This window comes from Dama dama, chromosome 7 (genome assembly GCF_033118175.1).
Source record: "Dama dama isolate Ldn47 chromosome 7, ASM3311817v1, whole genome shotgun sequence".
Taxonomy (NCBI): Eukaryota; Metazoa; Chordata; class Mammalia; order Artiodactyla; family Cervidae; genus Dama; species Dama dama.
In genome coordinates this window covers 31390135-31462223 of record NC_083687.1, presented here as the reverse complement: position 1 = coordinate 31462223, position 72089 = coordinate 31390135, and the positions used below count along the sequence as shown (strand labels likewise).

The 72089-nt window shown below is 36.9% G+C and overlaps 5 protein-coding genes and 1 pseudogene across 5 annotated transcripts in view; 2 read left to right on the top strand and 4 right to left on the bottom strand.

Moving 5' to 3' along the window:
* LOC133059289 (olfactory receptor 2B11-like) overlaps nucleotides 1–165 on the bottom strand; it is a 945-nt gene extending 780 nt beyond the window's left edge. Inside the window, exon 1 of the mRNA XM_061146278.1 lies at nucleotides 1–165. This exon is cut by the window's left edge and continues 780 nt beyond it. Within this exon, the coding sequence (XP_061002261.1) occupies nucleotides 1–165 (165 nt within the window).
* An 8834-nt stretch (nucleotides 166–8999) lies between these two features.
* Nucleotides 9000–11754, bottom strand: LOC133059124 (putative olfactory receptor 2B3). The gene is made up of 2 exons (XM_061146160.1): nucleotides 11631–11754; nucleotides 9000–9964 (listed from the first exon to the last, which is right to left on the bottom strand). The coding sequence occupies exon 2, from the start codon at nucleotides 9960–9962 to the stop codon at nucleotides 9000–9002; it is 963 nt and encodes a 320-aa protein (XP_061002143.1). The 5' UTR covers nucleotides 9963–9964; nucleotides 11631–11754.
* A 26133-nt stretch (nucleotides 11755–37887) lies between these two features.
* LOC133059288 (olfactory receptor 2H2-like) lies at nucleotides 37888–43634 on the top strand. The gene is made up of 2 exons (XM_061146277.1): nucleotides 37888–38807; nucleotides 43568–43634. Exons 1-2 carry the CDS (start codon nucleotides 37888–37890, stop codon nucleotides 43632–43634), a joined length of 987 nt encoding a protein of 328 aa, XP_061002260.1.
* Nucleotides 43635–45778: 2144 nt separating this feature from the next.
* Nucleotides 45779–46721, bottom strand: LOC133059287 (olfactory receptor 2W1-like; annotated as a pseudogene).
* A 5626-nt stretch (nucleotides 46722–52347) lies between these two features.
* Nucleotides 52348–53289, bottom strand: LOC133059123 (putative olfactory receptor 2B3). The gene has a single exon (XM_061146159.1). The coding sequence runs from the start codon at nucleotides 53287–53289 to the stop codon at nucleotides 52348–52350; it is 942 nt and encodes a 313-aa protein (XP_061002142.1).
* Nucleotides 53290–71840: 18551 nt separating this feature from the next.
* The window catches only part of LOC133059286 (olfactory receptor 2H2-like), a 945-nt gene continuing 696 nt past the window's right edge, over nucleotides 71841–72089 (top strand). Inside the window, exon 1 of the mRNA XM_061146276.1 lies at nucleotides 71841–72089. This exon is cut by the window's right edge and continues 696 nt beyond it. Within this exon, the coding sequence (XP_061002259.1) occupies nucleotides 71841–72089 (249 nt within the window).

Sequence of the window (72089 nt, the reverse complement as noted above, 5' to 3'; positions counted from 1 at the left end):
AAGTTGAGGATCTACCCTGGACACCACAATAATCGAGATGTTTCCCACTAGTGTGCAGATGTAAGCAGCAAGCACTATTGTGAAGAGTGGCATTTCCAACCAGGGATGGTCAGAGAAGCCCAAGAGAATGAAAAACTTTGGGGTACTTGCATTGCCTGCATTCATGATTGTTGCTCTTGTTTGTGAATTTAAGTCAAAGGGAAGATTTGCATTTCAGTATTAAATATTCTTGATGGTCAATTTATTCAGTTAAATAACATGGGTTATGAAGGGATTTTTCTCTGTGATGAAACTCCAGTGATGTGATTTGATATTTGCAAGATGAAAAATTATGAGACAAAATGCCCCAAATAATGTTTTTGTAGTACACCTAAAGGGAAGACTAACAAATCTTGATATTTTACCTAGGAAATGAAATATAGCAAATTGTCATAGTTTAATTATTAGAGAAAGGGGTACTCACAATTGCTCTTATACTAGCGAAAATAACAAAATAGAAGACTGTTTCCCAAGAACCATACATGCTGACTTACTGCCTGTGTTCATTTCCTTCCTCCTTACTCAGTTGAGCTTCATCATTCTCTGGTTGAAGTTTTGAGTTGATTTCTGGGTAATTTCAGAATTCACTGGGCTCCAGCTGGATTCATCTGCTTTACACAGAAATAAGACATAGTGCTTTTCCTTAATCCTATGCCTCAAATCATAAAATGACTTTTGCCAAAGTAAAATTTTGTCATAAAAGGAAACGTACACCTAAAAGAAAATGATTCCTTGCAACATGTTCAGAGCTTAAAAAAACAAGACAGGCAATAATTGATTGTACAGACTGGCTATATAAGATTATTAAAGGTATCAGTTCTTAAAAATACAGTATGATATATATTAGTGCTTTTCATACTGAGTTGTAATCTATCACACATTTAACAGTTATATACCATTTTATTGATTTTATAATATTTGTTTCCATTACAAATGTGAGTATATGTATACATGTGTGACTGGGCTTATTATATAAAATATAAAACTTGCTTTAGGCAATGGTAAAATGTTTGAAAAAGCACTGGTGTAGTAGGATATGAAATCAGAAAACTGGATCCTTTTCACTGTAATGATTAACAAATGTATCATTTATACACTACTTAAATATTTGGAACCTCACTTATCTACCTTGCTGTGCTATTAGGATTAACCAATCCAATATGTGTGGCTACACTTCTGCAAGTAATACTTAATGTTTGGTTAGTTATTTTCATGAAATATAGTTTCCAGGTTGATTAGGAGTCCCTATCTTCTAATTAATTTTTCTTAGGTTGTATCCAAATATTAACACTGTACTTATCTCCACCAAAAGAAGTCTCATAAGATTTGCATTTTCTTCCCTTTCATTTCCACAAATTATTCATACCCCTTGGCTTTAACATGATGTTAATGATTTTAAGATTTTATGTCAGCACACATATATTTAAATTAATGAAAATTACCGCTAATGCAAACAGTATCTCTAGATTCATTTTTCCAAAATAGGAGCATTTAAATACTATTAATACTAAAGGTGCCAATTTACTTACATATTTTTTTAGTATTCAGCTTTGCACAAAAACTTGTACAAAATGATATAAATCAATCAAGCTAAACAGATCACAATTACTTACATATAATACTTTAAATCAATGTTGATATTCAACAGGAGTACTTCCCTTTATTGACATTGATATTTACTTTCCATCAGGATTAATTGGAGATAAGGACTGTATATTCTCTCTGTGTTCAGTACATTTACTTCTTATTGTAGGTCTTTACTTCTTATTGTAGGTCCTTAACATTATATATATATTTGACTTAAAGCATCTTAAATATGTTTAGATATGAAAACCCATTTTACTCTAAAATAATTGCTCAGGGAAGGTTCTTCCTCTTTATATAAAGCTGTGGGACATCTTCTCCATACAGGTAATAAACCTCAGTGGAAATCTCTTGGCAAGAAACATGATAGAAATTCCCTAACGGGTATACTACTTTCTTCTTGCCATAGTAAAATGAAATGATAAATTTTGGCATTTTTCTTGTTGAATGAATTTAGGAAAATGAATTTAGGACTAAGAATCCTAGAAAATGCAATCTACCTAAAAAATTTCATGAAAAATCTCCTTGGATAACAGAGAAGATTTAAGACAATTATTCTGGGGGTCAAGATACAATTTTCTTTTATTTTTTTTCCTCAGGATGTTATTTCTTGAGATTCCTGCAAATAATTTTATTTCTACACACAGAAAGAAGAGGTAGTCACCTTCTAATATTATATTTAAGGAACAAAAGGGTTCTTGTCTTCAAATATTTCTCCCATAGTAGCATGGTATAATATAGACTTTTAACCTGACCTAATGCTGGCTATGTTAAAGTTCTTTATTTGGTTTAAACAAAAAAATGTGTCATGAAGAAATTAATGTTTCAGTGTTTCATTCATTTATTTAAGCAATAAATATTTGTTGAATGCCTGCTATGTATCAGTCATTTTTCCTGTTGCTTCAAATATAACACTGAAAAAATTATAGACAAAAATTTGCTGTAATGAAACTTATTTGTAATAGAGAAGTAATAGATTGATGCTTATTTGCAGTATGTCAGTAAACTTGGCTCCAGAATTATTGAAATACTAGTGAAATAACTCACAAAAGGCAAACCAATATGTGGCAAAACAAGATTTTCATTGGTGGTTTTAAACAATTATCTACTTTTCACGTGTACAACATTATAATTTGACATCTGTATACACTAGAAAGTAATCACCATCAGAAGTCTACTTGCCGTTCATCATTTTACAGTTGACCCCCTTCACCCATTTTACTCATGTCCCAGTACACTTCCCTTCTGGTAACCACTAATTTATTCTTTGTACCTATAAGTTTATTTTTGTTTTGTTTGTTTTATTTTTTAGATTCCACATATGAGTGAAATCTTACAATAGAAATCTCTGTGCTTCCTATATCTGAATACCTGTTTCCTTCTTCAGGTTCAGGGAGGTTTCAGACCTAATTTTATTGAATACATTTTTGACTCCTTTCTCTCTCTCCTTTTTCTGAGACCCCTATATTATGAATGGTAATGTGCAGGATGTTGTCCCAGAGGTCTTATAAACTATTCTCATTTCAAACAAAATGGTTTTCTGTTTAAAAATTTTTTTTTCTGTCTAATTGGGTGATTTGCATTCATTTTTCCAGGTGGCATATGCATTCTTCTATATTATTTAATCTGCTATTAATTTCTCCTACTGAAGTTTTCATTTCACATACTATATTCTTTAGCTCTGACTGGTCCTTTATTATATTTTCCAGTTCATTGGTAAAATTCTCACTGTGTTGATCTATTTTTTACCCAGTTCAGTTAACATTCTTATTACTATTGCCTTGAACTTTTTATCAGGTAAATTATTTACCTGTTTCATTAGAGTTTTTTCAGGGGCTGTTGTTTCTTGGTCTCTCATTTAAAACATATTCTTTTGTCATCTTATTTTGTTTAACTCTCTCTGTCTCAGTGAAATTATGTGAAACTGTTACCTATCTCAATTTTGGAGGTGTGTCTTTGTGTGGGTTCATCCCTGTCAGTCTATGTGTGCCCAGGGTGCTTGGAGAGACAGCTGGACCTGAAGTGAGCACTGGCCATGTCTTCCCCAGGGTCATTTTAGCAATATTATTTCTTCCAATCCATAAGCACAGTTTATCTTTCCATCTGTTTGTGTTGCCTTCAATTTCTTTCATCAGTGTCTTATAGTTTTCCAAGTACAGTGTACAGTTACTCAGAATAGCACATTTTCTTACATAGCTACTACACTTATCAAAACTGGGATATTTTATAGCAATATAACTGTACTATTATCTAATCCACAAGTTATATTCAAATCTTGTTGATTATCTCCAAAATGTGCTTTATTTTGTTCCCCACACAGGAGCCAATCATTACAGAAAGGTACATGAGGCTGGTTTGTCTTAAAGTTGATGCTGTTAAGTTCAGTCACTTGATTAAGGTGATGTCTCCCAGGTCTCTCCTATGACAAGTTATGATATTTTTTCCTTGGAAATTAAAATGTAACTAGATGGGAAAGGCCTGAAATTATATAAGTATCTTGATCCTGATCAAATTTTAACCCACCGATTTTAACATCTATATTTTAATTTTTTTTCAGTTTTATTGAGATATAATTGACATACAGCATTATATAAGTTTAAGTTGTATAGCATAGTGATATATCATGAAAATAATTTAGTAAATTTAGTGTACATTCATTATCTCACAAAGATACAAAATAAAAGAAATTTAAAAATATTTTTCCTTGTGCTGAGAACTCTGAGGATTTACTCTCTTAACAACTTTCACATATAACATACAGTAATATTAATTATATTAATCCTGTTGTGCACTGCATCCCTATAACTTATTTATCTTATAATAGGAAATTTGTACATTTTGACCACTTTTATCCAGTTCTCTCCCACCCCATACCCTGCCCATAATAACAACAAATCTGATCTGTTTCTGTGAGTTTGTTTGTTGAAGTATAATTGAACTACAACATTGAATGAGTTCCTGGTGCACAGCATATTTTTATACATTTCAAAATGATCACCACAGTAGATCTAGTTACCATCTATCATCATATGAAGCTATTACACAGCTATTGACTATAGGCTTCACTGTACATTTTATACCCATGATGCATTTATTTTGTAACTGTACATTTGTACCTGTTAATTTCTCTCAGCTACTTTTTCCTCCCTCCGACCCTCTCCCATCTGGCAACTACCTATTTGTTCTCTGTATCTAGGACTCTGTTTCTGTTTTGTCATGTCTGTACATTTGTACTATTTTTAGATTTCACATGTCAGTGAAATCACACTGTCTCTCTCTATCTGACTTGTTTCACTTCTCATAATACCCTCTAGGCCCATCTATGTTGCCACAAATGGCAAGATTTAATTCTTTGTCTAAGTAATAGTCCATTGTATATATATTCCATTACTTATCTATTCATCTATTGATGGGCATGTAGGTTGATTCCATGTCTTGACTATTGTAAATTAATCTGCAAATGAACATAAGGGTGCATATATCTTTTTTTGGGGGCGGGGAGAGTGGTTTGGAGGTACTTCTTTATTTTTTAATTTTTAAATTAACTTTTATTGGATTTCCAATGTTGTGTTAGCTTCTGCTGTACAGCAAAGTGAATCAGTTTTACATATATCTTTTTGAATTAGTAATTTTTTCCTCTGGATAAATACCCAGGAGTGGAATTTCTGGATCATATGGTAGTTCTATTTACTTTCTGAGACAGTATTTTGCTCTAGAATATTTTTTTTTTTAATTTTCTGTTTTTAATATTGTGAGGAACCTCCATATGTTTTCTACTGTGCTAAATCAATTTGCATTGGTTTAGCACAACAGCGCATGAGGGTTCCCTTTTCTCCACGTCCTTGCCAACATTTGTTATTTGTTGTCCATCTGATAATAGCCATTCTGATAGGTGTGAGGAGATATCTCATTGTGGTTTTGATTTGCATCTATCTGATGGCTAGTGATTTTGAGCATCTTTTGAGTGTAAGTCATCTGTATGGAATTTTTTGGAAAATGTCTATTTAGGTTCTCTGCCCATTTTTTAAAACAGATTTTTTGAGTTATGCTTTCTTTGTCTATTTTGAATATTAACTTCTTATCATATATTGTTTGCAAATATTTCCTCCCATTCAGTAGGCAGTCTTTTTGTTTTGTTGATAGTTTCCTTTGTTGTGGAAAGGATTTTTTTGTTTGATGTAGTCCCCTCTTAAAAATTTTGCCTTCATTTCCCTTGCTTGAGGAGATATAGCAAAAAGAATTAAAATTTGCCATCTCCCGCAGTATGGATAGACTTGGAGGGCATTATTTTATGTGAAATAGGTCAGACAGAGAAAGGCAAATACTATATGATATTACTTATGTGCGGGACCTAAAAAACACAAAAACTAGTGATTATAGCAAAAAAGAAGCAGACTCACGGATACAGAGGACAGGCTAGTGGTTATCAGTGTGGAGAGGAAAGTGGGAAGGGCAATATAGGGGTAGGGAAAAAAGGGTTTTATGGGATTTTATGGAATCATGTGTGTGAATCTTGAAAACTGTAAAGTGCTATAGAATTTAAAGAATCTTTCACTTAATAAATAAAAACCTAGGTATATTAGTAAGATATAATGCACGTGAAGAGAAACTATAACCTTGATTCCTAGAGGGATAAACTAATATGCCAACAGTGTTAAAGGATGATTTCTCTTCCATAAAACTGTTTGCTTTTACTAAAATAGAGTACTGTATTTATGTAATTTTTAAAAGAGAAATGATTACTAATAACTATATGTGACAGTCACTAGATTTTCATTTTTACAGAGAAATTCAATTTCTTTAGCCTTTGAGAATTTAAGTTTATATCCCACCGTGGAATTTCATATGACCATTTTCTTCACTCCAGAGAGTTTTATATCTCTGAAAATTGTTAAAAGAATAAATGAAAATTTGGGTATTAGCTAAAATTATCAATAGTTTTAACAACAGATATTTTAATTTTTGTCTCCAAAATTAAGTTTTGTGAATGTCTTGGTGAGCAAAACCAAACTTCACTCTTTGTTACAGTCTAACAGCAGGTAAAGGCACTTATCAAATGATCACTTAAAAGGATAAATGCCATAAATGAGAGGTACACGGTAAGCAAGTAAATTTGTGGGTATTTGACTAAATCAGGGAGACCACAAAAAGATTTTCTAATAAATGATGAGGCCTGAGCAACTAGTAATTAGGTAGAAGGATTTGTTGTAGTTCAGTTGCTCAGTTGTGTCTGACTCTTCATGACCCCATGGTCTGCAGCATGCCAGGTGTGGAAGGATAAGAATGCTCAAATATTCTGTGTTTTAAGGAAAAATGCTCAGTGCAAGACAGAAGGCTGTATGACTGGGAAATAAACATTTATGTTTAACTCATGAGCAATGGAAAGCCACAGATAATCTCCAGTGCAAGTAGGAAAAGTGGAATGATCATGTTTGCATTGAAATGATGACCCTGGCGTGTATTTCCTAAAGTGTGTTGCAGAGTTGGCAGGAGTGCATAAAGACAGACTGGGTAATAAGGTAGGTCTAGATAAAAGAGGATGGAACCAGGAGTGTGAAGATGGAAAGGAATGGAGGGGTGGGAAGTACAAAAGAGGAATGACTGATTTGTCTTGGTAATGGTTTTGATATGGAAAATTATGCAGGGGATGGTTTAAGATATGGGTAATGGTTTCTGATTTGCAAATTCACAACAAGTGAATCCATTTACTAAAATAGTGAGCTTTAGAAGAAGGCTTTGTGGTGGAAAGAGCAGGTGTTCAGCTTTTGATTGTGTTGAGTTGGAAATGTCTATCATATGGCAGTGGTACAAACTGGTTGGGAAATTTTTTAAAAGGCACCTATACTGAGATATAATTGTATTCATTCGTTCACGGCATCTTTAAATGCTTATTGCTTTCTTTTTGTGCTAAACAAACATTTTAAACCCCATATATTTAAACTTTTTTCCCTTACCCATTTATTTGAAATGTCACATTTAGTAAACACATGCTTATTATGTATTCTGCTGTAGTCTGTACTTAGGTTTTTAGATAGTTTGTGCTACTGCTACCTTCTGTGCTCTAAGTATTCTGCTTTCATAACTGGATAAAGTCCAAACTTTTCAGTTATCATTTCCAGCCTCTTTTTGTGTGTTTTGTAACCTATTCTCTGCTGCCTAAAATGTTGTCCCACCTATGCCCTTACCTTGCTAACTGCAAGTAATCATTTAAGTATCTGCGTTTAAGAGTCATTTCCTCTGTGAACTAGGATATTTTTTAGTAGAGGAACTGTGGTTGTTTTCTCTCTGGTCTAGTGCTACCTAGTGATCAATAAATACTTATTGAGTGACTACCCAAATAAAGAATGAATTAATCAGATCAATATTAGAAAAACTTCTTATCAACATTCTTATAAATAACATCATAATTTAGAGGAGATCCTGTGTGTTTGGTGCAGAGCTTGGGACAAGTAAGAATTTGGGGAATGAAGGAATAAAGGAAAAAATGCAATTCATCAGAAATAAAAGGATGAATTAAAAAGAGGGTTGGAAATAAAATTCAACTGAGGGCTTCCTTGATGGCCCAGTGGTTAAGAACCCATCTTGCGATGCAAGGGACACTGGTTTGATCCCTGACCCGGGAACATCCCATATGCCACAGAGCAACTAAGCCTGTGTGCCACAACTACTGAAGCCCACGTGCCCTGGAACTTGTGCTCCACAACAAGAGAAGCCACTGCATTGAGAAGTCCTCGCATCGCAACTGCAGTGTAGGCCCCACTCCCCCCAACAAGAGAAAGCCTGTGTGTAGCAACAAAGACTCAGCACAATGAAAAATAAATAAATAAATATTTAAAAAATTCAACTGATATTTGCAGTTTCTGGGATGAGATGTACACACTTAGCTAGTTTAAAGCCAGCTATTACTAGATTTGGGACAGACTACATGCTTCGAACAGTTCTGAAGGATGCATATGAGGACTTGTTTGCTACGGGAAGACTTCTGTCTTGGGATTGCTGGTCATTTAGCCACAAAGATATGAAACTCCCTAACTAAGGTGGTAGACAAGATAGTTCTCTAACATGTAGTATAAGTGGGAAGGTAAACCATCCAAGTGTTCTGAATAGTTAGGCATTGACAAGAGGGAATTAGTATGGCTTGGCCTCAAGAAACAAAGTACACTGAGGAACCTTATAGAAAGCAAAGAAGCTTTTAATTTAGAAAAATATAGCTTATGGTCTCAGCATTGCTTCCTGAAGCAAGGAAAATTTTCTAACTGTTGGCCTGATTCCGTAAGCTTGTAAAAGCCTGAAAAATAGAAAAATCAGTTCGAACATTATTACTATTTTTAAGAGAAAAAAAGACTCAGAAGATTCTCATCATGATGGAACACTTCTTACTTTTTATAGTAAAATATTAACAGCATCAGCCTCTTAAAGGCCTCCTTCATATCTTTATTTCTAAGGCTATAGATGAGGGGGTTCAACATGGGTGTGAATATCCCATAGAAGAGGGAAACGATTTTCCCCCAGTCCTTAGAGGTGGAAGAAGGTGGTTGTAGATACATGTATATGCCTGTTCCAAAAAAGAGAGAGACTACAACCATGTGAGACCCACACGTCCCAAAAGCTTTTCGTCGTCCTTCTGCCGATTTGATTCTCAATACTGCTTGAGCTATGAAGCCATAGGAGATGAGGATCAATGTCACTGGAATCAGCAGAATTAACACACTGAAGAAAAAAAGCTCAGCAACAATCGGCTTTGTGTCAGCACAGGACAACTTGAGAAGGGCAGGAACCTCACAGAAAAAGTGGTCCACTTCTTGATGACCACACCGTGGCATGTTAAGGGTCAAGGAGGACTGCAGCACTGAGTTGCTGAAGCCAGTGAACCAGGAGAAGGCTATCATCCTCAAGCAGAACCAAGGGTTCATGATGACAACATAGTGGAGGGGTCTGCAAATCGCCACATACCTGTCAAAGGACATAACAGCAAGGAGGAGACACTCAGTAGCACCCAGGGCCAGGAAGATGATGAGCTGGGCCACACAGCCGGCATAGCTGATAGTCTTCTTGTTGTGAGAAATATTTGTCAGCATATGAGGGACTGTGCTTGTGGTGTAACAGAGATCTAAGATGGACAGATTAGTAAGAAAGAAATACATGGGAGTATGAAGCTTGGGATCCAGAATGCACACCATCATGATGGACACATTGCCAAAGATGGTGGTTGTGTATGATATTAATAGTAACATAAAAAGAGGTTTTTGCAGCCAGGGCTTGTCTGAAAAGCCTAGTAGTACAAATTCTTTTGGCGAGCTCTCATTTGCCCAATTCATGATGACGCACTTATTTTTCATTCCTAAAAAGTATAAAATAGGAAAGTGATCAATAGATAATATTGACTACCCTTATTGTAACAGAACTGAATTTAGGATAATTATAGTGAATGATTCAACACCAAATATATAGTCAATTAAATAGAACCCTGTGAAATGTAATATGTGTATCATATGGTTAGAAAACAAATCTTCTATTTTTGTATTTATGTTTGAATTTATGAAGCAAATCATCACATTAAATGCCAACAATATGAACCTGTATGCATGAAACATGGGCAGTTACTTGTGCTCAATACATTTCAATTCTTCTGCCTTTTCTTATACTGCTAATTTACCTAAATAAATATTTTAAGAATAAATGCTGTTTTAATCCAGTAGTTTTTAATCCATGCTCAAAATGCTGAGTAATATAGAGGTTATAAGACCATCATGTAAAACTGAACTTGATCTAAAGAAATTATGCTTGTTTTAGTAGTATATTCTTGGGATATTTTTGAGCTATCTCTCTTAAATGACACATATGAACATCCATTCCCACAAAGAGCTATGATGAGTATTAGATGCTTTAATTCATGGTAAAAATATTATGACTAACTTGTGATTTACAATGATGATCACAGTTGACATCTCTCAGCATCTCCAAATACCTTGATGAAAACTGCAAAATGCATAAGCTAATTGTTGGCTTACTACCATGTGACAGGCATTGCTTAGTGACTGAAATAATTCTTTCTAATTCTCACCAAAACCCTAATAAATGGATATGATCTGCATTTTATTGCTACTGTGACTCAATGAGAATAAATAATTTGCATACTCTGTAATCTTAAGGCCAAGACTCAAAACCAGGATTTAAAGGGCATTCATTTTTATATATACCTTAATTCCACCTAAATATAGAGAAAGCAGCAAAGGAAGACACAACAGTTGTAAACAATGGAATCAAGGAGCCAATAATCCAATAAAGTTGATTTTCTTCAATCTGTGGAAGTTATCAGTTATTTAGTTATATGACCCAAGGGCACCTAAATTCCTTCAGTCTACTTTGCATGTTTAAATTATCATTGCTTAGACCTACCCTATTTGAATTTACAAACATAAAAATAGATAGTGCTGCTAGATTGACTTAAGAAAGAAGATAAAATAAGAATTGACATACTTTATACCAGAGTGAATACTTTTTTCCCCAAGTTAGTTACACTGATATATATAAACTATAACTTTAGCATGGGGGCTACATGAGAATGAATAGAGATGGTGCTAAGATCTATAATTCTTTCCATTACATAAAGTTTTAATTTTGGCTTTTTAGCTACAAATATACATTACTTAGTAAATACCAATAATACTCTCTCAGTTGAAAAATAGAAAAGGATGTAAGATTTGACTTATTTGTGTGTACATTTAAATTTTCACATGAAAAAGTTCCTACATTGATAAAGGATAGTCAAGATGAAAAATGTGCAGTTTATGACAAAAATGGTTAACATATTAAAATATAAGTAATTAGTACATAATAATTATGAGAAAAGACCACAACTCCAATAAAAAAAAAGAGCAGTGGATATAAATAGACAGGTTGGACAAGAACAAATATGAAGCAAAGGTGAAAATAGAAAACATGTGCAACTTTTTCATCAATAAAGAAACAAATCAAAACAGGGAAATGCTACTTTGTCTACTCACTGCTGCTGCTGCTGCTAAGTCGCTTCAGTCGTGTCTGACTCTGTGCGACCCCATAGATGGCAGCCCACCAGGCTCCTCTGTCCCTGGGTTTCTCCTGGCAAGAACACTGGAGTGGGTTGCCATGTCCTTCTCCAATGGATGAAAGTGAAAAGTGAAAGTGAAGTCGCTCAGTCGTGTCCGACTCTTTGCGACCCCATGGACTGTAGCTTACCACACTCCACCATCCATTGGATTTTCCAGGCAAGAGTGCTCGGAGTGGGTTGCCATTTCCTGCTCCTGTCTACTCCCTAGGTAGTGTTTTTAAAAAATCGCCTTAAAAGTTAGCTTTTCAGAACATTGCCTCTGTAGCTAGAGTCTCCCAGCATTTTATATCTGATCTGTATAAGTGAAAGTGAAAGTGTTAGTCACACTGTCAAGTCCAACTCTTTGCAACCTCGTGAACTGTAGCCTTCCAGGTCCTCTGTTCATGGGATTCTCCAGGCAAGAATATTGGAGTGGGTAGCTATTCCCTTCTCCAGAGGATCTTCCCAACCCAGGGACTGAACCCAGGTCTCTGGCATTGCAGGCAGATTCTTTACTCTCTGAGGATGGTTCTGGGCAAATTGGTGAATATCCTTGTGTTCAAAATTCACAGATTCTGTATTGATAATAAGAGAGTTACTGTATAAGTTTAATGCAGCAATGCCTACATATCTGAACTTAGGACAGCTCTGTAACATAGTAAGCATTTAATGAATGTGAACTAGTTGTCACTAATATCATCAAGAGCATTATTCATTATCAGTAAGTATTAATAGTAATAATGTATCATTATCTCCACTTCCTGTGTATATGAAAAAACAAATTACTATTTGTGGAGACAAAACATTACAATTTTATGATATTATAGTATGAAATGATTAAATGTTCATGTCATTTTTTCTTTGTGTCTAGCATAGTACTGAGAACATTGTTTCCCAGTAAATGATAGTCAAGTCAGTGGTTAGTAGGAGATATTGAGCTGCCTGAGGGCATGAGAGATAAAAACACTTTACTCAGCAGCTTTTTTTATTTCCTATTTCTGTTTCTTCACATCTTTTATTCAATACTCTTTCCCACATTTTGTATGTCACTGATGTCATTGATGTCAATGATGCTCATTCATCAGTCCATTTTTTACATTATCAGAAAAATGAAATTACCCTTTGTAAAGGACATTTTCAGCCCACTGTTATCATAACTCTTCTCTTATTTCTATATCCTCTACTAATTAAAAGAATCCTAAATACTCCTTTTTTTTTTTTTTTTTGCTTAAAAAATCTCACTGACTCTTTTTTTGTATGACAATATAATGGGCAAACATTCATTCAAAGGAGTGAAATTATAGCAAGTATTTTTGGAGCCACTGAAAATATTTGACCTTTATTTCAAGATTCCCAGGAAGCAAATTGAACTCTGGTTATTGAATGTGAAGCAACCTAGAGGCAGGGAAGTATATGAAATGATCTTGAGAGATCTTTCCCACTTAATAGTAATAACATGATTCTCTTTAGTGGATATCACTCACCTTTTCTCTTTTCTAATATTGAAAAGATGTCTACACCATTCTTTGTGCCATGTTTTGAAGGAAGTTTGGTCCAAAAACAGGATGAAAAATGCAGTGACTTCTTGACATTTCACCTCTTGGAAATTCTTACTCAGCTACATTTTGCCCACAGACTGAGAATGAAATTAGCACATAACTGGACTGAATCAAAAACATATGAGAAAAGTTCATATGATGAGGTAAAAGTGTATCAGAGACAGTGTATTCAGTCACCCAGGTGTTTTTGATCGACCTTGGCTCTTCTCAGCAAGTTCCTAATACAATGAGAAGCTGATTTTATAAATACCAGCAACATTGATAGAGTCATGGAGAGAAGGTTTAGCTTCAGCTGAAGGCTTACTGTTCATACAATACTCTGTGCTCTTTTAGCCCTAGGGATTCTGGAGTCCCTCAAGTTTAATTGGTCACTGTGTCCAGAGTGAAACTATGTAAACTCTTTTTTCCTGTAAGGGTAGCATAATACTGGCACATAGATGGTTCACCCATATTAAAAACTAGATTGAAAATACTAGTCATGAAGCATAGACCATGAAAAATAAGTTTGGGATTGTTTAATCAGAAAAGTACAAGACTACATGAACTTTTAATCCATTGTTTTCAATAGTCTTAAGGTCAAATACTGAGACTACTGATGGTGTATATGGGATAATGGTATTTCTATTGTTCATTGGCTTTTTGATGAATGTGCTTGGTCTAAACCTGCTTGGGAGCTCCACATTAAAAAACTATATCATACAAAGTTACAACATAAAAATTAACACACAAACTTAAGGTTAGCATGAATTCCTTGGGGCAGAATTGTAACTGACTTTTTTTTTTAAGATATAAAACACTTTATTAAAGAACTGTCTAAATATAAAATTATAATATTTAACTCTGTTGTAACTCTGAAAGAAAGGGCTTATTTTAAATTTTATTTATGGTTAATGGAGTGGTAGAATTTAAGATAAAGTTAGCTTTTACTAAATACTGAATCTTGAAGATATTTATTTATTTATTTTCTTTTCAGACTGTATTTTTATTTTTTTTTAATAATTATTTTTATTAGTTGGAGGCTAATTACTTTACAATATTGCAGTGGGTTTTGTCATACACTGACATGAATCAGCCATGGAGTTACATGTATTCCCCATCCCGATCCCCCCTCCCACCTCCACCCCCCCGCCCCATTCTCCTGGGTTCTCCCAGTGCACCTGGCCCGAGCAGCTGTCTCATGCATCCCACCTGGGCTGGTGGTCTGTTTTACCATAGATAATATACATGCTGTTCTCTCGAAACATCCCACCCTCGCCTTCTCCCACAGAGTCCAAAAGTCTGTTCTGTACATCTGTGTCTCTTTTTCTGTTTTGCATATAGGGTTATCATTACCATCTTTCTAAATTCCATATATATGTGTTAGTATGCTGTAATGTTCTTTATCTTTCTGGCTTACTTCACTCTGTATAGTGGGCTCCAGTTTCATCCATCTCATTAGAACTGATTCAAATGAATTCTTTTTAATGGCTGAGTAATATTCCATGGTGTATATGTACCACAGCTTCCTTATCCATTCATCTGCTGATGGGCATCTAGGTTGCTTCCATGTCCTGGCTATTATAAATAGTGCTGCGATGAACATTGGGGTGCACATGTCTCTTTCAGATCTGGTTTCCTCAGTGTGTATGCCCAAGAGTGGTATTGCTGGGTCATATGGCAGTTCTATTTCCAGTTTTGTAAGAAATCTCCACACTGTTTTCCATAGTGGCTGTACTAGTTTGCATTCCCACCAACAGTGTAAGAGGGTTCCCTTTTCTCCACACCCTCTCCAGCATTTATTGCTTATAGATAGCAGCCATCCTGACTGGCGTGTAATAGTACCTCATTGTGGTTTTGATTTGCATTTCTCTGATAATGAGTGATGTGGAGCATCTTTTCATGTGTTTGTTAGCCATCTGTATGTCTTCTTTGGAGAAATGTCTGTTTAGTTCTTTGGCCCACTTTTTGATTGGGTCATTTATTTTTCTGGAATTGAGCTTTAGGAGTTGCTTGTATATTTTTGAGATTAATCCTTTGTCTGTTGCTTCATTTGCTATTATTTTTCTCCCAATCTGAGGGCTGTCTTTTCACCTTACTTGTAGTTTCCTTTGTTGTGCAAAAGCTTTTAAGTTTCATTAGGTCCCATTTGTTTATTTTTGCTTTTATTTCCAATATTATGGGAGGTGGGTCATAGAGGATCCTGCTGTGATTCATGTCGGAGAGTGTTTTGCCTATGTTCTCCTCTAGGAGTTTTATAGTTTCTGGCCTTACATTTAGATCTTTAATCCATTTTGAGTTTATTTTTGTGTATGGTGTTAGAAAGTGTTCTAGTTTCTTTCTTTTACAAGTGGTTGACCAGTTTTCCCAGCACCACTTGTTAAAGAGGTTGTCTTTTTTCCATTGTATATCCTTGCCTCCTTTGTCAAAGATAAGGTGACCATAGGTTCGTGGATTTATCTCTGAGCTTTCTATTCTGTTCCATTGGTCTATATTTCTGTCTTTGTGCCAGTACCACACTGTCTTGATGAGTGTGGCTTTGTAGTAGAGTCTGAAGTCAGGCAGGTTGATTCCTCCAGTTCCATTCTTCTTTCTCAAGATTACTTTGGCTATTCGAGGTTTTTTGTATTTCCATACAAATTGTGAAATTATTTGTTCTAGTTCTGTGAAAAATACCGTTGGTAGCTTGATAGGGATTGCATTGAATCTATAGATTGCTTTGGGTAGAATAGCCATTTTGACAATATTGATTCTTCCAATCCATGAATACGGTATGTTTCTCCATCTGTTTGTGTCCTCTTTGATTTCTTTCATCAGTGTTTTATACTTTTCTATGTATAGGTCTTTTCTTTCTTTAGGTAGATGTACTCCTAAGTATTTTATTCTTTTTGTTGCAATGGTGAATGGCATTGTTTCCTTAATTTCTCTTTCTGTTTTCTCATTGTTAGTGTATAGGAATGCAAGGGATTTCTGTGTGTTAATTTTATATCCTGCAACTTTACTATATTCATTGATTAGCTCTAGTAATTTTTCTGGTAGAGTCTTTAGGGTTTTCTATGTAGAGGATCATGTCATCTGCAAACAGTGAGAGTTTCACTTCTTCTTTTCCTATCTGGATTCCTTTTACTTCTTTTTCTGCTCTGATTGCTGTGGCCAGAACTTCCAACACTATGTTGAATAGTAGTGGTGAGAGTGGGCACCCTTGTCTTGTTCCTGATTTCAGGGGAAATGCTTTCAGTTTTTCACCATTGAGGGTGATGCTTGCTGTGGGTTTGTCATATATAGCTTTTATTATGTTGAGGTATGTTCCTTCTATTCCTGTTTCTGGAGAGTTTTAATCACAAATGGATGTTGAATTTTGTCAAAGGCTTTCTCTGCATCTATTGAGATAATCATATGGTTTTTATCTTTCAATTTGTTAATGTGGTGTATTACATTGATTGATTTGCAGATATTAAAGAATCCTTGCATTTCTGGGATAAAGCCCACTTGGTCATGGTGTATGATTTTTTTAATATGTTGTTGGATTCTGTTTGCTAGAATTTTGTTAAGGATTTTTGCATCTATGTTCATCAGTGATATTGGCCTGTAGTTTTCTTTTTTTGTGGCATCTTTGTCTGGTTTTGGAATTAGGGTGATGGTGGCCTCATAGAATGAGTTTGGAAGTTTACCTTCTTCTGCAATTTTCTGGAAGAGTTTGAGTAAGACAGGTGTTAGCTCTTCTTTAAATTTTTGGTAGAATTCAGCTGTGAAGCCATCAGGTCCTGGGATTTTGTTTGCTGGAAGATTTCTGGTTACGGTTTCGATTTCCTTGCTTGTGATGGGTCTGTTAAGATCTTCTATTTCTTCCTGGTTCAGTTTTGGAAAGTTATACTTTTCTAAGAATTTGTCCATTTCATCCAAGTTGTCCATTTTATTGGCATAGAGCTGCTGGTAGTAGTCTCTTATGATCCTTTGTATTTCAGTGTTGTCTGTTGTGATCTCTCCATTTTCATTTCTAATTTCGTTAATTTGGTTCTTCTCTCTTTGTTTCTTAATGAGTCTTGCTAATGGTTTGTCAATTTTGTTTATTTTTTCAAAAAACCAGCTTTTAGCTTTGTTGATTTTTGCTATGGTCTCTTTAGTTTCTTTTGCATTTATTTCTGCCCTAATTTTTAAGATTTCTTTCCTTCTGCTAACCATGGGGTTCTTCATTTCCTCCTTCTCTAATTGGTTTAGGTGTAGAGTTAGGTTATTTATTTGGCTTTTTTCTTGTTTCTTGATGTAAGCCTATAATGCTATGAACCTTCCCCTTAGCACTGCTTTTACAGTGTCCCATAGGTTTTGGGTTGTTGTGTTTTCATTTTCATTCATTTCTATGCATATTTTGATTTCTTTTTTGATTTCTTCTATGATTTGTTGGTTATTCAGAAGGGTGTTATTTAGCCTCCATATGTTTGAATTTTTAACAATTTTTTTCCTGTAATTGAGATCTAATCTTACTGCACTGTGGTCAGAAAAGATGACTGGAATGATTTCAATTTTTTTGAATTTTCCAAGACCAGATTTGTGGCCCAGGATGTGATCTATTCTGGAGAAGGTTCCGTGTGCACTTGAGAAAAAGGTGTAGTTGATTGTTTTGGGGTGAAATGTCCTATAGATATCAATTAGGTCTAGCTCGTCCATTGTGTCATTTAAGGTTTGTGTTTCCTTGTTAATTTTCTGTTTAGTTGATCTATCCATAGTTGTGAGTGGGGTATTAAAGTCTCCCACTATTACTGTGTTACTATTAATTTCCTCTTTCATACTCATTAGCATTTGCCGTACATATTGTGGTGCTCCTATGTTAGGTGCATATATATTTATAATTGTTATATCCTCTTCTTGGATTGATCCTTTGATCATTAAGTAGTGTCCTTTGTCTCTTTTCACATCCTTTATTTGAAAGTCTATTTTATCTGATATGAATGTTGTGACTCCTGCTTTCTTTTGTTCTCCGTTTGCGTGAAATATTTTTTTCCAGCCCTTCACTTTTAGTCTGTAGGTGTCTCTTGTTTTGAGGTGGGTCTCTTGTAGACAGCATATATAGGGGTCTTGTTTTTGTATCCATTCAGCCAGTCTTTGTCTTTTGGTTGGGGCATTCAACCCATTTACATTTAAGGTCATTATTGATAGGTGTGGTCCCGTTGCCATTTACTTTGTTGTTTTGGGTTCACATTTGTACAACCTTTCTGCATTTCCTGTCTAGAGAAGATCCTTTAGCATTTGTTGAAGAGCTGGTTTGGTGGTGCTGAATTCTCTCAGCTTTTGCTTGTCTGTAAAGCTTTTGAATTCTCCTTCATATCTGAATGAGATCCTTGCTGGGTACAGTAATCTGGGTTGTAGGTTATTCTCTTTAATTACCTTAAGTATGTCCTGCCATTCCCTTCTGGCCTGGAGGGTTTCTATTGATAGATCAGCTGTTATCCTTATGGGAATCCCTTTGTGTGTTATTTGTTGTTTCTCCCTTGCTGCTTTTAATATTTGTTCTTTGTGTTTGATCTTTGTTCATTTGATTAATATGTGCCTTGGGGTATTTCTCCTTGGGTTTATCCTGTTTGGGACTCTCTGGGTTTCTTGGACTTGGGTGGCTATTTCCTTCCCCATTTTAAGGAAGTTTTCAGCTATTATCTCCTCGAGTATTTTCTCATGGCCTTTCTTTTTGTCTTCTTCTTCTGGAACTCCTATGATTCGAATGTTGGGGCGTTTCACATTGTCCCAGAGGTCCCTGAGGTTGTCCTCATTTCTTTTGATATTTTTTTCTTTTTTCCTCTCTGCTTCATTTATTTCCACCATTTTATCTTCTACCTCACTTATCCTATCTTCTGCCTCCGTTATTCTACTCTTGGTTCCCTCCAAAGTGTCTTTGATCTCATTCATTGCATTATTCATTTTTAATTGACTTTTTTATTTCTTGTAGGTCTTTATTAAACATTTCTTACATCTTTTCAATCTTTGTTTCCAGGCTATTTATCTGTAACTCCATTTTGTTTTCAAGATTTTGGATCATTTTTATTATCATTATTCTAAATTCTTTTTCAGGTAGATTCCCTATCTCCTCCTCTTTTGTTTGACTTGGTGGGCATTTTTCATGTTCCTTTACCTGTTGGGTATTTCTTTGCCTTTTCATCTTGTTTAGATTGCTGTATCTGGAGTGGGCTTTCTGTATTCTGGAGGTCTGTGATTCCTTTTTATTGTGGAGGATTTACCCAGTGGCTGGTGTTAGACGATTGGCTTGTCAAGGTTTCCTGGTTAGGGAAGCTTGCGTCAGTGTTCTGGTGCGTGGAACTTGATTTCTTCTCTTTGGAGAGCAATGGAGTGCCCAGTAATGAGTTTTGAGATGGGTCTGTGTGTTAGTGTGACCTTGGGCAGCCTGTATGTTGATGTTCAGGGCTATGTTCCTGCGTTGCTGGAGAATTTGCATGGTATGTCTTGCTCTAAAACTTACTGGCTCTTGGTTGGTGGTTGGTTTCAGTGTAGGTATGGAGGCTTTTAGATGGTCACTTATTACTTAAAGTTCCATATAGTCAGGAGTTTTCTGGTGTTCTCAGGTTTTGGGCTTAAGTCTCCTGCCTCTGGATTTCAGTTTTATTCTTTCTGTAGTCTCAGGACTTCTCTAACTATACAGCACTGCTAATAAAACTTCTAGGTTAATGGCGAAAAGATTCTCCCCTGTTAGGGACACCCAGAGAGGTTCACAGAGTTACATGAAGAAGAGGAGGTGGAGGAGGGAGATAGAGATGAGCAGGAGGAGAAAAAGGGGGACTCAAGAGGAGAGAGACAGATCTATGCAGCTGTCTGTTCCCAGAGTGTTCTCCGTAGCCCAGTCACCTACAAAGATTCACAGAATTGGATTGGGAAGAGAAGGGGAAAGGAGGAAATAGAGGTGTTCTGAGGTAGAAAACGGAGAGTCAAGATTGGGAGAGAATAATCTTCGGTTTAAAAATAGGGCTTCTCTTCTTTTTTTTTTTTTGTAAGGTTATAGTGTATTGAAAATGAAAATTAAGGAGCAGTAGAGGAGTACTAGAGGACTTTAAAAGAAATAAGAGAAAACGAAAAATAGAAAATAGAAGAGAAAAAGGAAAGAAAAAAAAGAAGAAAAAAGAAAAAAAAAGAAAGAGAAAAAAAATTTTTTTTTCCCTAATTAAAAAAATCGTAAAAATCTATGAAAATGAAAGTTAAGGAGTAATGGGGGAGTAATAGGAAATTTTCAAGGAAAATAAAAGAGAAAAAAGAAAAAAGAAAAAAAGAAAAAAAAAATTAAAAATTTATCTACGAGTTTCTCTGGAGCTGTTGCGGTCAGTGTGGGTTCGGTTCAGTTTCAGATAGCTCCTCGTTCCAGCTTACACTTCTCGATATCTACAGGCCCCTTCCGGTGTAGTCGGTGTTTTCTACAGGAATTTTAATCTGTTGCACCAGTCCCTTCTGAAGTGGTTCCCTTTGTTTATTTGGCTTCTGTTTGCCGGTCTCTTCAGAGCCTCATTTCCGCCCTGACACAGGCGGGCGGAGGTGGACTCTTATTCAGGTAGCTAGTTCCATCGCTCTGCGGGGAGGGGCTGGCACTGCAGGGAGGGGCTGGCGCTGCGGGGAGGGGCTGGTGCTGTGGAGAGGGGCTGGCGCTGTGGGAAGGGGCTGGCGCTGCGGGGAGGGGCTGGCGCTGTGGGGAGGGGCTGGCGCTGCGGTGAGGGGCTGACGCTGCTTTCTCCGTCTGCGCTGCTCAGGCTCCCGGCTGTTCTATATGGAGCGCGCCCCGTGCTGCGCGAGGTTCCAGTCTTCGGGTGTTCCACAAAAGCGCGGAACGAAAAGCTGCGCCTGGTCGCTGTGCCTTACCCGTCAGAGCGGTCCAGGCAGCCAGGGGCCTGATGGGTGCACGCTACCCAGGTGTGGCGCGCCCACTCCCTTCCACGGACCCAGTTTCAGTTTCCGCAGGCGCCAGTTGGGTGCGTGCGCCTTCTGCCCTCTGCGTCCCCAGCCCCAGTCCCCGCCCGTGCCGGTCGGGTGCCTGCGCCCTGTGTCTCGCCACGACCTTCCCCTCCCCCCTGCCTCCTGCCTTCGGCGGGGCTGGGCCGGTCCGCAGCCTGCGAGCTCTTCTCTGGACTTTCTCAGTTTCTTTGTTCTTTGAACGGCCGCCAGTGTGTTTGGGCCGGTTAATTTTCTCTCTCTCTTTTGGTCTCCCACAGTTCAAGTTGGCAACTCACAGAAGCTCTCTCCGATTGTCCTCAGGGCACTCGGGCCGGACCCTACCCCAAGCAATGCCGCCTAAGACTCCCTTCCCGGGACGGATCTCCGTCCTTAGCTCTTTTGTCTCACTTTTTATCTTTTATATTTTGTCATACCTCCTTTCGAAGACAATGGGCTGCTTTTCTGGGCGCCTGATGACCTCAGCTAGCGATCAGAAGTTGTTTTGCGAAGTTTGCTCTGCGTTCAGTTATTCTTTTGATGAATTTGTAGGAGAGAAAGTGGTCTCCCCATCCTACTCCTCTGCCATCTTGGCTCCTCCCCCCGTAACCCAACTTTTTCACTCTCCATTTTCACTTTCATCAAGAAGCTCTTTAGTTCTTCTTCACTTTCTGCCGTAAGTGTGGTGTCATCTGCATATCTGAGGTTATTGGTATTTCTCCCAGCAATCTTGATTCCAGCTTGTGATTAATCCAGTCCAACATTTCTGATGATGTACTCTGCATATAAGTTAAATAAGCAGGGTGACAATATACAGCCTTGATATACTCCTTTCCTGATTTGGAACCAGTCTGTTGTTCCATGTCCAGTTCTATCTGTTGCTTCTTGCCCTGCAAACAGATTTCTCAGGAGGCAGATCAGGTGGTCTGGTATTCTCATCTCTTTAAGAATTTTCCACAGTTTGTTATGATCCACAGTCAAAGTCTTTGGTATAGTCAATAAAGCAGAAGCATATGCTTTTCTGGAACTCTCTTGCTTTTTTGATGATCCAGTGGATATTGACAGCTTGATTCTGGTTCCTCTGCCTTTTCTAAATCCAGCTTGAACATCTGGAAGTTCATGGTTCTTGTACTGTTGAATCCTGACTTGGAGAATATTGAGTATTACTTTGCTAGTGTGTGAGATGAGTGCCATTGTGCAGTAGTTTGAGCATTCTTTGGCATTGCCTTGGACCAGTTCATGGACCACAGCCTTGTCTAACTCAGTGAAACTATGAGCCATGCCATGTAGGGTCACCCAAGATTTACAAGTCATGGTGAAGTGTGCTAACAACACATGGTCCACTGGAGAAGGCAATGGCAAACCACTTCACTATTCTTGCCTTGAGAACCCCATGAACAGTATGAAAAGGTAAAAAGATAGGACACTGAAAAATTAACTCCCCGAGTTGGTAGGTTAGCCCAATATGCTACTGGAGAACAGTGGAGAGATAACTAAAGAAAGAATGAAGAGATGAAGCCAAAGCAAAAACAGTACCCAGTTGTGGATGTGACTGGTGATGGAAGTAAAGTCTGATGCTGAAAAGGACGATATTGACTAGGAACCTGGAATGTTAGGTCCATGAATCAAGGTAAATTGAAAGTGGCCAAACAGGAGATGGCAAGAGTGAACATCGACATTTTAGGAATCAATGAACTAAAATGGACTGGAATGGGTGAATTTAACTCTGATGACCATTATATCTACTACTTTGGGCAAGAAGGGCTTCCCTTGTGGCTCAACTGGTAAAGAATCCACCAGCAATGCGGGAGACCTGGGTTTGATCCCTGGGTTGGTAAGATCCCCTGGAGTAGGGAAAGGCTTACCCACTCCAGTATTCTGGCCTGGAGAATCCCATGGACTGTATAGTCTGTGGGGTTGCAAAGAGTCATGCACAACTGAGCAACTTTCACTTCACTTGGGCAAGAATCCCTTAGAAAAAAATGGAGTAACCCTGATAGTCAACAAGAGATCAGAAGTGCAGCACTTGGGCGTAATCTCAAAAACAACAGAATGATCTCTGTTCATTTCAAAGGCAAACCATTCAATATCACAGTAATCCAAGTCTGTGACCCAATTAGAAATGCTGAAGAAGCTGAATTTGAATGGTTCTATGAAGACCTACAAGACCTTCTAGAGCTAACACCCCAGAAAGATGTTCTTTTCATTACAGGGAACTGGAATGCAAAAGTAGGAAGTAAGTCAAGAGATTCCTGGAGTAACAGGCAATTTAGGCCTTGGAGTATAAAATGAAGCAGGGCAAAGGCTAATAGAGTTTTGCCAAGGGTATGCACTGGTCCATAGTAAATACCCTCTTCCAATAACACAAGAAAAGACTCTACATATGGAGATCACCCTGTGGTCAACACCAAAATCAGATTGATTATATTCTTTGCAGCCAAAGATGGAGAAGTTCTATACAGTCAGCAAAAACAAGAGCAGGAGCTGACTGTGGCTCAGACCATGAACTCCTCATTGCAAAATTCAGACTTAAATTGGAGAAAGTAGAGAAAACCACTGGACCATTTAGGTATGTCCTAAATCAAGTCCCTTGCAATTATCCAGTGGTAATGACAAACAGATTCAAGGGATTAGATCTGAGAGAGAGTTCCCAAAGAACTATGGACAGAGGTTCATGATATTGTACAGGAGGCAGTGATCAAGACCAACCCCAAGAAAAAGAAATGCAAAAAGGGCAAAATGGTTGTCTGAGGTGTTACAAATAGCTGAGAATAGAAGAGAGGCTAAAGGCAAAGGAAAAAAGGAAAGATATACCCATTTGAATGCAGAGTTCCAAAGAAAAGCAAGGGGAGATAAGAAAGCTTTCCTAAGTGATCAATGCAAAGGAATAGAGGAAAACAATAGAATGGGAAAGACTAGAGATCACTTAATGTGGAGGGCCCTAAATCTTCATAAGGTTTATCTTCCACCCTCTGACATGCATGACATAGAGTATTCAGACTTCTTGAAATTTCTTGCTCTTTAGATATGATTTAAGGCTTCCCTGATAGCTCAGTTGGTAAAGAATCCACCTTCAATGCAGGAGACCCTGTTTCAATTCCTGGGTTGGGAAGATCCTCTGGAAAAGAGATAGGCTACCCACCCAAGTATTCTGGTCTGAAGAATGTCCACGGGGTCGCAAAAAAGTCAGACATGACTGAGCAACGTTCACTTTCACTTAGATCTGATTAGGATGCTCCCATCAGTATTGTGTAATAGTTATATTCTGTGAAATATCAGAACAGTCAAGATTTTTGCAGACAGACTATATTTTGTCAGAAAAGGTACAGTTGATTTAGATCCAAGGTGGAACAGTGAGTATGTCCTATTGTCCTCACATAAATGTAAATTGCTTTTAATTCTCTGTACTGATGGGAATTGAAAATGATACACTTAATAGATCAACCATATGCTAGAGCCCATATTAATCTTTTCTTGTTAAGATTCTACAACAGATACACAGCTGCAAATAGGGCAACCATTTGTTAGGTTTAAGGTTATACACTTTCATGTGCCTTAGTACCCCTGGTACTAAGTAGATGGGAGTCATTAAACAATTTATTCTCCATCTTCTGGTTCAAAGTCTGAACTAATCCATGCATTTTATTCAGGACACAGTATTTCTTCTGATCTTGGCTGATGAAGGGCTGGTCTATGGATTTTCCCTTGGCTTTAAAAATAATAATAATTAATTTATCTTAATTGGAGGCTAGTTACTTTACAATATTGTGGTGATTTTTGCCATACATTGACATGAATCAGCATGGATGTACATGTGTCCCCCATCCAGAATTCCCCTCCCTCCTCCCTCCCCATCTCATCCTTCTGAGTTGTCCCAGTGCACCGGCTTTAAATGCCCTGTTTCATGCATCAAACTTGGTCTGGTGATCTATTTCACGTATGGTAATATACATGTTTCAATGGTATTCTCTGAAGTCATCCCACCCTCGCCTTCTCCCAGAGTCCAAATGTCTGTTCTTTATATCTGTGTCTCTTTTTCTGTCTCTCATATAAGGTTGTCATTATCATCTTTCTAAATTCCATATATATGCATTAATAAACTGTATTGGTGTTTTTATTTCTGACTTACTTCACCCTGTATAATAGGCTCCAGTTTCATCGATGTTATTATAACTGATTCAAATGTGTTCTTTTTAATATCTGAGTAATATCCCATTGTGTATATATACCACAGTTTTCTTATCCATTCTTCTGCCAATGGACATCTAGGTTGCTTCCAGGTCCTAGCTATTGTAAACAGTGCTGTGATGAACATTGGGGTACATGTGTCTTTTCAATTCTGGTTTCCTCAGTGTGTATGCCCAGCAGTGGGATTGCTGGGTCATATGGCAGTTCTGTTTCCAGTTTTTTAAGGAATCTCCACACTGTTCTCAATAGTGGCTATACTAGTTTACATTCCCACCAACAGTGTAGGAGGGTTCCCTTTTCTCCACACCCTCTCCAGCATTCATTGTAGACTATTTGCTAGCAGCCATTCTGACTGGCATGAGATGGTACCTCACTGTGGTTTTTATTTGCATTTCTCTGATAATGAGTGATGTTGAGCATGTTTTCATCTGTTTCTTAGCCATCTGTATGTCTTTTCTGGAGAAATGTCTGTTTAGTTCTTTGGCCCAGTTTTTGATTGGCTCATTTATTTTTCTGGTATTGAGTTGCATAAGCTGTTTGTACATTTTAGAGTAATTCTTTGTCAGTTGCTTTGTTTGCTATTATTTTCTCCCACTCTGAAGGCTGTCTTTTTACCCTACTTATAGTTTCCTTCGTTGTGCAAAAGCTATAGTTTCCTTCATTGTGCAAAACTTTTAAGTTTAATTGGGTCCCATTTGTTTATTTTTGCTTTTATTTCCATTACTCTGGGAAGTCATAGAGGATCTTGCTGTGATTTATGTCAGAGAGTGTTTTGCCTATGTTTTCCTCTAGGAGTTTTATAGTTTCTGGTCTTAACATTTAGATATTTAATCCATTTTGAATTTATTTTTGTATATGGCATCAGAAAGTATTCTAGTTTCATTTTTTTGCAGGTGGTTGACCAGTTTTCCCAGCACCACTTGTTAAAGAGATTGTCTTTTCTCCATTGTATATTCTTGCCTCTTTTGTCAAAGATGAGGTGTCCATAGGTGCATGGATTTATCTCTGGGCTTTCTGTTTTGTTCCATTGATCTATATTTCTTTCTTTGTGCTGGTACCATACAGTCCTGATGACTGTAGCTTGTAGTATAGTCTGAAGTCAGGCAGGTTGATTCCTCCAGTTCCATTCTTCTATCTCATGATATCTTTGGCTATTTGAAGCTTTTTGTATTTCCATACAAATTGTGAAATTATTTGTTCTAGTTCTCTGAAAAATACCGTTGGTAGCTTGATCAGGATTGCATTGAATCTGTAGATTGTTTTGGGTAGTATAACATTTTCACTATATTGATTCTTCCGATCCATGAACGTGGTATATTTCTCCATCTGTTTGTGTCCTCTTTAATTTCTTTCATCAGTGTTTTATAGTTTTCCATATATAGGTCTTTTGTTTCTTTAGGTAGATATATTCTTAAGTATTTTATTCTTTTCATTGCAGTGTTGAGTGGGATTGTTTCCTTAATTTCTCTTTCTGTTTTCTCATTGTTAGTGTATAGGAATGCAAGGGATTTCTGTGTATTAGTTTTATATCCTGTCACTTTACTATATTCATTGATTAGCTCTAGTAATTTTCTGGTGGTGTCTTTAGGGTTTCCTATGTAGAGGGTCATGTCATCTGCAAATAGTGAGAGGTTTACTTCTTATTTTCCAATCTAGATTCCTTTTATTTCCTTTTGTTCTCTGATTGCTGTGGCTAAAACTTCCAAAACTATGTTGAATAGTAGTGGTGAGAGTGGGCACCCTTGTCTTGTTCCTGACTTTAGGGGAAATGCTTTCAATTTTTCACCATTGAGGATAATATTTGCTGTGGCTTTATCATACATGGCTTTTATTATGTTGAAGTATGCTCCTTCTATGCTGCTGTCTGGAGAGCAACATCACAAATGGATGTTGAATTTTGTCAAAGGCTTTCTCTGCATCTATTGAGATAATCATATGGTTTTTAACCTTCAATTTGTTAATGTGGTGTATCACATTGATTGATTTGTGAATACTGAAGAATCCTTGCATCCCTGGGATAAAGCCCACTTGGTCATGATGTATGACCTTTTTAGTATGTTGTTGGATTCTGTTTGCTAGAATTTTGTTAAGGATTTTTGCATCTATGTTCATCAGTGATATTGGCCTGTAGTTTTCTTTTTTTGTGACATCTTTGTCTGGTTTTGGAATTAGGGTGATGGTGGCCTCATAGAATGAGTTTGGCAGTTTACCTTCCTCTGAAATTTTCTGGAAGAGTTTGAGTAGGATAGGTGTTAGCTCTTCTCTAAATTTTTGGCAGAATTCACCTGTGAAGCCATCAGGTCCTGGGCTTTTGTTTGTTGGAAGATTTTTGATTACAGTTTTGATTTCTGTGCTTGTGATGGATGTGTTGAGATTTTCTATTTCTTCCTGGTTCAGTTTTGTAAGGTTATACTTTTCTAAGAATTCATCCATTTCTTCCAAGTTGTCTATTTTAGTAACATATAATTGCTGATAGTAGTCTCTTGTAATCCTTTGTATTTCTGTGTTTTCTGTTGTGATTTCTCCATTTTCATTTCTAATTTTGTTGATTTGATTCTTTTCCCTTTTTTTCTTGATGAGTCTGGCTAATGGTTTGTCTATTTTATTTATCTTCTCAAATAAACAATTTTTAGTTTTGTTGATTTTGGCTATGGTCTCCTTTGTTTCTTTTTCATTTATTTCTGTGCTAATTTTTATGATTTTTTCCCTTCTACTAGCCCAAGGGTTCTTCATTTCTTCTTTTCTAGTTGCTTTAGGTGTAACGTTAGATTATTTATTTAATCTTTCTCTTTTTTTTGAAGTTTTATATTTATTTATTTATTGGTTGCTGCTGTTGCAATTAGATTCCACATGCAAGTGAGGGAAATGGGGTGGTAAGAGTCAGAATTAGAATGATTTTCTGAGGTAAGCTTGTATTGCTATGAACCTTCCCCTTCCCCTAACCTTTTTAGGTTTTGGGTTGTCGTGTTTTCATTTTCATTTGTTTCTATGTGTATTTTGATTTCCTTTTTGACTTCTTCCATGATTTGTTGGTTTTTCAGAAGCGTATTATTTAGCCTCCACATGTTTGTATTTTTGATAGTTTCTTTCCTGTTCAGTTCAGTTCAGTTGCTCAGTCGTGTCCGACTCTTTGTGACCCCATGAATCGCAGCACACCAGGTCTCCCTGTCAATCACCAACTCCCGGAGTTTACTCAAATTCATGTCCATTGAGTCGGTGATACCATCCAACCATCTCATCCTCTGTTGTCCCCTTCTCCTCCTGCCCCCAATCTCTCCTAGCATCAGGGTCTTTTCCAATGAGTCGACTCTTCGCATGAGGTGGCCAAAGTACTGGAGTTTCAGCTTCAGCATCAGTCCTTCCAATGAACACCCAGGACTGATCTCCTTTAGGATGGACTGGTTGGATCTCCTTACAGTCCAAGGGACTCTCAAGAGGCTTTTCCAACACCACAGTTCAAAAGCATCAATTTTTCGGCGCTCAGCCTTCTTCACAGTCCAACTCTCACATCCATACATGACCACTGCAAAAACCATAGCCTTGACCAGACGGACCTTTGTTGGCAAAGTAATGTCTCTGCTTTTTAATATGCTATCTAGGTTGGTCATAACTTTCCTTCCAAGGAGTAAGCGCCTTTTAATTTAATGGCTTCAGTCACCATCTGAAGTGATTTTGGAGCCCCCCAAAATAAAGTCTGACACTGTTTCCACTGTCTCCCCATCTACCTATGAGGTGATGGGACCAGATGCCATGATCTTAGTTTTCTGAATGTTAAGCTTTAAGCTGACTTTTTCACTCTCTTCTTTCACTTTCATCTGTAGCTGACATCTAATCTTACTTCATTGTGATCAGAAAAGATGCTTGAAATAATTTCAATTGTTTTGAATTGACTAAGGCTAGAGTTATGGCCCAGGATGTGATCTATCCTGGATAATGTTCCATGTGCACTTGAGAAAAATGTGAAATTCATTGTTTTGGGGTGAAACCATGGGGTAAGTCCGTAAGCATTCTGGACTAATTGTGAATTCCCCAGGCCAGAATACTGGGCAGGGTAGCCTTTCCCTTCTCCAGGTATCTTACCAACCTGCTGATTGAACCCACATCTCCCATATTGCAGGAGGATTCTTTACCTTCTGAGTGACAAGGGAAGCCCTAGGGTGCATTGGGGAAATGCTAAGTAGAATATTTATTGTGTATTCTTGAAATGGCCTTTCAAAGTTCTTTCTTAAGGGACCTGCCCTTCCCTTTAAACAATAGAATCTAGGTTTGAGCACAGACTTAGATATGAGACCTGGGTGAAGGATCATTATTTTTATTGCAGTTCCCATTTCCATTTCAGCAACATAATATTTTTGACAAATCTACTCCACCAACTTTGTAATTGTCTCTATGTATGTCTCAAACCTAGGAAAATTATAATCTAATAGTCATCACCATAGATATTTGTGGATTAAGACACTATTAGTGCTGAGCCAGCCCTGCTATCCATTATGTTATTTGTAGCTGGGTTCAGGTAGTGAAGAGCTGCCATGTCACCTCTGCTCATTTGAAATTTTATCATTCACATTCTCAGTAGGGATCTTAGTTTCTTGAAAACATCTTCTATTGTTAGCCTTGGTCTGCACTTTGTCCCTTTACTAGTACATTCTCTACTCACTTAATAGAGTGTGTCCTCTGGGACATAAGAAGCAGTGCAGTTAGATGATAGATTCTCTGTTGGTACAGCATAAATCCATTCTAACATTCCTAACTCTGAGTCCTGTTACACTTTATTATTCTGTCAAGGCAACTGCAGCAATGCTATCACATTCTCTGTACATATAAATCTATAAAAGTTTTATACTACATCCCTGTAGTATTAATATATTAGAACTGAATCCAGCATTCCTTTCAAGAAATTGAATTCTTAAGTACTGCAAAAGTGTTCCAATGTCTATAAGCTTTTCCATACCCAGATTTGTATTCTGTTTCTCCTCTAAGAGAGGTTACTGATGGTATGTGTTAGCCAGGTACAACAGATTTTAGAATAATCTATTTTCTCTTATAGTCGGGATCATAGTTATTTCTCTGGAGTTGTTGAGTAAGGACAATGAGAGACTGTGAGAAGGTCTGAAGCATCTTGCAAGGAACATGTTTACATGATCTCTGACAAGTGGAGTTTTCTCTCCTCTAACAAGAGGGAGAAGACTGCTTTTGTCAGTTTTAGAGATTCAGAGAATTCTGAAAGGAAGTTCACATTTTTGATGTGCAATAGTACATATATCCACCATCTTAGGTGGCAAGGTCTGGCTTCATCCCTCTTAGAGTCCTGACTTTAATATAAACAGTCTGTTGAGATGTGCATTTTTTCTTCTTTGGAGTCCTGTCACTCTTAAAACCAAGTCCTGAGTCTGATTTTCAACTCCCTTTCCTATGTAGGATATGAGAATCTCTTTAAGTGCTTCCATGGAAGTTTACTTGCTTTTGTAGCATTCCCTAGTTATTGGTTCTTAAAGTTGCTCCCTGGACCTGCTTCATTATCATCAACTAGGACTTTATTAGAAATGCCAATTCTTGGGCCTTACCCCAAACCCAGGGAATCTTAAACTCTGGATGTGGGACCCAGAAATCTGCATTTTAACCAACAGTTTGAGAATCAAAGCCTTAGGCTGGTAATTGGCTGACTGACTGGAGCATACTACTCTTTCTTTTTTTTCAAGGCTGCCAAGATAATCAGTGAAAGCCAGCAATGTTGACAATTATCTAAGTATCATTACCCTCATATCTTTCAAGGGCTAGATGTACTTCAGTGCTTCTCCTTCTACCTGTATGGTATGCCAAACCACAACATGTAAGACTATTAGTAGTGTGATGTTAGAGCATGTTGAGTTACCACTATTCCACTTACCCCTACCTGTGGGAGGTTTGTCACAATTTGACTGGTAAGTGAATTATTTCCTGAATACTCTTCTAAGAGTCTGCTTTCAAATACTACTTCCAGACCAATTCCATTTAGGTCCTCCAGAAAGCAGAGCTTGAGAATAGAAATTAGATTCAAACAACTGGTTTCAAGAATAATGAGTAAAGGACAGGAAAAATGAGACAGGTAAGAAAAACAGAGAGTGTAAGGGCATATTAGTCAGGTTGTGTGCAATGGGAGATCAGTTCTCCCGGGACTTCCTGGAAGACACATAAGATTTTTTCACATGAAGGAAGGCTTGCTGGAACACTTATCCACATGCTACCATTCTCCCTTGTTTGAAAGTTTCCTCTAGGGTCATTAAGTCTCTTGCATTTTGGGGCAGCACTTGTCTTTGTGCCAATTAGACTCCCACAGTGTTATACAAGGCCTTGGGGCCAACCAGGAAGGTGTATATAGCATGCTTGAGCTAAGATCCTGTCAGGGTAGATGAGATGAATCTGAGTTCACACAGAACTGTCCACTAAAGTTCTGCTGAAATCAGAGGTGGCCTGTGCATTCAGATATACTTCACCAGAGGCATCTGTTTTAGAAGGTGAGATGTAAATATTGTATTCCACATTTGTAACCACATTAATTGGGATGCATTTGCTCTCCACAGAATCTCCTCTAGATGCTATTTTGAGAAGAAGAGATGAGTTAAAGGAAAAGCACAGACAAAATTGATGTTTGTGAGAAGAGGACAGTCTCAACAGAAGTAGAGAATTCTTGTAATGTTTTGCATACTGAATATGAGCTAAACTAAGACTCTCTCCTCCTATCCAAGAATTTTTTGAGAATAGTTGATCAAGGACTGGTCATTGGATATACCTCTTCCAATGATCTGTAATTAAACAGGAGCTTAGAGAGAAAAGGTTGATTCATGGAGATACAAATGTGTAGATACAAATATAGGTAGATATATACATATAGAAAATACTTTTTTTTTTTTAAGAAGGAAAAACGAGGAAAAGTGAAACGATCTAACCTTATACAAAGAACACAAACCGAAAGTTACTGGAAGTGGATAACAGTCACAGATTGAAATAAGAGGTAACTTGATTTTGGAGATGGGAAAATCTGTAAGACTCTGAGATTTTTTAAAGTATCAACTTATTTTTTCTACTAAACATTGAGCTCAGATTCATAATCAAAGTGCTAACATTTCAACTCCAATTTGCAAAATTTTACATAAAATAAAGAAACAATGGCACAGAAAAGAGAATAGAGGATCAGAGAGTATATGTGGATTTTTAAAAATACATGTCATTGTAAAAATAGAAAAAAAAAAAAAGAAGAAAATCTAAGAAAAATAAAAATATGAGACATGAGAGATCCTTTTGCATCTTAATCCCCTTTAAAATAGTTGTGCTTGTGAGTTTCTTGTAGATTAATATACTGTAAGCACGAGAACTATTGATTGAGAGAACTTTAAATAAATCTACTTTTAGTTTTTAGATAAAGTCAAATGTGATCATGGTAGGTGGGTAAGAATAGCATGGATAGATAAAAAATAATAGGACTAAAATATTCAGGACATATCTTCCAGCAAGCTGTGTAAAAGCAAAAATATGTGCTGGTGGTTCATTCACTAAATCATGTCTGACTCTTGTGACCCCATGGGCTGTAGCCTGCCAGGTTCCTCTGTCCATGAGATTTTCCAGGCATGAATACTGCAGTGGGTTGCTATTTCCTTCTCCAGGGGATCTTCCTGACACAAAGATTGAACCTAGTTCTCCTGCACTGCAGTCAAATTCTTTACTGACTGAGCTACCAGGTAATTCCTAAATGTATACTGATGTAAAATGTTGCATGATATCATTACATTATTGAAGCTGCATTAGACTGAGATTAAGAATTCACCCCTGTGACTATATAATAGATTGTATATATCAGATAATGTCATAATTTTTCTTAGAATTCTAGCTTGAGTGTTTCATTTGATGCAATGTATTATTTTTATAGGAATTTAAATGTTTCAATGATATTCCCAAGCTTTTGATTTTCTCTAGTTCACATTATCATTTTTAGAATTATTTAAAATGATAAAAAACAAAGCATAACTGCTGATAAAATATAGGAAGCTAACCCAGGCATATTTAACCATCTGATAATTTTTTGGTGAGGATTAAATAATCTAATTGATTTAGCAAATTGGTAGTTGCCTGATAAGAACTCAGTCAAGCAGAGATATGCTGCTGCTCCTGATTTTCAGTGTCAGTTTCATCTATGGATCTCTAATTAAAATTTATTTTTATCCATTGATTATATGTACATTTTCTTAAATTTATATTTGTAAAATGACTTGGTAAATAAGTAATAAATTATGAATAAAGTGATGGAAACATCTGGAATTTCCCATCAGAGTTTTGATAATTTAGTTCAGTTCTCTAGTATTTGGTAAACTGAAAACTGTTCTGGAAAAGGAATATTTTTATTTAAATGTTGGCATAAGTCAAGCTTTACGAAACATATTGATTTGGGTGAGAGAAGGGAGCCCAAGAGTTTACATTTCTTGGAAGGATATGCAGTTCAAGGAGTCACTGAAGGTCATAAATTTGTAAAATCCTTTTCAAATCATAAACATTTATTATTTTCCTTCAAGGAGTCTTGTTGGGAGACTCCCTTGGCAAAAGCTTATTGTAAATGAAAATGCTTGGAATTGTAAAAAATGCTATGTAAAAGTTGAAGAACTGACAGATTTTGTTATTATATATGAATAGGAAAACTGGTAGGAAACAGAAAAGCAGGAAAGTGAAGGAAGAGAATATAGAAGTTAAAAAAAATTAATAACAGAAAAATGGAGAAAGAAGAAGGAAAAGGAACTATGGATGCCATCTTTCTTTTGGATGTTAAGAAAATACTGCCAATGATTGAGTGGAAATAATATTTCCTCAAATCATTTTTAATCTACTGGACAGATAAATAATAGTACATATTTCAAACTTGTTTTGTAATCTCAGGTTTAATAGAAAGAAAAGCATGTTAAAAATAGTCATGTCTATACTGCAATATAAAGATTGATAATTTAAAGTGGTGAGAAGTGGGTACAATTACTTTTCAGTTCTTTCAAGGAAGAAATGTAGATATATGACATTTCTTTTTTTCTAAGTGATATAACTTATGTGTGTGTGCTGTGTGCTAAGTCGCTTCAGTTATGTCCAACTCTATGCGGCCCTATGGACTGTAGCCTACCAGGCTCCTTTGCCCGTGGCATTCTCCAGGCAAGAATACTGGAGTGGATTGCTGTGCCCTCCTCTAGGGGATTTTCCCAACTCAGGGGTCAAAACAGTGTCTCTTATGTCTCCTACATTGGCAGGTTGATTCTTTACCACTAATGCCACCTGGGAAGTCTGATATAACTTACACTGTCTATAAAAGTTTGCTTCTATATTTTGATGTTTTGTTCCTGGAGCAATCAATTGAACAGTATCATCATCAGGCTCATGATAAGTAACAAACATTGAGGAGTTATTATGGCCAGGAACTCCTTCACATTTAGTCTCTCAATAAGCATAGACAGGTTCTATGATTCTCCCACCTCCCCTCCATTTTTCAAACATATAATCTAAGGAAAAAACTAAGATAAGAATGTGAGTTTAAACAACTTCCTCATCACAAACCATAAAGTATTCTTTTATTTATTTATTTATTTTACTTTACAATATTGTATTGGTTTTGCCATACATTGACTTGAATCCACCATGGGTGTACATGTGTTCCCCATCCTGAACCCCCCTCCCGCTTCTCTCCCCATCCCATCCCTCTGGGTCATCCCAGTGCACCAGCCCCGAGCACCCTGTATCATGAATCGAACCTGGACTGGTGATTCGTTTCACATATGAATTTACATGTTTCCATGCCATTTTCCCATATCATCCTGCCCTCGCCCACCTTCTCCCATAGAGCCTAAAAGACTGTTCAATACATCTGTGTCTCTTTTGCTGTCTCACTTACAGGGTTATCATTACCATCTTTCTAAATTCCATATATATGTGTTAGCATACTGTACTGATATTTTTCTCTCTGGCTTACTTCACTCTGTATAATAGGCTCCAGTTTCATCCACCTCATTAGAACTGATTCAAATGAATTCTTTTTAACAGCTGAGTAATACTCCATTGTGTATATGTACCACAGCTTCCTTATCCATTCATCTGCTGATGGGCATCTAGGTTGCTTCCATGTCCTGGCTATTATAAACAATGCTGCAATGAATATTGGGATACACGTGTCTCTTTCAATTCTGGTTTCCTCAGTGTGGATGCCCAGAAGTGGGATTGCTGGGTCATATGGCAGTTCTATTTCCAGTTTTTTAAGGAATCTCCACACTGTTCTCCATAGCGGCTGTACTAGGTTGCATTCCCACCAACAGTGTAAGAGGGTTCCCTTTTCTCCACACCATCTCCAGCATTTATTGCTTATTGACTTTTGGATAGCAGCCATTCTGACTGGCGTGAGATGGTACCTCGTTGTGGTTTTGATTTGCATTTCTCTAATAATGAGTGATGTTGAGCATCTTTTCATGTGTTTGTTAGCCATCTGTATGTCTTCTTTGGAGAAATGTCTGTTTAGTTCTTTGGCCTACTTTTTGATTGGGTCTTTTATTTTTCTGGAATTGAGCTGCAGGAGTTGCTTGTGTATTTTTGAGATTAATTCTTTGTCCGTTGCTTCATTTGCTATTATTTTCTCCCAATCTGAAGGCTGTCTTCTCACCTTGCTTATAGTTTCCTTTGTTGTGCAGAAGCTTTTAGTTTTAATCAGGTCCCATTTATTTATTTTTGCTTTTATTTCCAATATTCTGGTAGGTGGGTCATAGAGGATCCTGCTGTAGTTTATGTCAGAGAGTGTTTTGCCTATGTTTTCCTCTAGGAGTTTAATAGTTTCTGGTCTTACATTTAGATCTTTAATCCATTTTGAGTTTATTTTTGTGTATGGTGTTAGAAAGTGTTCTAGTTTCATTCTTTTACAAGTGGTTAACCAGTTTTCCCAACACCACTTGTTAAAGAGACTATCTTTTCTCCATTGTATATTCTTGCCTCCTTTGTCAAAGATAAGGTGTCCATAGGTACGTGGATTTATCTCTGAGCTTTCTATTTTGTTCCATTGATCTATATTTCTATCTTTGTGCCATACTGTCTTGATGACTGTGGCTTTGTGGTAGAGACTGAAGTCAGGCAGTTTGATTCCTCTAGTTCCATTCTTCTTTCTCAAGATTGCTTTGGCTATTTGAGGTTTTTTGTATTTCCATACAAATTGTGAAATTATTTGTTCTAGTTCTGTGAAGAGTACCGTTGGTAGCTTGATAGGGATTACATTGAATCTATAGATTGCTTTGGGTCGTATACTCATTTTCACTATATTGATTCTTCTGATCCATGAACATGGTATATTTCTCCATCTATTTGTGTCCTCTTTGATTCCTTTCACCAGTGTTTTATAGTTTTCTATATGTAGGTCTTTTGTTTCTTTAGGTAGATATATTCCTAAGTATTTTATTCTTTTCATTGCAATGGTGAATGGAATTGTTTCCTTAATTTCTCTTTCTGTTTTCTCACTGTAAGTGTATAGGAATGCAAGGGATTTGAGGAAGGATTCAAGCTCAGAAATCAAGAGAGTGGTGGGAAGGCTGAATGAGGAAGAGAAAGGGAGAAGGAGGAATGAAGATTGAGGGATGGGAGCAAGGTATTCATACAAATTGCAATACAAGGACACAGAGAAATAAGAGCACAAAATGAATAAAGAAGTTTAAAGAGAAAATGATTCAATGTTAAGGTGTATCAAAACTTTATGATAAATGTTATAAACATATGATCTTTGAGAGCAAAGATGAAATGATATTATAATATTTATTTATTTTATTTTTTTAAAGCAATGGCATTTTTAATATACAATAATCTTACAATAAAGTTACACTTCAAAAATAAAGTTAAAACCAAGTTAACCTGGTATCACTGTGTGTACTTTTGCTATTAACATTCTTTTTAACTAAAATTTTAATACAGCTTCAAAATTTTCCCCATAAACAAGAATTGAAGAATTTTTTCTTCCTGTAATAATTTTTGGAATACCCTACTGATAATTGCTTTAAGACAACATATATGCCTGACATTATTTTAACTGGTAAATGAAATCAGAATATTATAAGCCATATTTTTATAATGTACTGGTTGTTTGGTGCTATTAGAACTGCAGTTAGAAAATACTGAACATTTAGAAAAACAAACATTATAATAAAACTGTACAGGATTTGAGGAGTAGAGACGGGATTACATGGGATCATCTAGTTTCAATATCATAATATTTAATAAAGTCAATTTTACTGATACATATATTTAATATTTATTTTATGTATTGTTTCTAATGCAGAGTTATAAAAATGCAACATATGAAGAAGATGTAAAGGAAGAAGAAAAAAATAGAGTGATGAGTGATTAAAACAGATCACTAGATCTTGTATTGTTTTCCCAAAATAAGGATGCAAAAATCTCATTCTTGAGTAAAAAGGAATCAAATAATTCATATTGCCCCTCCTCCTGTTTCTATACTGGAACCCCACAGGTCTTTAAGCAACTACTTTTGAACCATTCCCTGAAGAGACGATTGCTTTAGAAGCTATGTTCACAATTTGCAATGACAGCCACAGTGATTTCATCCTTCTGGGCTTCTCTGACAAGCCATATTTGGAGAGAATGCTCTTTTCAGTAATTCTGATCTCTTATTGCTTGACTATTACAGGAAATTTGGTCATAATTCTTGTTTCTTTGAAGGATCCAAAACTCCACATCCCAATGTATTACTTTCTTTCCAACCTATCTCTGCTAGATCTCTGTTTCACCAGCAGCTGTGTTCCACAGATGTTGATTAATTTCTGGGGTCCAGAAAAGACCATCAGCTACACTGGCTGTGCCATTCAACTCTATGTCTTCTTGTGGCTTGGGACCACTGAATGTGTCCTGCTTGTGGTCATGGCTGTGGACCGCTATGTGGCAGTGTGTCATCCACTGCAATATACCACTATAATGCACCCAAAACTTTGTCTACAGCTGGCCGTCCTAGCATGGGGGACTGGCCTGATTCAGTCTCTGATTCAGTCTCCTGCTACCCTCCGGTTACCTTTCTGCTCCCACCAGAGGGTGGATGACATAGTGTGTGAAGTCCCAGCCCTCATTCAGGTCTCCAGTGCAGACACCATCGACATTGAAATCCAGATACTCATAGCTGGTATTATTCTTCTGGTGGTGCCCTTGATTATTATCCTTTCCTCTTACATTGCTATTGCTAAAGCTGTGCTGAGAATAAAATCAACCGCAGGGAAGAAGAAAGCATTTGGCACCTGCACTTCTCATCTTCTTGTAGTCTCCCTCTTCTATGGCACTGTCACAGCTGTCTATCTTCAACCCAAGAGTCGCTACACTCATGAACAGGGCAAGTTTCTCACTCTTTTCTACACTGTTGTAACCCCAACACTTAACCCACTCATATATGCTCTAAGGAACAAGGAGGTAAAGGGGGCACTAATAAGGCTGGGGAGGAGGATCTGGAATATTCAGAATAACTAAAGATATTGACATATGTTGGATGTTTTCTTAACCTGAGAAAGAAAATAACTTTATCATAGAAAGCTGAAGATGTACCTCCCAACCTTAGAGTAGTAGAGAAGGAGCTGCATTTTGTTCAAGCTGAGATTTCAGTCCTATTCATCAATCACTGATTAAGCCTTATTTGCTTCATGGTGCTGATTTAGGCACAGTATATGGTAGAAATGAATATATTTATTAGTCATATTAAAGAGCACATAATATAGTTGAATTGGGGCAACAAAAGAAACACAAACTTGCAAAATAAAAGACTAAATATAACATTTCATGCCTTTCCATCATTTCTCTTTCCTTTGTTCTATTTTCCTCCACTATAGTGTTTCTATTTCCCAACTATTACTTCCATCTAAACATCTAGTCCCGTCAAGGCTCCTAACATTTTTAGAGAGTGTTCAAGAAATACTTAGGTAATCTAATCAGTGGTTCTAGTTCTGAGTTACTTCTGCCTTCTTGCCTCAGTCTGTCCTATGTTGATGTGTGATGTGCCTAGAAATCCCCAGTTCACCAGTGTTTGCCGAGCAGAGGTCAGTACTTACTGCTGTCTGGTGCTGCTGCTCTACAAACCTGTAGCCAAGTTTCTTAGTTTGAGACCCAATATTCTGGGCCTCCAATGATAGGAATTGACTTCATTTTTCCTCATTTTGAGTCTCTGTCATAATGAAATGGCTTTCTTTTTATCAAATCCAATTCTTATTCATTCTTTTTTTTTTTTTTTTTTTTTTTTTTTACTAGTCATCTATTTTGTACTAGATTCTGGGTATATAATGGTAGATAAGTCCCGTGTGTCTCAGCTGGTAAAAAATCCACCTACAATGTGGGAGACCTGGGTTCGATCCCTGGATTGGGAATATCCTCTGGAGAAAGGAAAGGCTACCCACTCCAGTATTCTGGCCTGGAGAATTTCATGAACTGTATAGTCCATGGGGCTGTAAAGAGTCAGACACGACTGAGCAACTTTCACTTTTCAAGACACAAAAAATCATCAACATCATGGAGCTTATTGTCCAAAGCTGTATAGAGATATTAACCAAAATATTTTTAATTTATCATCTTAATGGAGAGAGACTTGCTCTTCAACTCCTGCCTTGGTCTGATTACCATGCCTCATGCCTTTTGACTTTTGAATATTATTCACCAAAATTTATTTATTGATGTTTTTTATCTACCACTTACAAGTGTTCACTACTCTAGTTTGTTTCACTGAAATCAAGGGTATAAACTGTTGATTCTCCTGTAAGATTGTCTAATCGACTATACCTCCCATCTGCTGATGCCTATTGCATGTACAGATGGAATTACTATAAGGCCCTATTCCATCCCATTTTCCTATACTGATGAACTGTACTACTTGTTTCTGATTTGGAGATTTCATATCAAATTTTTTAAGGGATGAATTCTTATCCACTATCTTAAAAAAGTATTGCTACTCAAACCGACACTAAACTGGTAAGAAATAACAATACATTTCTCACTGCTGATAAGACAACAACGGTTATATAAGCATTTGTTATCTTTCCACTCTATTCAAAGATTAAAGGAAGTAAATGGGAAGGAATCTAAAAGGACAGAGGTTGTTTTGTGACCTTTTGCTTTAAGATAGTAAAGCTGGAGCAGCTCTAGGGAATGTTGAGGTTTATGGTGTGGACATAGTAATGAGTACCTGAAATGAAAGGTGGTATCTACCTTGGAGATGCAAACAGGGATGCCAGCATACTCAAAAGTTCATCTTACTTTTGACATAGGCTGCAATGATACCATGTCTTTTAATAAGTGAAAAGTTGTGCATCTGATGCCAAAATGTAAATGCATATGGAGAGAGGTCATGATACCAGTAAATGACAGCAGTGTGAAGGGAAGAAGGTACACGGTTCCTCAGGCTTTAGAATTCACAGATTCACATGGTGTACTAGTTAAAAATTAAAGTACTTGTGTTTCATACTCAGAATTTCTGATTTAAAGCATTTGATTGTGCCCTGGGATGGGCATTTAAAATAACACTATGGGTGATTCTGATGCAGGCTGTTTAGGACCACACTGTGGAAAGTTCTAGTCTAGATAGTTGCTCAGCCAAAATGACAGGAGCTTCAAATGAATCCATGTACTTTAAAAATAGGAACAAAGGGAAGAATGATCTAGAGATATAATAAAGCCAATAGCTCAAATCCCACTTTCTGAAGTAGTGAGTGTGGGATTATTTTCTCATAAGGGAGTTGTGGTTGAAATACTGTCTTCAAGAGAGGGTCTTAATTCAGTTAACACTAAGAAGTATAGAAAATGTTAAGTAAATTATTTGAGGATATAGGTGAATTATTAATTATGGGAGAGGAGATCCCAATGGTACATTGGAAGGTTATAGGAAGGATAAGTGCAGATGTGTGGAAACCAAAAGGGATTCTACTATGGGTCTAATAGCATGGAAAAATGTTTGTTGTGTTCAGTGGCTCAGTTATGTCTGACTGTTTGTGTCCACATGGACTGAAACATGCCAGAATTCCCTGTCCTTCACAATGTCCCAGAACTTGCCCTAACTCATGTCCATTGAGTCAGTGATGCCATCCAACCACCCAATCCTTTGTCGTCCTCTTCTTCTCCTGCCTTCAATCTTTCCCAGCATCGGGGGCTTTTCTAATGAGTCAGCTCTTAACATCAGGTGGCCAAATTATTGGAGCTTCAGCTTCAGCATCAGTCCTTTCAATGAATATTCAGGATTGATTTCCTTTAGGATTTACTGGTTTGATCTCTTTGCAGTCAAAGTTACTCTCAAGGGTCTTCTCCAACACCACAGCTCAAAAGCATCAATTCTTTTGTGTTCACCTTCTTTATGGTGCACTCTAACATCCACATATGACTACTGGAAAAACCATAGCTTTGACTATACAGGCCTTTGTTTGCAAAGTAATGTCTCTGCTTTTTAATATGCTGGCCAAAATACATTCACCTTTTGGGAGATGACTGAAGAAACAGTGATGAGAGGCACTGTGGACTTAGCTATGTCCTGACTTATTAGTTGACATGATTATTTTTTTTCCACCCTAATCACAAATTTTTATGGAATGAATATTGAGAGCCAAGCACTGTTATAAAACCATAAATAAGTCATAAAATATTGACTCCTTCATAGACATTCTAGATGATAGTCAATGTTTCCTGGGAAAAGTGACTAATTCAGGAAAAGTCTGACTATATCATGCATTCAGGCATTCTATTACTTTTAAATCTCTAGAATGGGGTGGGGCAGCACCTGAAATTTAGTGTCATTTTCTGGCACATGTGTTGTATATGGTGGCAGATTGAAACTTCTGATGGTTTCAAGTTAAGTTCTGTGTATATATTGGTCTGTAATCCATCCACGTTCCTGAACATAAGACCTGCTAGAAGACAGGAATACACGTTCACCAGTATAAAACCCATGATCAGTGGTATGTGCATTTATTTACCTATGTGTTTGCATGTCTGCCTTTTCTGTGTGTAGCCACAGAAAAGGAATCATATGTGAAAAAAATAACACTTAAAATGTGGCTATTATAAAAGTTATAAAACTTATCCCTTTTCAGGTGGACAGTGGGAGAATTCAATAAGAGCAGTATTTGAAAGAGCAAATAAGAACAATAAAAGCAAAAATCACTAATCATCAGAGAAACATTTATGAGTGTAGAATCCACAGATTTTAAAAATTGGGCTTAAATTTACCTTTTGTATTCTTTTCTCTCTTACCAAGATAACCTATACTTTAGCAGTGACATTATTATTCTACAAAAACACTCAAATGCCTATTCCATCTGCCTTTGAATGTTATTGGATTTTTGTATATGTTAATATATTGTTCATACTTAAAACCAGATTCAACTGTTAAAATGTATCATGCCCTTCTCAATACACTTTATTCTTTTATTAATGTACTGCCTAGATAATTTTGTAAAAATTCACATGTTTCTGTGATGCTAGCTTTAGGATAGAATCATCTTACTCATACTGTGTGGCCGGTGCTAAAATGCTGCAGCCTGTTGATAAAGTTGTTGAATTGAATGATAAGGAAAATCCTTAAAGAATGGAACATGAGTTCATAGAATAGGAATGATGAATGAAGTTTTTTTTAAATTTTAATCCATTTTTAAAATTGAAATATAGTCAATTTACACTGTTGTGTTAGCTTCAGTTATACAGCCGCATGAGCGACTGAACTGAAATAAACCTATATTATAATAACCTAGAACACATATACCACAGCTTCTTTATCTACTTTTCTGTCAATGGATATTGAGGTTGCTTCCATGTCTTCAGTTCAGTTGCTCAGTCGTGTCCGACTCTTTGTGACCCCATGGACTGCAGCACGCCAGGCTTCCCTGTCCATCACCAACTCCCAGAGCTTACTCAAATTCACGTCCCTTGAGTTGGTGATGCCATCCAACCATCTCATCCTCTGTCATCCCCTTCACCTCCTGCCTTCAATCATTCCCAGAATCAGGGTCTTTTCAAATGAGTCAGTTCTTTGCATCAGGTGGCCAAAGTATTGGAGTTTCAACTTCAGCATCAGTCCTTCCAATGAATATTCAGTACTGATTTCCTTTAGGATGGATTGGTTGGATCTCCTTGCAGTCCAAGGGACCCTCAAGAGGCTTTTCCAACACCAGAGTTCAGAAGCATCAATTCTTTGGCTCTCAGCTTTCTTTATAGTCCAACTCTCACATCCATACATGACTACTGGAAAAATCAAAGCTTTGACCAGATGGACATTTTTGCAAAGTAAAGCCTCTGCTTTTTAATATGCTGTCTAGTTTGGTCATAACTTTCCTTCCAAGGAGCAAGTGTGTTTTAATTTCATGGATTCAGTCACCATCTGCAGTGATTTTGGAGCACCAAAAAATAAAATCTGCCACTGTTTCCACTGTTTCCCCATCTATTTGCCATGAAATGATGGGACCTGATGCCATGATCTTAGTTTTCCGAATGTTGAATTGTAAGCCAAATTTTTAACTTTACTCTTTCACTTTCATCAAGAGGCTCTTTAGTTCTTCTTCACTTTCTGCCATAAGGATGGTGTCATCTGCATATCTGAGGTTATTGATATTTCTCCCAGCAATCTTGACTCCAGCTTGTGATTAATCCAGTCCAGCATTTCTGATGATGTACTCTGCATATAAGTTAATTAAGCAGGGTGACAATATACAGCCTTGATGTACTCCTTTCCCAATTTGGAACCAGTCTGTTGCTTCATGTCCAGTTCTATCTGTTGCTTCTTGACCAGCATACAGATTTCTGGGGAGGCAGGCCAGGTGGTCTGGTATTTCCACCTGCTTAAGAATTTTCCAGAGTTCGTTGTGATCCACACAGTCAAAGGCTTTGGCATAGTCAATAAAGCAGAAGTAGATATTTTTTCTGGAACTCTCTAGCTTTTTCAATGATCCAACGGATGTTGACAATTTGATCTCTGGTTCCTCTGCCTTTTCTAAATCCAGCTTGAACATCTAGAAGCTACATATGGTTCCATGTCTTGGCTATTTTAACTTGTGCTGCTATGAGCATTGGGGTGCATATATCTTTTTAAATTAAAGTTTTCTCCCGTGCCCAGGAATGGAGTTTCAAGATTGTATAGTAATTCTATCTTTAGTTTTTATTTTATTTTTTTTCCATTTATTTTTATTAGCTGGAGGCTAATTACTTTACAATATTGTAGTGGGTTTTGCCATACATTGACATGAATCAGCCATGGATTTACATATATTCCCCATCCCGATCCCCCCTCCTACCTCCCTTCCCACCCCATCCCTCTGGGTCTTCCCAGTGCACCAGCCCCGAGCACTTGTCTCATGCATCCAACCTGGGCTGGTGATCTGCTTCACCCTTGATAATATACATGTTTCGATGCTGTTCTCTCAAAACATCCCACCCTCGCCTTCTCCCACAGAATCCAAAAGTCTGTTCTAATGAGATGGATGAAACTGGAGCCCATTATACAGAGTGAAGTAATCTAGAAAGATAAAGACCAATACAGTATACTAATGCATATATATGGAATTTAGAAAGATGGTAACGATAACCCTATATGCAAAACAGAAAAAGAGACACAGATGTATCTTTAGTTTTTAAAGGAACCTCCATACTGATATCCATAGTGGCTGCTCCAACTAACATTCCCACCAACAACGTAGGAGGGTTCCTTTTTCTCTACAGCATCTCCAGCATTTATTATCTGTAGACTTTTTTTTTTCATTTATTTTTATTAGTTGGAGGCTAATTACTTTACAATATTGTAGTGGTTTTTGTCATATATTGGCATGAATCAGCCATGGATTTACGTGTATTCCCCATCCCGATCCCCCCTCCCACCTCCCTCTCTACCCGATCCCTCTGGGTCTTCCCAGTGCACCAGGCCCGAGCACTTATCTCATGCATTCAACCTGGGCTGGTGATCTGTTTCACCCTAGATGATATACATGTTTCGATGCTGTTCTCTCGAAACATCCCACCCTCGCCTTCTCCCACAGAGTCCAAAAGTCTGTTCTGTACATCTGTGTCTCTTTTTCTGTTTTGCATATAGGGTTATCATTATCATCTTTCTAACCCAATGTTCATCGCAGCACTGTTTATATTATCTGTAGACTTTTAAATGATGGCCATTCTGACTGTTGTGAGGTGATACCTCACTGTAATTTTGATTTTGATTTCTCTAAAGATTGGTGATATTGAGCATCTTTTCTTGTGCCTGTTGGCCATTAGTTAGTGGCTTTGAAAGGCACTTTTAGTTGAGAATCAACTTGGCATTTAGGATACTGACATTAAAATATAAGCACATTTTTCTAGGTACTGTTTTCACTTTTAGGTAAAGGCTGCTACTAAAATAATTTCACAATGAACTAAAGGTTACACGGGGCCAATTTCTTTATTGGAAATGCCTTGTGAAAAGATGTTAGTGTCCTACTGTTTCTCCAGAAAGTTTTTCTTTTCTAATCAGCCTCTTCATGGCCCCCTTGAACTCCTTATTCCTTAGTGTATAGATCAGTGGGTTCAAGCTGGGAGTAACAATGGAATAAAAGATACTGAGTAGTTTACCCTCATTCTGAGATGGACTGTTTCCTGGTTGGATGTACATGTAGATAACAGTCCCATAGAAGATGGATACCACAATGAGATGGGAGGAACAGGTCCCAAATGCTTTTTGTCTCCCGGCTGCAGACTTGATCTTGAGCACAGCTACAGCAATGAAGCCATAAGAAACCAGAATGAGAAGAAGCAGTGGGAGGAAAATAAAAAAAACACAATGCAAATAAGATTTCTTCCATGACTGTGGTGTCCACACATGCAATATTGACCATGGCAGTTATCTCACAGAAATAATGATCCAGGTGGTGGTTTTCACATTGAGGAAGACTCATAGCATAGGGAGAGAGTATCACACAATTAATGATACCAATTATCCAGGTCATGGTCACTTGGCCTTGACAGAGGTTTCGTTATGGTCATATAGTGCAGAGGCTTGCAGACAGCACTGAACCTGTCATAAGACATCACAGCCAGAAGCATGCATTCAACTGAGCAGAGAACCATATCAGTGAGAAGTTGAAAAGCACAGCCACCAAAGGTAATTCTCTTGTCTTTGCCCCAGATATTGACCAACATCTGAGGGACAATATTTGTGGTATAGCAGAGATCCAAAATGGCCGATCTTCTAAGGAAGTAGTGCTTGGGAGTTTGGAGATGGTCATCAAGAAAAGATAGCAGGATGATGGTCATATTCCCATCAGGGCAATGATGTAGAAGGAAAATACAACCCAAGAGATAATCATCTCCATCTGAGGCTGGCCTGTGAATCCAAGGAGTATAAATCCACCAAAGTAACTGTCATTGATCATTTTTTTTCTTTTTTCTTAATAGCAGTTCTAAAAGTAGAATAATCAATATATTAGAAATCATATGGGTATATTCAGAAACTTCACTATCAGATTCAAATCAGGATTATATGAATGATATTGATAACATCTTTATTATCAAACACATAAATGTATTTTTTCAATGGTACAAATAAAATGTAAGGTATGATAGTTAAGTGATAGATCATTATATAAATTTTTGAATATCAAATGAAATGTCCAAATGTAGATTATAATGGAGAAATTGACAAAACCTAGAAATCTACATCAATGACTGGAGTGTATAAAAGAGAACTTTGCTCACTTTCATGTCATTTAATGTGATTCTTCACTGGAAGAATTTTCTCTGTGCCCATAATATAGCATAGCAGTTCATGCCAGAAGATGAAGAATTTAAATCAGTAACTTTGTTTTATCTTTTAAAATATAATTATTTTTATATAGATTCCATTAAGAGACAAGGTCATTAGTATTAAATAAAATAATAATTTCTGATTCTGTCTGATTTTAACATCTATATTTTAATTTTTGTCAATTTTTTGAGATATAATTGACATAGAGCATTGTATAAGTTTAAATTGTATAGCATAATGATATATCATGAAATGATGACCACAGTAAATTTAGTGTACATCCATTATCTCACAAAGATAAAAAACAAAAGAAATTAAAAGTATTTTTTCTTGTCCTGAGAACTCTGAGGATTTACTCTCATAACAACTTTAATATATAACATACAGCAATATTAATTATATTAATCCTGCTGTGCATTACATCCCTATAACTTCTTTATCTTATAATTGGAAATGTGTACATTTTGACCACTTTTATTCAATTCTCTCCTCCCCTATTAGTTCAGTTCGGTTTAGTCGTTCAGTTGTGTCTGACTCTTTGCGACCCCATACCCTGCCCCTAATAACAACAAATCTGATCTCTGTTTCTATGAGTTTGTTGTTGAAGTATAATTGAACTACAACACTGAATGAGTTCCTGATGCACAGCATATTTCTATACATTTCGGAATGATCACCACAGTAAATCTAGGTACCATCTATCATCATATGAAGCTATTACACAGCTATTGACTATAGGCTTCACACTGTACATTTTATACCCATGATGCATTTATTGTGTAACTGTAAATTTGTGCCTTAATTTCCCTCAGCTACTTTTTCCTCCCTCCAACCCCCTCCCATCTGGCAACTACCTATTTGTTCTCTGTATTTAGGATGCTATTTCTGTTCAGTCATGTCTGTACATTTGTACTATTTTTTAGATTCCACATGTCAGTGAAATCACACTGTCTCTCTCTATCTGACTTGTTTCACTTCTCATAATACCCTCTAGGCCCATCTATGTTGTCACAAATGGCAATATTTCATTCTTTGTCTAAGTAATAGTCCATTGTATATATATTCCACATCTTATTTATCTATCCATCTACTGATGGGCATGTAGGTTGATTCCCTGTCTTGGCTATTGTAAATTAATCTGCAAATGAACATAAGGGTGCATATATCTTTTTTGGGGGGGGAGGATGGTTGGAGGTACTTCTTTATTTTTTTAATTTTTAAATTAACTTTTATTGGATTTCCAATGTTGTATTAGTTTCTACTGTACAGCAATGTGAATCAGTTTTACATATATCTTTTTGAACTAGTGATTTTTTTTTCTTTGGATAAATATCCAGGAGTGGAATTTCTGGATCATATGGTAGTTCTATTTATTTTCTGAGACAGTGTTTTGCTCTAGAATCTTTTTTTTTTTTTTTTAATTTAAACATTCTGTTTTTAAGTTTTTGAGGAACCTCCATATGTTTTCCACTGTGGCTAAACTGATGTACATTCCCACCAACAGCGCATGAGGGTTCCCTTTTTTCCACATCCTCACCAACATTTGTTATTTGTTGTCCATCTGATAATAGCCATTCTGATAGGTGTGAGGAGATATCTCATTGTGGTTTTGATTTGCCTCTATCTGATGGCTAGTGGTTTTGAGCCTCTTTTGAGTGTAAGTCATCTGTATGGAGTTTTTTTGAAAATATCTATTTAGGTTCTCTGCCCATTTTTTAAATCAGATTTTTTGAGTTATGCTTTCTTTGTATATTTTGAATATTAGCTTCTTGTCAGATATATTGTTTGCAAATATTTTCTCCCATTCAGTAGGCAGTCTTTTTTTGTTGTTGATAGTTTCCTTTGTTGTGGAAAGGATTTTTTTGTTTGATGTAGTCCCCTCTTAAAAATTTTGCCTTCATTTCCCTTGCTTGAGGAGATATAGCAAAAAGAATTAAAATTTGCCATCTCCAGAAATATGGATGGACTTGGAGGGCATTATTTTATGTGAAATAAGTCAGACAGAGAAAGGCAAATATTGTATGACGTCACTTATGTGAGGGACCTAGAAAACACAAAAACTAGTGACTGTAGCAAAAAGGCAGACTTGCAGATACAGAGAGCAAACAAGTAGTTATCAGTGAGGAGAGGAAAGTGGAAAGTGCAACATAGGCATAGGGATGAAAAGGGTTTTTATGGGATTTTATGGAATGATGTATGTGAAACTTATGAAAACTGTAAAGTACTACAAAATTTAAAGAAACTTTCTTTTTAATTAAAAGAATCTAGGTATACTAGTAAGATATAATGCATGAAAAAGAAACCATAACCATTATTCCTAGAGGGATAAACTAATATGCCAACAATGATGAAGTTAAATATAGTAAATTTAAGGATAAATTCTCTTCCATAAAACTGTTTGCTTGTCCTAAAATAGAGGTAATGCATTTATGTAATTTTTAAAAGAGAAAAGAGTACTAATAGCTATATGTGACAATCACTAGGTTTTCATTTTCTACAGAGAAATTCAATTTCTTTAGCCTTTTAGAATTTAAGTTTATATCCCACCGTGGAATTTCATATGACCACTTTCCTCACTCCAGAGAGTTTTATATCTCTGAAAATTGTTTTAAAAGAAAATGAAAATTTGGATATTAGCTAAAATTATTCATAGATTTGACAACTGATATTTTAATTTTTGTCTCTAAAATTAAGTTTTGTGAGCGTCTTGGTGAGCAAAACCAAACTTTGCTCTTTGTTACAGTCTAGTAGCAGGTAAAGGCAATTATCAAAAGATCACTTAGAAGGATAAATGCGACAGATGAGAGGTACATGGTGAGCAAGTAAATTTGTGGGTATTTGACTAAATTGGGGAGACCACAAAAAGATCTTCTAATAAATGATGAGGTCTGATAAATTAATAATCAGATACAGGTGGGTGGGAAGAATATTTTAGGTGGAAGGATTTGTTGTAGTTCCACTGCTCAGTTGTGTTCAAATCTTTGCAACCCCATGGTCTGTAACATGCCAGGCATGGCAGGATAAGAATGCTCAAATATTCTGTGCTTTAAGGAAAAATGCTCAGTGCAAGACAGACGGCTCTATGGCTGGGAAATAAACATTTATGTTTAACTCATGAGCAATGGAAAGCCACAGGTAATCTCTAGTGCAAGTAGGAAGAGTGGAAAATCATATGTGCATTGAAAGGATGACCCTGGCTGTATTTCCTAAAGTGTGTTGCAGAGTTGGCAGGAGTGCATAAAGACAGACTGGATAATAAGGTAGGTCTAGATAAAAGAGGATGGAACCAGGAGTATGAAGATGGAAAGGAATGGAGGGGTGGGAAGTACAAAAGAGGAATGACTGATTTGTCTTGATAATGGTTTTGATATGGAAAATTATGCAGGGGATGGTTTAAGATATGGCTAATGGTTTCTGATTTGCAAATTCACAACAAGTGAATCCATTTACTAAAATAGTGAGCTTTAGAAGAAGGCTTTGTGGTGGAAAGAGCAGGTGTTCAGCTTTTGATTGTGTTGAGTTGGAAATGTCTATCATATGGCAGTGGTACAAACTGGTTGTGAAATTTTTTAAAAGGCACCTATACTGAGATATAATTGTATTCATTCGTTCACGGCATCTTTAAATGCTTATTGCTTTCTTTTTGTGCTAAACAAACATTTTAAACCCCATATATTTAAACTTTTTTCCCTTACCCATTTATTTGAAATGTCACATTTAGTAAACACATGCTTATTATGTATTCTGCTGTAGTCTGTACTTAGGTTTTTAGATAGTTTGTGCTACTGCTACCTTCTGTGCTCTAAGTATTCTGCTTTCATAACTGGATAAAGTCCAAACTTTTCAGTTATCATTTCCAGCCTCTTTTTGTGTGTTTTGTAACCTATTCTCTGCTGCCTAAAATGTTGTCCCACCTATGCCCTTACATTGCTAACTGCAAGTAATCATTTAAGTATTTGCGTTTAAGAGTCATTCGGGTGGAGACGGAGGTGGGAGGGGGAATCGGGATGGGGAATATATGTAAATCCATGACTGATTCATGTCAATGTATGACAAAAACCACTACAATATTGTAAAGTAATTAGCCTCCAACTAATAAAAAAAAAGAAAAAAAAAGAGTCATTTCCTCTGCGAACTAGAATATTTTTTAGTAGAGGAACTGTGATTGTTTTCTCTCTGGTCTAGGGCTACCTAGTGATCAATAAATACTTATTGAGTGACTACCCAAATAAAGAATGAATTAATCAGATCAATATTAGAAAAACTTCCTACCAACATTCTTATAAATAACATCATTATTTAGGGGAGATCCTGTGTGTTTGGTGCAGAGCTTGGGACAAGTAAGAATTTGGGGAATGAAGGAATAAAGGAAAAAATGCAATTCATCAGAAATAAAGGGATGAATTAAAAAGACGGTTGGAAATAAAATTCAACTGAAGGATTCTTTGATGGCCCAGTGGTTAAGAACCTGCCTTGCAATGCAAGGGACACTGGTTTGATCCCTGACCCGGGAAGATCCCATATGCCACAGAGCAACTAAGCCTGTGTGCCACTACTACGGAAGCCCGCGTGCCCTGGAACTTGTGCTCCACAACAAGAGAAGCCACTGCATTGAGAAGTCCTCTCATCCCAACTGCAGTGTAGGTACTGCTTGCTGCAACTAGAGAAAGCCTGTGTGTAGCAACGAAGACCCAGCACAGTGAAAAATAAATAAATAAGTATTTAAAAATTCAACTGATATGTCCAGTTTCTAGGATGAGATGCACACACTTAGCTAGTTTAAAGCCAGCTATTACTAGATTTGGGACAGACTACATGCTTGAAGGGTGCATATGAAGACTTGCGTGTGATGGGAAAACTTCTTGCTTATGATTGCTTGTTATTTAGTCAGAAAGACATGGAAATCCCTAACTAAGGTGGTAGACAAGATAGTTCTCCAACATATAGTATATAAGTGGGAAGATAAACCATCCAAGTGTTCTGAATAGTCAGGCATTGACAGGAGGGAATTAGCATGACTTGGCCTCAAAAACAAAGTACACTGAGGAACCTTATAGAAAGCAAAGAAGCTTTTAATTTAGAAAAATATGTTTATGGTCTGAGCATTACTTCCTGAAGCAAGGAAGACTTTTCTAACTATTGGCCTAATTCCATAAACTAGTAAGAGCCTGAAAAATAGAAAAATCAGTTCAAACATTATTACTATTTTTAAGAGAAAATGAGACTAGAAGATTCTCATCATGATGGAACACTTCTTACTTCTTATAGTAAAATATTAACAGCATCAGCCTCTTAAAGGCCTCTTTCATATCTTTGTTTCTAAGGCTATAGATGAGGGGGTTCAACATGGGTGTGAATATCCCATAGAAGAGAGAAACAATTTTCCCCCAGTCCTTAGAGGTGGAAGAAGGTGGTTGTAGATACATGTATATGCTTGTTCCAAAAAAGAGAGAGACTACAACCATGTGAGACCCACATGTCCCAAAAGCTTTTCGTCGTCCTTCTGCCGATTTGATTCTCAATACTGCTTGAGCTATGAAGCCATAGGAGATGAGGATCAATGTCACTGGAATCAGCAGAATTAACACACTGAAGAAAAAAAGCTCAGCAACAATCGGCTTTGTGTCAGCACAGGACAACTTGAGAAGGGCAGGAACCTCACAGAAAAAGTGGTCCACTTCTTGATGACCACACCGTGGCATGTTAAGGGTCAAGGAGGACTGCAGCACTGAGTTGCTGAAGCCAGTGAACCAGGAGAAGGCTATCATCCTCAAGCAGAACCAAGGGTTCATGATGACAACATAGTGGAGGGGTCTGCAAATCGCCACATACCTGTCAAAGGACATAACAGCAAGGAGGAGACACTCAGTAGCACCCAGGGCCAGGAAGATGATGAGCTGGGCCACACAGCCGGCATAGCTGATAGTCTTCTTGTTGTGAGAAATATTCGTCAATATATGAGGGACTGTGCTTGTGGTGTAACAGAGATCTAAGATGGACAGATTAGTAAGAAAGAAATACATGGGAGTATGAAGCTTGGGATCCAGAATGCACACTATCATGATGGACACATTGCCAAAGATGGTGGTTGTGTATGATATTAATAGTAACACAAAAAGGGGCTTTTGCAGCCAGGGCTTGTCTGAAAAGCCTAGTAGTACAAATTCTTTTGGGGAGCTCTCATTTGCCCAATTCATGATGACGTACTTATTTTTCATTCCTAAAAAGTATAAAAAAGGAAAGTGGTCAATAGATAATATTGACTACTCTTATTGTAACAGAACTGAATTTAGGATAATTATAGTGAATCATTCATTGCCAAGTATATAGTCAATTAGATAGAACCCTGTGAAATGTAATATGTGTATCATATGGTTAGAAAACAAATCTTCTATTTTTGTTTGACTTTGTTTTGTATTTATGTTTTGTTTGACTTTGTTTTGTATTTATGTTTGACTTTATGAAGCAAATCATCACATTTAAATGCCATAATATGAACTTGTATGTGTAAAACATGGACAGTTATATATGCTCAATTTATTCAATTCTTCTTCCTTTTCTTAACTTCTAACTTACCTTAATAATATTTTAAGAATAAATGCTGTTTTAATCAAATAATTTTTAATTCAAGCTCAAAATGCTGAGTAATATAGAGGTTATAAGAGTATCATGTAAATCTGAACTTGATCTAAAGAAATTATACTTGTTTTAGTAATAATTTCCTGGTATATTTTGAGCTGCCTCTCTTAAATGGCATATATGAACATCCATTCCCACAGAGCTATCATAAGTATGAGATGCTTTGATTCATGGTAAAAAAAATTATGGTTAACTTGTGATTTATAATGATATTCAGAGTTGACATCTCCTGGCATCTTCAAATACCTTGATGAAAATTGTAAAATGCATAAGCTAATTGTTGACTTACTACCATGTGACAGGCATTGTTTAATGACTGAAATAATTCTAATTCTCACCAAAACCCTAATAATAGATATGATCTACATTTTACTGCTACAGTGACTCATTGAGAATAAATAATTTGCACACTCTGTAATCTTGAAGCCAAGACTCAAAACCAGGATTTAAAGGCCATTCTCTTTTTTATATATACCTTAGTTCCACCTAAATATAGAAAAAGCACAAAAGAAAAAAAAAAAAAGAAAAAGCACAAAAGGAAGACACAGCAGTGGTAGTCAACGGAATTAAGGAATGAAAACTCAAATAAAGTTGATTTTCTTCAGTCTGTGGAAGTTATCAGTTATTTAGTTATATAACCCAAGGGCACCTAAAGCTCTTCAGCCTACTTTGCATGTTTAAATTGTCACTGGTTAGACCTATCCCATTTGAATTTACAAATATAAAAATAGATAGTGTTGCTAGATTGATTTAAGAAAGAAGGTAAAATAAGAAGAATTGACATACTTTATACCAGAATGGAATACTTGCCCCCCCAAGTTAATAACTGCTGCTGCTAAGTGGCTTCAGTCGTGTCCGACTTTGTGCGACCCCATAGACGGCAGCCCACCAAGCTCCCCTGTCCCTGGGATCCTCCAGGCAAGAACACGGGAGTGGGCTGCCATTTCCTTCTCCAATGTATGAAAGTGAAAAATGAAAGTGAAATCACTAAGTCGTGTCTGACTCTTCGCCACCCTATGGACTGCAGCCTACCAGGCTCCTCCATCCATGAGATTTTCCAGGCAAGAGTACTGGAGTGGGGTGCCATTGCACTGATACAGAAACCAAAACTTTAGCGTGGGATGGCTACATGAGAATGAAAAGAGATGGTGCTAAGATCTGTAGTTCTTTCCATTAGATGTAGTTTTAATTTTGGCTTTTTAGCTACAGATACATTGTTATTTAGTAAATACCAATAATACACTTTCAGTTGAAAAATAGAAACATGTATATTATCTGTGGTGAAACAGATCACCAGCCCAGGTTGGATGCATGAGACAAGTGCTCGGGCCTGGTTCACTGGGAAGACCCAGAGCAATCAGGTGAAGAGAGAGGTGGGAGGGGGGATCGGGATGGGGAATACATGTAACTCCATGGCTGATTCATGTCAATGTATGACAAAAACCAATACAATATTGTAAAGTAATTAGCCTCCAACTAATAAAAATAAATGAAAAAAAAGAAAAATAGAAAAGGATGTAAGACTTATTTGTGTGTACTTTTATTTATTTTTTTTTATCTTTTTTTTCCCATTTATTTTTATTAGTTGTGGATTAAAGATCTAAATGTAAGACCAGAAACTATAAAACTCCTAGAGGAGAACATAGGCAAAACACTCTCCGACATAAATCACAGCAGGATCCTCTATGACCCACATCCCAGAATATTAGAAACAAAAGCAAAAATAAACAAATGGGACCTAATGAAACTTAAAAGCTTTTGCACAACAAAGGAAACTTGAAGCAAGGTGAAAAGACAGCCCTCAGATTGTGTGTACTTTTAAATTTTCACATGAATAAGTTCATGCAGTGATAAAGAATAAATGCAAGATGAAAAATGTGCAGTGTTTATGGCAAAAATGGTTAACATATTAAGATATAAGTAATTAGTACCTAATAATTATAAGAAAAGACTAAAACTCTAGTAAAAAAAGAGCAATGGATATAAATAAACATGTTGGAGAAGAAAAAATATGAAGCAAAGGTGAAATTAGAAAAGATATGCAACTTTTTCATCAATAAAGAAAAATCAAAAGAGGGAAATTCTACGTTGTCTACTCACTAGGTAATGTTTTTAAAAAATCACCTTAAAAGTTAGCTTTTCAGAACACTGCCTCTGTAGCTAGAATCTCCCAACATTTTATTTTTGATCTGTATAAGCAAAAGTGAAAGTGTTGTTCAGTTCAGTTCAGTTCAGTCGCTCAGTCGTGTCTGACTCTTTGCACTCCATGAATCGCAGCACGCCAGACCTCCCTGTCCATCACCAACTCCCGGAGCTTACTCAAATTCATGTCCATTGAGTCGGTGATGCCATCCAGCCATCTCATCCTCTGTTGTCCCCTTCTCCTCCTGCCCCCAATCCCTCCCAGCATCAGGGTCTTTTCCAATGAGTCAGCTATTCGCCTGAGGTGGCCAAAGTATTGGAGTTTCAGCTTCAGCATCAGTCCTTCCAATGAACACCCAGGACTGATCTCCTTTAGAATGGACTGGTTGGAACTCCTTACAGTCCAAGGGACTCTCAAGAGTCTTCTCTAACATCACAGTTCAAAAGCATCAATTCTTCAGCACTCAGCTTTCCTCACAGTCCAACTCTCACATCCATACATGACCACTGGAAAAACCATAGCCTTGAGTAGACGGACCTTTGTTGGCCAAGTAATGTCTCTGCTTTTTAATATGCTATCTAGGTTGGTCATAACTTTCCTTCCAAGGAGTAAGCATCGTTTAAATTCTTGGCTGCAATCACCATCTGCAGTGATTTTGGAGCCCCCCAAAAATAAAGTCTGACACTATTTCCACTGTTTCCCCATCTATGTCCCATGAAGTGATGGGACCAGATGCCACGATCTTAGTTTTCTGGATGTTGAGCTTTAAGCCAACTTTTTCACTCTCCTCTTTCACTTTCATCAAGAGGCTTTTTAGTTCGTCTTCACTTTCTGCCATAAGGGTGGTGTCATCTGCATATCTGAGGTTATTGATATTTCTCCCAGCAATCTTGATTTCAGCTTGTGCTTCTTCCAGCCCAGTGTTTCTTGTGACAAACTCTGCATAGTTGAGTCCAACTCTTTGCAACCCCATGGACTATAGCCTGCCGGGCTCCTCTGTCCATGGGTTTCTCCAGGCAAGAATACTGGAGTGGGTAGCTATTCCCTTCTCCAGGGGATCTTCCCAACCCAGGGATCGAACCCAGGTCTCCGGCATTGCAGGCAGATTCTTTACTGTCTGAATATGGTTCTGGGCAAATTGGTGAATATCCTTGTGCTCAAAATTCAAAGATTCTGTATTGATAATGAGTGTTATTGTATATCTAATGCAGCAATGCCTACACATCTGAATTTAGGACAGCTCTGGAACATAGTAAACATTTAGTGAATGTGAACTAGTTACCACTAATAGCATCAAGAGCATTAATCATTATCAGTAAGTATTAATAGAAATAATATATCATTATCTCCACTTTTTGTGTATATGAAAAAACAGACAACCAAATTACTATTGGTGGAGCCAAAACTTGTTATAATTTTCTAATATTATAGTATGAAATTTTAAAATGTACAAGTCATTTTTTCTTTGTTTCTAGCATAATACTGAGAACATCGTTTCCACTTAAATGATAGTCAAGTCAGTGGTTAGTAGGAGATATTGAGTTGCCTTTGGACATGAGAGATAAAAATGCTTTACTCATCAGCTGTTTTTTTTTCCTATTTCTGTTTTTTCACATCTTCTATTCAATACTCTTCCCCACATTTTGTATGACACTAATGTCAGCTCATTCATTAGTTCCCTTTTTACATTACCAGAAAAATGAACTTGCCCTTTGAAAAGGATATTTTCATCCCACTGTCATCATAACACTTCTCCCATTTCTATATTCTCTACTAATTAAAAGAATCCTGAAATACTTCTAATTTTTTTTTTTTTGGCTTAAAAATTCTGCTGACTCTTTTGTATTTCTTTTTGTATGACAATATAAAGGGCAAACATTCGTTCAAAGGAGTGAAATGATAGCAAGTATTTTTGGAGCCACTGAAAATATTTGATCTTTATTTCAAGATTCCCAGGAAGCAAATTGAACTCTTGTCATTTAATGTGAAGCAACCTAAAGGCAGGGAAGTATATGAAATGATCTTGAGAGATCTTTCCCATTCAATGGTAATAACATAATTCTCTTCAGTAGACATCACTCACCTTTCCTTTTTTCTTGTGTCGAAAAGATGTCTACCCCATTCTTTATGCCATGTTTTGAAGGAAGTTTAGTCCAAAGAATGGATGAAAAATGCAGTGACTTTTTGACATTTCACCTCTTGTGAAGTTCTTATTCAGCGACATTTTGTCCACAGACTGAGAATGAAATTAGCACATAACTGGACTGAATCAAAAACATATGAGAAAAGTTCATATGTTGAGGTAAAAGTATATTAGATATAGTGCCTTCAGTCATTCAGGTGTTTTTGATTGAGCCTGGCTCTTCTCACCAAATTCCTAATACAATGAGAAGCTGATTTTATAAATACCAGCAACAGTGATAGAGTCATGGAGAGAAGGTTTAGCTTTAACTGAAGGCTTACCGTTCATACAATGCTCTGTGCTCTTTTAGCCCTAGGGATTCCAGAGTCCCTCAAGTTTAATTGGTCATTGTGTCCAGAGTGAAACTATGTGAACTCTATTCCCACCTGTACAGGTAGCATAATACTGGCCCATAGGTGGTTCACACATATTAAAAACTAGATTGAAAATACTAATCATGACGCATAAACCATGAAAAATAAGCTTGGGATTGTTTAATCAGAAAAATACAAGACTACATGAATTTTTAATCCATTCTTTTAAATAGTCTCAGGGTCAAATACTGAGACCACAAATGGTGTATATGGGATAATAGTACTTCTACTGTTATTGTTTTTGTGATGAATGTGTTTGGTCGAAACCTGCTAGAGAGCTCCACATTAAAAAAACTATATCATACAAAGTTCCAACATAAAAATTAACACATAAATTTAAGGTTACCATGAATTCACTGGAGCAGAATTACAGCTGACTCTCCAACAACATGGGCGTGAGCTGCAAAATCCATTTATACACAGATTTTTTTCAATAAATATATAAAAATAAATGTATAGAGCATCATGTGTAAGACTTGTGTGGAAGAGGATAGCATATCCTCATGTAGGCGTGAGTGATGCTTAATATAAAATTAATAATTTAGTTTTTTATTGCTTGTAACTTTGCTTTCAAAGAATTACATTATCATACAGTATACTTTTTTCTCTCTTTCACAGTTAAAGAAACTATGTTTCAGCCTATCATCACAGGTAAGTAGTTTTTTAAAAAAAAAAACAGTATTCTCAATACTGTATTATGAATATGACTGTATAACATATACCATAAACATTTTATAATGATTCATTATTAGTGTATAAGGTAGGCTACTGTGAAGCAATTCTATCAGTTATTTATTTATTTATAAAACATAAAGTAATTATCTATCTCCTTTTTTGTTATCAATGTATGTCATTATACCTTTAAATAAATATGAATTTATTTTTCAAATTGTCTTTTTATTTTTTGATTTCTAGTAATACATGTATACAGTGTTTTGAATCATATAAGGCAATATTAATGTAGGTACTGACAGATGATTCATCTTGTAAACAGAAGATGTAAACTTAAGGTATCGATATATACAGTACAGTACTGTAAATGTATTTTCTCTTCCTTATGCTTTTTAAATATCATTTTCTTTTCTCTAGCTTCCTTTGTTGTAAAGAATACATTATAGAATACATATAACAGGTGTTAATAAACTGTTTATATTATCAATAAGTCAACAGTAGGCTAGTAACACTTAAGTTTGGGAAGTCAAAAGTCATGGATTTTTGACTGAGTGTGGAGTCAGCACTCCTAACTCCTGCATTGTTCAAGGGTCAACTTTAGTAGAAATGTATAGAATTGGAACAGCAATAGTTTTTGAAAATAAGTTGATTTATAACTTGATAGGTGCTCACCTAAGATGACATGATGAAATTGAACTGAGCTTCAGCATAGATATAATCTCAAAAAACATTTTTTCTAGTAGTTTAATGTATTTGTTTTCACTTGTTTCTCTTTTGTATAATGCATTTTTTATAAATTGTAAAATCATCTGTGTAGAATATAATCATTTTCTAAATTATTATATTTCTTAACACTTGTCCCTATTGTTCAGTTCAGTCTCTCAGTCGTGTCTGACTCTTTGTGACCCCATGGACTGCAGCACGCCAGGCTTCCCTGTCCATCACCAACTTGCTTGCTCAAACTCATGTCCAGTGAGTCAGTGATGCCATCCAACCATCTCATCCTCTATCGTCCCCTTCTCCTCCTGCCCTCAATCTTTCCCGTCATCAGGGTTTTTATCAAAGAGTCAGTTCTTCGCATGAGGTGGCCAAAGTATTGAAGTTTCAGCTTCAGCATCAGTCCTTCCAATGAATATTCAGGACTGATTTCCTTTAGGATTGACTGGTTTGATATCCTTGCAGTCCAAGGGACTCTTAAGAGTCTTATCCAACACCACAGTTCAAAAGCATCAGTATTTCTGCGCTCAGCTTTCTTTACAGTCCAGCTCTCACTTCCATACGTGACTGCTAGAAAAACCAAAGCTTTGATTAGACAGACCTCTGTTGGCAAAGTAATATCTCTGCTTTTCATTATGCTGTCTAGGTTTGTCATTCTTTTCTTCCAAGGAGCAAACGTCTTTTAATTTCATGGTTGCAGTCACCATCTGCAGTGATTTTGGAGCCCAAGAAAATAAAGTCTCTCACTGTTTCCATTGTTTCCCCATCTATTTGCCATGAAGTAATGGGACTGGATGCATAGTCTTAGTTTTTTTCAATGTTGAGTTTTAAGCCAGCTTTTTCACTCTCCTCTTTCATTTTCAAGAGGCTCTTCAGTTCCTCTTCACTTTCTGCCATAAGGTTGGTGTCTTCTTCATCTCTGTGATTATTACTATTTCTCCCAGCAGTTTTGATTCTGGCTTGTGCTTTATCCAGCCCAGCAGTTTGCATGATGTATTCTGCGTATAAAATAAATAAACAGGGTGACAATATACAGCCTTGTTATACTCCTTTCCTAAATTGGAACCAGCCCGTTGTTCTATGTCTGGTTCTACTGTTGCTTCTTGACCTACATACAGTATTCTCAGGAGGCAGGTCAGGTGGTCTGGTATTCCCATCTCTTTAAGAATTTTCCACAGTTTGTTGTGATTGACACAGTCAAAGACTTTGGCATAGTCAATAAAGCAGAAAAAACATTATCCTGGAACTCTCTTGCTTTTTTGATGACCCAGCAGATGTTGGCAATTTGATGTCCAATTCCTCTGACTTTTCTAAATCCAGCTTGAACATCTGGAAGTTCATGGTTCACGTACTATTGAAAGCTGGCTTGGAGAATTTTGAGCATTACTTTGCCAGAGTGTGAGATGAGTGTGATTGTACGGTAAGTCCTGAATTTTTTTCCTCCAACATCTGGTCATTTGGGGATCCTCATGAGACCATAAAGTATAGTTTAAGAGTGCAGCACTGATGACAGAGGTAGATGATAAGTATCTGTACCATTAGTTCACATAATTTATGTCCTCTGAACATGCTCTGGTCAGATTCAAATGTTTGGTTTCCAGTTGTATGCTGAATTTTTACTGCATGAATCCAACCTTATGCAATGGTGGATCTGACAATATCGAGCTTAATAGGAAGCCCCAGTTGCATAATCACTTGATGTCTATACTACATCAGAATAGAAGCTTTGAAAGTATTAGGTTAGTGCTAAAGCAATTAAGGTTTTGTACTGTGAATATTTTTAAGGCATTATAACGAGGCTCAAACATATCTTCATTAATCAAAATAGAAGCCATTACAATCAACACATTCTTGCCAACGAGAAATAAGTCTGTTTAGTGAAAGCGAAAGTTGCTCAGTCATGTTCGACTCTTGCGACCCAGTCCCTGGAATTCTCCAGGCCAGAATACTGGAGTGAGTAGTCTTTCCCTTCTCCAGGGGATCTTCCCAACCAAGGGATTGAACCCAGGTCTCCTGCATTGCAGGCAGATTCTTTACCAGCTGAGCCCCAAGGGAAGCCCAAGAATACTGGAATGGGTAGCCTATCCTGTCTCTAGTGGATTTTCCCAAACCAAGAATCAAACAGGGTGTCCTGCACTGCAGGCAGGTTCTTTATCAACTGAGCTATCAGGAAGTCCAAATCTGTTTATTTCTGTAGCATAAAAATCTGTGCTTTGGGATTCAGTGTACTCTTGGAAATCATTTTCTGTCTCCTGCTGGTTGTGACAGTTGTTTCCTTGCAAGAGGTTGTCATAATGCTTGAGGAAGTGGTAGTTGATTGGCGAGAGGTCAGGTAGTTATGGCAAATGAGGCAAAACTTTGTAGCCCGATTCCTTCAACTTTTGAAGTGTTGGTTGTGTGATGTGCAGTCAGGCATTGTCTTGGAGAAGAATTGGGCCTCTTCTGTTGACCAATGCTGGCTGCAGGCATTACAGTTTTCAGTGCCTCTCATCGATTTGCTGAGCATGCTTCGCAGATGCAATAGTTTCACTGGGATTCAGAAGGCTATAACGTGGATTAGACCAGTAGCAGACCACCAAACAGTGACCATGGCCTTTTTTTTGGTGGGGGGGTGCAAATTTGGCTTTGGGAAGTGCTTTGGAGCTTCTTCTCAGTACAACCACTGAGCTGGTCAGACCAGTCCATTGTCGTATAAAATCCATTTTTTGTTGCACATCACAATCTGATTGAGAAATAGTTTGTTGTGTAGAATAAGAGAAGATGGCACTTCAAAATGATGATTTTTTTAATTTGCAGTCAGCTCATGAGGCACCCACTTATCGAGTTTTTCACATTTCCAATTTTCCTCAAATGCCGAATGACCACAAAATGGTCAACATTGAGTTCTTGGGCAACTTTTCATGTAGTGGTAAAAGGATCAGCTTTGATGATTGCTCTCAGTTGATTGTTGTCAACTTCAGATGGCCAGTCACTTTGCTCCTCATCCCCAAAGCTCTCATCTCCTTTGCAAAACTTCTTGAACCACCACTGCACTGTACGTTTGTTAGCAGTTCCTGGGCCAAATGGGTTGGTGTTGTGAGTTGTCTCCGCTACTTACAACCCATTTTGATTTCAAATAAAAAGAATTGCTCAAATTTGCTTTTTGTCTAACATCATTTCTATAGTGTAAAATAAATATAAAGTAAATAGCAAGTAATGTCATTAGCAAAAATCATAAAGTGAGAAATGCCAATTAAAATGATGTATAACATAACCACATATATTTAAGAATGTATTTCAATATCAAATAACAGAGTTCAACAATGCAAAACAGCAATTACTCTTACACCAACTTAATACATCTAATTTTCTCTTGTGTGAGGCATTTCTCTGGTCCAAGACTCTAAAAGTCTGTAAGCCACTCTTTTTTTTTTGGCTTTCAGGGATACCATATGAAAAGTGCTTAGAGAAATGCAAATCAAAACCACAATGAGGTACCATTACACGCCAGTCAGGATGGCTGCTATCCAAAAGTCTACAAGCAATAAATGCTGGAGAGGGTGTGGAGAAAAGGGAACCCTCTTACACTGTTGGTGGGAATGCAAACTAGTACAGCCGCTATGGAAAACAGTGTGGAGATTTCTTAAAAAACTGGAAATAGAACTGCCATATGACCCAGCAATCCCACTTCTGGGCATACACACTGAGGAAACCAGATCTGAAAGAGACACGTGCACCCCAATGTTCATCGCAGCACTGTTTATAATAGCCAGGACATGGAAGCAATCTAGATGCCCATCAGCAGATGAATGGATAAGGAAGCTCTGGTACATATACACCATGGAATATTACTCAGCCATTAAAAAGAATTCATTTGAACCAGTCCTAATGAGATGGATGAAGCTGGAGCCCATTATACAGAGTGAAGTAAGCCAGAAAGATAAAGAACATTACAGCATACTGACACATATATATGGAATTTAGAAAGGTGATAACGATAACCCTATATGCAAAACAGAAAAAGAGACACAGAAATACAGAACAGACTTTTGAACTCTGTGGGAGAAGGTGAGGGTGGGATATTTCAAAAGAACAGCATGTATACTATCTATGGTGAAACAGATCACCAGCCCAGGTGGGATACATGAGACACGTGCTCCGGCCTGGTGCACTGGGAAGACCCAGAGGAATCGGGTGGAGAGGGAGGTGGGAGGGGGGATTGGGATTGGGAATACATGTAAATCCATGGCTGATTCATATCAATGTATGACAAAACCCACTGGAAAAAAAAATAATAATAATAAATTAAAAAAAAAAAACTGAATCCCAACATTAAAAAATATATATATATATATAAAAAAAATAAAAATTAAAAAAAAAAGAAAAGTGCTTACCTATTACAGATACTACTAGTACCACAAATATATTTTGTTACATGTTTCAAGCAACATGATAGCTTTCACCACTGTTTCTACCTGCTAGAAATCTCTCTCTTGCTCTTAGCTCTATTTATAACTTACAGCCTTCTCAGTCACCTGATAGTTTATAGCAGAATATCCAGTGTGGCATGTGCTACCTCCAAATCCACTGGATTCCATCAAATATTGAGCCTACTTGTATTAAGTAGCAAAAATGAAATATGTTTTTCTTAATATTAGAGAGAATGTATAAGCACACCTAAGATGATTGAACTTCTGAAACTTCACTTAATGTGGAGGGCCCTAAATCTTTGTAAGGTTTATCTTTCACCCTTTGACATGCATGCCATAGTATATTCAGACTTCTTGCAATTTCTTGCTCCTTAGATCTGATTTAGGGCTTCCCTGACAGCTCAGTAGATGAGAATCTGCCTGCAAAGCAGGAGACCCCAGTTTGATTCCTGGGTTGGGAAGATCCTCTGGAGAAGGGATAAGCTCCAACTCCAGTATTCTGGCCAGAAGAATTCCATGGACTGTGTAAACAAAGAATTGGACACGACTGAGCAAATTTCACTTTCACTTGGATCTGATTAGGATGCTGCCATCAATATTGTGAAATAATTATGTTTTGTGAAATATCAGGACAGTCAAGATTTTTGCAGACTATATTTTGTCAGAAAAGGGAGAGTTGATTTAGATCCAAGGTGGAACAGTGAGTATGTCCTATTGTCCTCACATAAATGTAAATCGCTTTTAATTCTCTGTTCTGATGGGGATTAAAAATGATACATAGATCAACCATATGCTAGAGCCTATATTAATCTTTTCTTGTTAAGATTCTACAACAGATACACAGCTGTAAATAGGGCAACCATTTGTTAGGTTTAAGGTCATGCACTTTCATGTGCCTTAGTACCCCTGGTGCTGAGTAGATGGGAGCCATTATCAGTTTATTCTCCATCTTCTGGTTCAAAGTCTGAACTAATCCATGCATTTTATTCAGGGCACAGTATTGCTTCTGCTCTTGGCTGATGAAAGGCAGGTCTATGGATTTTCCCTTGGCTTTTATTCCATTAAGGCATCAATAAGAGAATTCTTCCATTGGCTAAATATATCTGTCCTCATTATGCATTCAGAGACCATTAAATACCATGGAGCAAGTCCACGAGCCTTCTGGACTAATTGTAAACTGAACTTAGGCCACGACTTCATTTATCTCCTATGCCTCTAAGCCTTCGCTATCACTGGGGGTCATTATGACATTTTGTGTGCCCTGCATTATATAAGACTTGATATTGGATGGGCCTCACAATTTTGGTCTCAGTACTTGTCTTTCCCCTTGTTCAGTTAATTTGGTAAATGGCCATAGGTTGCATTAGAAAAGTGAAAGTGACAGTCGCTCAGTCGTGTCTGACTCTTTGCGATCCCATAAACTATACAGTCCATGGAATTTTCCAGGCCGGAATACTGGAGTGGGTAGCCTTTCCCTTCTCCAGGGGATCTTCTCAACCCAGGGATCAAACCCAGGTCTCCTGCATTGCAGGTGGATTTTTTACCAGCTGAGCCACAAGGGAAGACTTACAGTGCATTGGAGAAATGCTAAGTAGGTTATTTATTGTATATTTTTGAAGTGGCATTTCAAAGTTCTTTCTTAAGGGAACTGCCCTTCCCTTTAATTGATGGAATCTAGGTCTGAGAACAGACTTAGATATGAGACCTGGGTGAAGGATCATTATTTTTATCGCCATTACCATTTCTGTTTCACCAGCTCAATATTTTGACAAATCTATTCCACCAACTTTGTAATTGTCTCTACGTATGTCTCAACCCTAGGAATATTATAATCTACTAGCCATCACCATAGATATTTGTGTATTAAGGCTCTCTCACTGCTGAGCCAGCCTGCTGTTCATTCTGTTAACTGTACCTGGGTTCAGGTAGTGAAGAGCTGCCATTTTGCCTCTGCTTATTTGAAATTTTATCATTCACATTCTTAGTAGGGATCTTAGTTTCTTGAAAGCATCTCCTCCTGTTAACCTTGGTCTGCAGAGGACATTAAGCTTCCCAGAGATACTTTGCCCCTTTACTAGTACATTCTCTACTCACCTAATAGAGTGTGTCCTCTGGGACATCACAGGAAGTGTGGTGAGATGATAGATTCTCTGTTGGTACATCATAAATCCATTCTAACATTCCTAACTCTGAGCCCTGTTACACTTTGTTATTCTGTCAAGGCAACTGCAGCAATGCAATCACATTCTCTGTACATATAAATCTATAAAAGTTTTATACTACATCCCTGTAGTATTAATATATTAGAACTGAATCCAGCATTCCTTTCAAGAAATTGAATTCTTAAGTACTGCAAAAGTGTTCCAATGTCTATAAGCTTTTCCATACCCAGATTTGTATTCTATTTCTCCTCTAAGAGAGGTTACTGATGGTATATGTTAGCCAGGTACAACAGATTTTAGAATAATCTATTTTCTCTTATAGTAGGGATCATAGTTATTTCTCTGGAGTTATTGAGTAAGGACAATGAGAGATTGTGAGAAGGTTTGAAGCATCTTGCAAGGACCAAGTTTACATGATCTCTGACAAGTGTAGTTTTCTCTCCTCTAACAAGAGGGAGGAGACTGCTTTTGTCAGTTTTAGAGGTTCAGAAAAATCTGAAAGTAAGTTCACGTTTTTGAGGTGCAACACATATCCATCATCTTAGGTGTAAGGGTATGGCTTCATCCCTTCCAGAGTCCTGGCTTTAATATAAACAGTCTGTTGAGATGTGTGTTTTTCTTCCTTGCAGTCCTGTCACTCTTATAACCAAGTCCTGGGTCTGATTTTCAGCCATCTTTCCTATGCAGGACATGAGAATCTCTTTAAGTGCTTCCATGGAAGTTTACTTGCTTTTGTAGCATTCCCTAGTTATTGGTTCTCAGAGTTGCTCCCTGGACCTGCTTCATTATCATCAACTAGGACTTTATTAGAAATGCCAATTCTTGGGCCTTACCTCAAACCTAGGGAATCATAAACTCTGGATGTGGGACCCAGAAATCTGCATTTTAACCAACAGTTTGAGAACCATAGCCTTAGGCTGGTAATTGGCTGACTGACTGGAGCATACTACTCTTTTTTTTTTTTTTAAGGCTTCCAAGATAGCCAATGAAAGCCAGCAATGTTGACAATTACATAAGTATCATTACCCTCATATCTTTCAAGGGCTAGATGTACTCCAATGCTCCCTTCTATCTGTATGCCAAACCACAACATGTAAGACTATTAGTAATAGTAATGTTGGACATGTTGAGTTGCCACTATTCCATTTACCGCTATCAGTGGAGGGCTTGTCACAATTTGACTGGTGAGTGATTTATTGCCTGAATATTCTTCTAAGAGTCTGCTTTCATACTGCTTCCAGACCAATTCCATTTAGGTCCTCCAGAAAGCAGAGCTTGAGAATAGAAATTAGATTTAAGCAACTAACTTCAGGAATAATGAGTGAAGGACAGGAAAATTGAGACAGGTAAGAAAAATAGACAGTATAAGGGCATATTATTCAATGTGTGCAATGGGAGATCAGTTCTCCCAGGACCTCCTGGAAAACATAAGATTTTTTCACATGAAGGAAGGTTTGCTGGAACACTTATCCACCTCCTTCCGTTCTCCCTTGTTTGAAAGTTTCCTCTTGGGTCATTAAATCTCTAGCATTTTTGAGCAGCACTTGTCTTTGTGCCAAGTAGAGTCCCACAGTGTTACACAAGGCCTGGGGCCAACCAAGAAGACATATACAGCATGCTTGAGCTAAGACACTGTCAGGGTGGGTGAGATGAATCTGAATTCACACAGAACTGTCCACTAAAGTTCTGCTGAAATCAGAGATGGGCTGTACATTGAGATATACTTCACCAGAGGCATCTATTTTAGAAGGTGAGATGTAAATATTGTATTCCACATTTGTAACCATATTAATTGGGATGCATTGGCTCCCCACGAAATCTCCTCTAGATACTGTTCTCAGAAGCAGAGGAGATGAGCTAAAAGAAAAGCACAGACAAAATTGATGTTTGTGAGAAGACAATCTCAACAGAAATAGATATAAAGAGAATTCTTATGGTATTTTGCATAGTGAATATGAGCTAAACTAAGACTTTCTCCTCCTACCTAAGAATCTTTTGAGAATAGTTGATCCAGGACAGGGCAGGGGATAAACCTCTTCCAATGATTTGTAATTAGACAAGAGCTTAGATAGATGCACAGAGGCACAAATGTATTAGATAGAAATATAAATAGATATATACATACAGAGAATATCTTTTAAAAGACAAAGAAAACCAGGAAAAGTAGAACAATCTAGCTTTATACAAAGAACACAAACCGAAAGTTACTGGAAGTAGATAAAAGTCATAAGATGAAATAGGAGGTATTTTGATTTTGGAGATGGGAAAATCATCAACTCAGAGTTTTTAAAACATTAACTTGTTTCTTCTACTAAATGTTGAACTCAGATTCATAATCAAAGTGGTGACATATCAACTCTAGTTTGCAAAATTTACAAAAAATAAAGGAACAGTGGCACAGAAAAAAGAATAGAGGCTCAGAGGGTATATATGGATTTTCAAAAATTGGTATCATTTTAAAGAAAAAAAACCTAAGTAAAATAAAAATATGAGATATGAGGGATCTTGTGCATCTTAATTCCTTTCAAAATATTTGTGTTTGTGAGTTCTTGTAGATTACTATCCTGTAAGAGATACTAATGAGAACTATTGATTGAGAGAACTTCAAATAAATCTAGTATTTAGATAAAATCAAATGTGATTCATGATAGGTGGGTAAGAGCAGCATGGATAGATAGAAAACAATGGGACCAGAATATGCAGGAAATATCTTCCAGCAAGCTGTGTAAAAGTAAAAACATATACTGATGTAAAAAGCTGCATGATATCGTGTTGTTGAAACTATATTAGACTGAGATTAAGAATTCACCCCTATGAATTCATATAATAGATTGTAAATATCAGGGCATATCATAATTTTTCTTAGAATCTTGGCTTGAGTGGTCTGTTTGACACAATGTATTATTTTTGAAAAGAAAGTGAAAATATTGGTCCCTCAGTTGTGTTTGATTTTTTGTGACCCCATGAACTGTAGCCTGCCAGGCTCCTCTGTCCATGGAATTCTCCAGGCAAAAATATTGGAGTAGGTTGCCATGCCCTTCTCCAGGGGATCTTCCAACCCAGGGAATGAACCTGGGTCTTCTGCCTTGCAGGCAGATTCTTTACCATATGATTTTAAATGTTTTCAACACATTTCCTTTCCATGCATTTGATTTTCTCTAGTTCACATTTTCATTTTTAAAATTATTTTAAAGTGATAAAAAATATGTAGCATAATTGCTGACAAAATATAAGAAGATGACTCAGGTATATTTCACCACCTGATACATTTTTTAATGTGTGAGGATTAAATAAGTGCTAAGCCACTTATCAAACTATCAAGTTACATGGTAAGAACTCAGTCAAGCAGAGTTTTGCTGCTGCTACTGCTTAACAATGTTTATTTAGTTTATGGATCTCTGATTAAAATTTCTTTCTATCCATTGAATATATGTACATTTTCTTGAATCTATGTTTGTGGAATGATTTGGTATGTAAGGAATAAACTATGAATAAAGTGATAGATACAGCACCTGAAATTTGCCATCAGAATTTTGATAATTTAGTTTGTGTGCTTAGTTGCTTAGTCGTGTCTGACTCTTTGCGACCCCATGGACTTTAGCCTGCCTGGCTCATCTGTCCATGTGGACTCTCTAGGCAAAAATACTGGAGTGGGTTGTCATGCCCTCTTCCAGGGGATCTTCCCAACCCAGGGATCAAACCCAAGTCTCTTGCATTACAAGCAGATTCTATACCGTGTAAGCCACCAGGGAATTAACTGTTTTGGAAAAGGAATACCTTTATTTAAATGTTGGCATAAGTAATACTTTATCAAACATTGATTTGGATGAGAGAACGGAGTCCAAGATTTTACATTTCTTGAAGGACTGGCAGTTAAAGGGAGTCACTGAAGGGCATAGACTTGTACAATCTTTTTCAAATCTTTAACTTTGATTATTTTCCTTCTGTGAGTCTTGTTGGGAGACTCCCTTGGCAAAAGCTTATTGTAAATGAAAATACTTAAAACTATAAAAAGTATATTAAGGTTTAAGTGTATTAAAGTTGAGGAACTGACAGATTTTGTTATGCTATGCTAATAGGAAAACTGGTAGGGAACAGAGAAGCAGGAAGGTGAAGGAAAGAGTACAGAATCTTTAAAAATTAACAACAGAAAAAGGGAGAAAGAAGGAAAAGGCACTAAGGGTGTCATCTTTCTTTAGGATGTTAAGGAAATACCACTAGTGATTGAGTGGAAAGAATATTTCCCCAAATCTTTTTTTAATCAATAGAAAGATAAATAATAGATAACACATATTTCAAATTTGTTTTGTAATCTCAGGCTTTATGGGAAGAAAACTATATTAAAAACTGATATGTCTGCACTGCAATATAAAGATAGATTATTTAAAGTGATGAGAAGTGGGTCCAATTACTTTTCAAGGGAGAAAAGGTAGATATATGACATTTCTTTTTTCTAAATGATATAACTTATATTCTCTATAAAACTTTGCTTCTATATTTTGATGTTTCGCTTCTGGAACAGTCAACTGAAAAGTATCATCAGGATTATGATACTTAATAAACACTGAGCAGTTATTATGGGCCAGGAACTCCCTTCACATTAGTTTCTTTTGGGGGGGGGGGCCACATCCCACACATGGCATGTGGGATCTTAGTTCCCTGACCAGGCATGGAACCCACACCCTGCCTTGGGAGGGCAGAGTCTTAACCACTGGACCACCCGGGAAGTCCCCATACTTAGCTTGTCCAACAGGCATAAGTAGGTTCTATGATTCCTCCACCTCCCCTCCATTTTTCAAAAGATAACCTAAAGAAATAACTGAGAAGAGTAAGTTTAAATAACTTCCTTAGATCACATATCATAAAGTGTCTGAGGAACAATTCAAGCTAAAAAATCAAGAGAGATAGTGGAAAGGTGGAATGAAGAAGAGAAAGGTAGGAGGAAGAGAGAGGAATGAAGACTGGGATGGGAGAAAAGTATTCAGACAAATTGGGATACAAAAACATAAAAATGAAAACAAAAGGAAAAAAGAGAAAGAGAATGTTATTGAACAGTAATTTATATAAAAATCTATGCAGTAAATGTAATAAATGTGTAGTCTCTGAGAGCAAGGATAAAATAATCTCATAATACTTATCAAAGATATTTTAACTAGAAGGTATTCAGTATTTATGTAATATTTATAATATAAAGTTCTAATCAGATACAAAATATGAACAAGGTGGGAAAGAGGATGATAAAAATAAAGAAAATGAATTATGGGTATGAATGATTAAAACGGATTACTAAATTTTGTATTTTTTTAAATATAGGAGGGAAAAATCTCACCCTTGAGTCCTTGAGTAGAAAGTAATCAAATAATTCACACTGCCTTTCTCCCTGTCTCTGTACAGGCCTTTGAGCAACTACTTTTGAACTACTTCCTAAAAAGACAATTGCTCCAGAAGCTATGTTCACAATTTGTAATGACAGCCATAGTGATTTCATCCTCCTGGGCTTCTCTGACAAGCCATATTTGGAGAAGACACTTTTCTGGGTGAACCTGATCTTTTATTGCTTGACTATTACAGGAAATTTGGTCATAATTCTTGCCTCCTTGAAGGATCCAAAACTCCACATCCCCATGTATTACTTTCTTTCCAACCTATCTCTGCTAGATCTCTGTTTCACCAGCAGCTGTGTTCCACAGATGTTGGTT

Coding starts and splice junctions, on each gene's coding strand:
- LOC133059124 (XM_061146160.1), bottom strand. CDS start 9,962: ATGAAAAATAAGTGCGTCATCATGAATTGGGCAAATGAGAGCTCGCCA.
- LOC133059288 (XM_061146277.1), top strand. CDS start 37,888: ATGTTCACAATTTGCAATGACAGCCACAGTGATTTCATCCTTCTGGGC. Junction 38,808..43,567: donor CTAATAAGGCTGGGGAGGAG/GATCTGGAATAT, acceptor ACATCCATACAT/GACTACTGGAAAAATCAAAG.
- LOC133059123 (XM_061146159.1), bottom strand. CDS start 53,289: ATGAATTGGGCAAATGAGAGCTCCCCAAAAGAATTTGTACTACTAGGC.